Source organism: Canis lupus, chromosome 24, assembly GCF_003254725.2.
Source record: "Canis lupus dingo isolate Sandy chromosome 24, ASM325472v2, whole genome shotgun sequence".
Lineage (NCBI taxonomy): Eukaryota > Metazoa > Chordata > Mammalia > Carnivora > Canidae > Canis > Canis lupus.
In genome coordinates, this window is record NC_064266.1 from 35271658 (window position 1) to 35342726 (window position 71069).

At 51.2% G+C, this 71069-nt stretch overlaps 1 protein-coding gene and 1 long non-coding RNA gene across 4 annotated transcripts in view; both read right to left on the minus strand.

Moving 5' to 3' along the window:
• Positions 1-24617: 24617 nt before the first annotated feature.
• LOC112673405 (rho-related GTP-binding protein RhoC-like) lies at positions 24618-25617 on the minus strand. Its single transcript, XM_035705913.2, has one exon. The coding sequence runs from the start codon at positions 25579-25581 to the stop codon at positions 25030-25032; it is 552 nt and encodes a 183-aa protein (XP_035561806.2). The 5' UTR covers positions 25582-25617; the 3' UTR covers positions 24618-25029.
• Positions 25618-62375: 36758 nt separating this feature from the next.
• The window catches only part of LOC112674087 (uncharacterized), a 9208-nt gene continuing 514 nt past the window's right edge, over positions 62376-71069 (minus strand). The window contains exons 2-4 of one of the 3 annotated variants that reach the window (XR_007405603.1): positions 69322-69429; positions 68887-69124; positions 62376-63870 (exon numbers count right to left, since the gene is read on the minus strand). This is a non-coding gene — a long non-coding RNA (uncharacterized LOC112674087). The other 2 variants (XR_004809155.2, XR_003145212.3) reach the window with 2 other exon arrangements.

Here is a 71069-nt window from a genome sequence, read left to right on the forward strand (position 1 = left end):
CTCTTCTACTAATGAGACCTACTCATTTCATACACATACATATAGTGTGGTGTATATACATATAGTATGCATATATTATATATAGTATATTGGTATAGTGTGTATATATTTTACTTCGTAGAGTATATATAATATATAGAGTATATCAGTATAGTATATATATCATATATAGTATATTGTGTAGTCTATATATAATTTATATAGTGTTTTGCATGAGCCCCAGAACCTCTGTAAAATAGTTCATCTTTCAAACGATATCCAGGATCCAAGTTTCAACTATAGTTATAGACTGTGTAGGTGAAAAAAATAAATAAATAATAAACTGCTCCTTAATACTGCTGCCTGGGCATCCATTTTGTGGGGCCAAATAGCCTACAGGAGACTTGAGGTGATAGCAACAACCCTCAGAGTCACAAACAAATGAGTCAAAAGCAAATATAAGTTCCTGATATGGGTCCCCCAACCGGTCCTTTGAGAAGCACCCTCCCCTACAGCCCAGAGCCTTCCTCTTGTGCACCCCTCAAATCACAGCCTCCTACTCTCTGCTCTAGCATGAAGCTTACTAACACCTCTGTTCTTTTTGGGCTGAACTGATCAATTCAGCTTTAGTCCAGAAACCCCAAAGCACTCCACCAACAGACCCTGATAAAGGCACATGCCCCAGCTCCTGCTTTGCTCTCTCTGCCTGCACCCTGCCTTGACCTCCCCTGTGAGTAATGAACTTCTCAACCTCACTTTTCTTTGCAATCTTTTGTTAAACAAAGTGCTACTTAACAATTGTTCATTTAAGAAAATCACCGCAGACTGGAAGTTGGATTTCTGTACAGAGATCATTGTTCACCAAGAATCTGAATTGTAATCAACTATTATTTATTTGAGCACACATGGATGGGAGACAGGTTCAGTCCTTTCTGGTTCCCAAATGCTAAGTGGTAGGCGGGCCTTACTCACCAGCTAAGATGTCTTGTCTCACCCACCAGCTTTGCTGGAGAAGAGTCAAATTCATGTCCCAGCAAAGCCACATATTGCTACATGTGATGGGGTGTGGTAGTCCTCAGTGCTCTTTGCTAAATCCATAAGAACTTCCTTCTGGATTGCATTGCACTGCCTTGCTATATTTGAAGTTCGGTGCAGCCATGTGAGTGGCTTTGCCTGTGATATGTGAGTAGAAGCAACGTGTGTGTTTTCTGAACCAGTTTCCATTAAGCTACATAATCATCTGCCTGCCATGGTGGTTTTCTAGAAACATGTACCATGATGAAGCCTGAGTCTCCAGATGAATCCAATGTGCAGAGATCCCTGCTACAATAGAGATGGAAATGCAGCATTTGTGAGAAGTAACTATTTCTTATTCTAAACCACTGCGATTTGGGGATCTTTTGTTACTGTGGCATAAGCTAGGCCACGCTAACTAATACACAGTCACTTCTAACTGGTTAAAGCTTCATTTGCAACTTGTTAAATCTGTGAATTGAAAACTTCTACTCTATGCATCTCACTCAGTTACCTACAGAAACTCAGTTCTTTACGGAGTCTAAATTTTTGAGTCTAAAAGTGCCTTTTGGAGCAAATTTTGTGATCTGCCGAGCTTGTATTCTCTGCTCGGCATATGACTTCAGAAAGGACCCAGGAGTTTACCACCATGATGTGTTCTGCCCACTAAAGACCTTTGAGCATTGGGCCTGTGCACACCATACTCATCCCAGTGGCCACAACCTCCGTAACATTTCTCCTAATTCCATTTTCTGCTTTAACACTGGTCAATAAGCAAGCCTGGTGTCCATCAAAAATTGATTTAAATAAGAATGTAAACAGGAAAGTCTTTACAAGAGAGATGCCATGTGCCACTAGTGGAGACTAGAGAAAGTGATTCATTAGCCCTGGAAACTCAGGAAATCAGATGAGTGATACCAAAGGGCATGACCTGTCATCTAAGCAGAGACAGACTCAGATGCCTTCCTACATCAAGTCACTAGGTGAATAGTGAGCCCTGGTGGCTAGCAAGAACCTTCACATCTTTAAGTCAACAACAACAAAAATACCAAAAACCCAATTTAGACCATCATCAGTTATGGAACAATTAAAAATTTTTATGTGACCAAAAAAGATATTTTTTTTCTCCCCATACGTGAAATTGTCTCCTCGTTTGTCTGAGGCCTTGGCAGATCAGGGATCCAGCATTCTCACACTCTTGAGTGGTACCAGAGCACCCAACCCAGCATCAAAGTCCTAAATGAAGTCAGCTTCTCCAGGAAAATTCTTAAGAGAATGCATCATCACATTCCAGTGACTCTGGCTTTAATTTTCCCTCTCAATTTCTTAACTGTAAGCTTAATTGAAACCACACAAAGCTACTTGAGTTCTCTGTCTTAAAGGGGCAGAAGGACACCTTCTGGAGGAATGAAGGGAGACAATTGATAACTTGATGTCTCTTCTCACAGAACCAGCTGAATCTGGAGGCTGACAGTGACCAGCTACCCTGCATAATGTCTGAGACCCTCCACACATCATCTCCTTCCTCCCTGGACTGCCAGGTGCCTGCTATCTTATCTGACTGCACCTTCCCGGCTGAGGCACTAAATACTCCTTTTTAAATGCAAATGTCATGTGACTCAAAGATTTTTATCAGTCAGGAGTCTTGGTTGCATACAAAAAAAAAAAAAAAAGTATTTAAAAAACTTTGAATTAAAGGACTTTGTACCATCAGATAACTACAAAGTGCAAGGAGTACTTAGTCTCAGGCACAACTGGATCCAGAGGTTCAGATGATGTCACCAGGTCCTGACTAGTGTCTCCTGGTCTCTGGGCGGTTCCTTCCCCCTCTCAGATCCATTCCTAGCATCTCCTGTCATGACTGCAGGACAAACAGGAGGCCTTCCCACTCCCGGAAACCCTCACAACAGCCTTGCGGCATCTCATTGGTCCAGAACGCATCCCCTGCTTGGCCCTGGATCAATCATAGTTGCCAGGAAAAGAGAGCCCTGAGGATCTCACTCCACTTGACACTCAGGGCTGGTCAGGCCATTTAGGTGAGAGTAAGAGAGGATGATTTCCCAAGAAAACGGGTTTGGTTACTAAAAGGTGGTACAATGGATTCTGGGTAGCCAAAAAACATGTACAGTTTTAAAATCTATTTATTAAAGAGATTTATAAACTGAGGTAGGATGTACAGAAACCAAGTTTCCCCATCTTTCTGTCTGAAGGCAAATCCCATGAACCCATTTGTCAGAATTAACTTCTCGGATTACAGTACCTGTAACCTTGGAATGAGAAATTCCCTAGCGCTGGGACACAGGGCAGGGGATTTAGGCTGTGGAAAGAAATAAAAAAGATTTGAAGGTGATGTACTGACCAAGATTGCAAATTGGAGCATGGGCTTCCAAATGATCGAGTAGAGGGATGATGTTTCCAAAATGAGGGGAAAGCAACGTCCGCTACCCCCAGCCTCCTGTGGAAGAGATCCTCTTTTCTCCACCTGCCCCTCAGTACATCCTCCATAAAAGACTGAATAGTGTGGGGATCTTTGGGTACAAGCAACAGAAGCCAGCTCTAAAACCAAACAAAGTTGTGGAAGGTTCACAGATTGGAAGGAAAATCTAAAGAAACATTTTTGAGGATAAACACCAAGTCAGCTCTGGGGTTCTAGAAAGAAGTAACGGATGGGCCATTGCTTCAGGGCACTCCAGTGGGTTCCAGCTCCTGCCAGAATGTATGTCTCTCCCCACAGATCCAAATTCACATGTGTGAGCATGCTTGGTTTTCTTAGCTAAGATGGAATGCTGGCCCCTGTGGCCAGGGTGGGAGAGACAAAGGCCATCCTGTTCCACAGATCCACCAAGGTGGCTCCCAATGGGTGCAAAAAATAGTTCCCCAAAACAAAATGAAAGTACTCTTATCAAAAACTGGTGAGGGAGTCAGGCATAGATTCTAGCCTGAAAAAAAAAAAAAAAAAAAAAAAAAAGAAGAAGAGTGATTGTAAACCACAATTGACTGTTGACCACTTTTGCTCCAGATCCTCATGTTTATTTGCCAACTCTTCTTGATTTGCACAGGCAAAGCCTGAGAAAGCAACTCCCCTTCTCTCACCAGGCAAGTGCACAAGAAACCAGGTTCCAGAACATCACTAAAGCTTTGTCTGTGATAGCGAGAGCCTGGGAGCCAACCTGGATGTGCATCTGCTGGAGACCAAGATATGGCATACTCACAGAGGTTGAAGTACACTGGAAACACGAGGGTGGGTGCAAATACAATAAAAGTGGAAAATATAAGCATTAGTATAGTAGAGACCAAATTCAGAGTGAGAGAGTCAGAGTGAGAGAGACAGAGAGAGACAGAGAGAGAGAGTGGGAGGAAGGAGGAAAGAAGAAGGGAATGAGGGAGGAGGGAGGGAGGGAAAAAAGGTGCCCAGCCCATGGCCAGGACATGGTCTGATTTGCCCTAAAATGATTTGTCCCCTGAGCCTTCCTTAGATACCTCAGACTGTGAGCGCCCTCGCTCTTTGCCCCCAGCAGTCGCCCAGCCCTGCTCCACCTCTCAGGACCCCTGTGGGTGTCTGTGCTGTGTTGGGGAGTGAGGACACCTTCCTCCCTGCCGCGCTGGGTTGCACCGTAATTTGCCTATTGATCATCAGTCAGGATTCAGGAAGGAGCTGTAGGCACGGCTGTGTCCCTACGGGGGCCTGGGCATCGTCCAGCCACACGGAACGAGAGATCAATGGTCTGGTCCCATCCTTGCTGGGATCTGCGAGGAGCCCCCAGGTCTGTGCGGGAGGACACGGGGGCTCTGATGCTCCCAGAGAGAGGCGCAGCTGAGACCTGGTGTCCCTGCCCTGGCTCCATCTCTGGGCAGAACCCAGAGGCCTCCTCACCTCCCGGAGGCTGATGGGTCCATCATCAGAGATTCCTTCCCTTTGGGTTTTCTCCCAGGTGGGACGGTTGAGCCATACCCACCTGCACTGTAGCAGGGGCTTGTGGACAGCCACACGGATCTGTCTCTGGGGGGGATGACGGCGCGCAGAGTGGAGGAGCTATACATTCCAGATGCTGCGTGAGCTTTCCATTCCCCGCCCCTGCTTTTCCTGGGGGCTTACATAAGTCTACGCTGGGCAGGGAGGGGTGCAAGGGCAAAATTGCTCTATCTCACTCCATAGCTAGTGTTCCCTACTATCATTGAGTGTTCTGGGGAGGGGCTTTCAACCGGCCGACCCACAGTTCCTATGGAGGCTTTAAAGTTGACAGGAGGGCCTTCGGAGGACATAAGGTGGGGCAGGGGTGTCAAATAGAGCCCCTATCCCCAGTTAACCAGAGCAGCTCTCCTTTCTGTCTGTTTAACAAACTGCATTTTTTCTCTAAGGCTTCATTTGGAGAAAGTCTTTACACCTAAAAATTTTGAGAATGGCTGTTTCCGTGGAAGCTAGGATTACTGAATTTCAAAACTGCCACATTCAGCAGGAACTATTGTTCTGGTCAGTGTCACATGCCCATTCCATTGAGCCCTGTATGTTAGTTGTCTGTTGTTATATAACAAGATACCCCATATTTTAGCAGTGTGAAGTAACACACATCTATTCTCCATAGTTTTGTGAGTCAGGAATCTGGGTCCTCTGATTCTGGGCTTCTGTCATCCTTCAATCAGCATGTCAACTGGGGCTATGGTCTGAAGGCTCGCCTGGGACTGGACAATCTGCTTCCAAGCTGACTCAAGGGATTTCTTCCCTCACCGGCTGCTATTGATCTGAGGGCCCTGGTTCTCTTTGGGCTGTTGGCCAGAGGTCTCCCATGGTTCCTTGGTCCATGGGCCTCCTGAAAGGGAGCTCACCACTTTGCAGCTAGCTTCCTTAGAGTAAGCAGGAGAGAAGAAGTAAGCCAGGGAGAAGAGAGGGTGAGCAAGGTGGAAGTGACAGCCTTTTGTTCTACCCCAGTTTCAGAAGTGACATCCATCACTTTTGCTGTATTCTACTTGTTAGAAGCAAGTAATTGGTCCAGCCCATGCTCCAGGAGGAAATTAAATAAAGACAACACCAGAAGTTGGGGATATCAGGAGCCAATATTAGAAGCTGCCCACCACACCAATGTCTGACTAAGTCTGGGATAGTTAGATTAAACTGTGAATAATTGACAGACTGCCTTTTTGTCTATTTCCAAATGTTAGGATGCATCTCTCTCCCAGAAGTAGCCCTTGTTCGCACCGGGGTTGCGAACAGAAATCCTTGTGCTTTATTGGCCTCAAACTCACTTTTCTAAATGTGACATTTCAGGCAAAGTGTTTCTCACTTGTTAACTGAATTGTGTCTTTCCCACCCCCAACACTTGTTTTTAATGGAATGTTGAAGAGGAAGGGAGTTTGGATTGGGTTTTCTTTTTTTCCTTTCTTTACGGAGAAAATATTTGGCTAGAGTTGAGTGCCTCCTACTCCCCAATAGAAATCTGACATTTTCATTTTGCTTTTTCAGCCTCTCTGATCTTCACATAGCCTGAGGTGGGGGTGGGGTCCGCCCAGCAGAGTGTTACAGTAATCCCACCCAGTAATAACCAAGGCATGCCTGGGGGTTTCAGTGGAGATTGAAAGGTCCCAAACCCATCCCTTTTCTAAGGTGATAAAAAGTTGGTCTGGGCAGGACACCCATGTGTCACTTATCAGATTCCAAATGGCATTGTCCCTGGCGCCTGGCCCTGCCAGTGGCGTCTGTTGAGGGTGGGCTCCATCAAGTGAGTAGGAGGGGTGACCGGGCACCAGGCTTGAGGGGATTCAGGATCCCTGGCGCAGTTCCTGACTGGGACGGCTGCTTGGTTCTGGCAGGGACCAGGGCACCATGGAGACGAGGAAACAGACAAAATGACTCATCTTGGCTCTGAGCCCAGAATATGTATGCTAATGCCATCATGCAGACAAAAATAAGATTATAAGAGATTGAGTGAAAAAAAAAAAACAACCTCAAATGATATTTGCCTTTAATCCTTCCACTCAGAAACCCAATAATTTGCTGAGATGCAAAGTGTCAAAGAGAAAACCATCACATTAGTGAAGTTGTTTTTAAGTCAGTCCTTTCCTTTCTGTAGCTAATACTGCAGAGTAGACACCCCCAGTGCTTGGCAGCATTCAAGGTTCCCCTCCTCTCTCAGTCCCACAGGAGGGTCATACTTTTCAATCCTTAGAGTTATGTGCAGACATATGATCTTGTGTGGTCAATGAAATTTGAGAGGAAGTGACACGTGTTGTTTGCAGGTAGACTCATTAAAGAGCTGGAATGCGATTCCCTATGGGTTCTTGTCATGCCTTGGTGATCGTTGGGAACATATATTCATACCATGGCATCCTCACATGGTGGAGCCTCTGTCAGCCCAGATCCCTGAGAGATTATGATGAACACAGCCCTCTAATCACTCTGTTAGATGTAGAGAGTGAGTTTTGTTGTGTTTAGCCAAAGAGATTTTGGTGTAATTTGTTATTGCCACATAACTTTGCCTGTCCTGACTAGTAAACCAGCATCTTGAGCCCTAATATATTGTTTGTAGGGACATGAAGAGCTTATAACTTCCCCTAAAGTTCCCCTCAAATTAAGACTGGTTCTCAAGTTCCTCCAAACAAAACCACAGGCTTGTTATAGACAAGACGGAGGCTGACTTCAGTGAACAGAAATGCTGCCTCCAAACTCACACATAATGAAAAGGAAAGGAGCATTTAAAAGCTCTGTCATTGGGAACAGACATTTTAATGGCTCTGTCAATGGAGACCTAAAGTTGAAAACAGCCAAGTGCTTGCCTTTCAAAATCTATATTTCAAATGAAGTGACATAAAGAGCAAACCTGTAGGATTTAGGTGCAAGGTGCTATTTGGGAATTATTTGCGCTAGATAATTGCTGTCATATGCACTGTGATGTATATTTTTTATTTTGATCTTTTAAAAAAATACAAAGGAGAGGTAAGAGAAAAAAGTCCCATGAAAGAGGCAGGACAATTGCTCATTAACCACAACCTTAAAAATCAAAGGAGCACAGATTGCTTTTGTTTCCATAACAAGTAAGAGCCATGAAAAGATATGAGAAGGTTATACAATTGCAAGTAAAAAGCATTAAAATTATGAGTATAAGCTCGGTGCAGTGGGCAAGTGTTGCTTTTGCTCACCAGCGTTCATTCACGTGACTTTTAAAAAGATAGTGCCTTCTTTCTTTTATTTTCCTGGGGACTAATTCCCAGCCCACATTAGAAAGCATGGATTCTATCCTCAGGTCCAGGAAGGAGTCCAGAAAGCTGTTTCATTCTGTCCAGCCTTGGTAATTGGTTCAGGGAAGGACATATAACCCAAAAGAGCTGCATAACAAATAGTCTTGGAATCCTGGCAGGTTATAAAAAGCTAATCTGTATTTTCCTCACTTGTGGGTCTGCAGGTTAAGTGGCACATCTTTGCATCAGATTTCAGGTCAGGTTCAGGTCCACATGTCTCTATCCTAGGCTCCTGAGATGCTTGGAGCTTGCCCTTCTCGTGTCCATACCAAAAGGACAACTGTCTAAGCATCCCACAGGAGCATATTTAAAGGCTCTTCTCATATCACATCCATGCATCTCCCATTAGGCAAGCAAATCGCAGGGCCAAGAGCAGAGTCTGTGGGGTAAGAATATGGCTCTGCTCACTCTCCAGGGAAGCCTCCAGAGGCCACATGACAGAGGGAAGGGTTGGGGATAAATAATCCAATCTGTTGCACCCACATGGCTCTGAATGGTTCAGTGACAAGAACAATAAATTCTCTTTATTGAGTTGGGTTTTCATGCTATTTGCAACACAGAGGGTGCTAACCGGTAGGCCTCTTAGTTCCTGACCACACTCATGCTTGTTAATTTCTCCTTCCGAAGAACCTCAGAGACTCCCTAAAGGGAGCAGAAAGTTGGTGAAAGATCAGTGACAGATGACAATAAAGGTGAGGATGAAATTTTAGAATGTAACCTTTGCTCATTTTCGAGGTGGTCTTTGGACACTGGTTTCCAGCTATGAGCTCGAACATCAGAAAATTCAGCCTCGGGCTGAGGCCATCCTGAATTGAGGGAGTGACTGAATCACAGACTTACAAAATGAAAGAAACTTCTCTTCCTTCCAGACACCCATGGCCGCTGAGACACACAGTCCCCTCGTCCTCCTGTTGACACTTGTTCAGATCAGACAATTGAGCTATGCCCACAAGTATGAAGGACTTAGCAACTGTCACTGAGCCAGAGTTTTGAGATTAGAATAGAAGCTCTTCTTCTTCCCAGCCATGTAACCTGTGCAAGTGACTTCTTTCTATTCTTCAGTATCCCCATTTGTAAAATGGGAATGATAACACCCACATCACAGTACTGTCTTGAGGATTAAGTCAATTAATAAGCAGAGTGCCTAGAAGAGTTTCTATCACATATTGAACACTCACTAGGTGCTCTTACTATTAAAATCAGTAGTAGCAGCATGATGGTGGTGGTAGTAGTAATTTCCTTCCCCTTAACTTGGACATAATCATGGTATTATCATAAGTATGATGGCAATTTCATACAGTTCAAATTAATAGTAACTTTTATTGAATGACTTGTGTGTGCCTGGCACTCTGCTAAGCACTTGTACGCATTGCCATATTCATTCTGGCATCTTAAAGATGATGATAATGATGATGACGATGGCGATGACGATGCATTTTCCATTACACAGATGAGAATGAGGAGGCTCAGAGATATCCAGTGACCTAAATGATTAGGGCCACACAGCATTTCATGACAAATCCAGGATTTAAGCACAGGCCGTTTGATTCCAAGAGCCTGAGTCTCCTCCTTCTCACTATTCTGCTCTTGTAGGGGAGGAAAGACAAGAAACATCCTCCTTCATCCATGTGTACTTTTGTTCAATAGTAGTTACTGAGTCACTGCCCCAACACCATGTACCAAACATAGAAGAAGACTGAGATGGTGCATGCACCTGTCTGTCTGTCCATCCATCCAACCATCCATCCATCCATCTATTCTTCATCCTTCATTCCATCACCCACCCATCTCTACACAATACCTAATGGTTCTAGGATACAATGTCTCTATCACTAGAAGAATCTCCATTATTCATGGATGAACCATGGTTCTTCATAAAAACCTTTATCATATTTTTTCCACTGAAAACTACTTTATCCTGACCCTGTTCCTTAGTCCATTATGCTAATCTGTTACCCCAGATCCTAAGATTCATGCCCCAGTCTCCAAATGCAAACTTCCTCTCTAGATTCCCAATTGGCCACCATCTTGGAGTTTTGACACATCCTGCTGCTGCCCAGAGACTGATGGTGGCATTGGTCCATTGTCAGGTTTACTTGGCTCAGGTTTCCAAACTGAGACGTTGCAAGATGTGGCAAGTGCAGGCTGGATGGCTGGAGGTCATGACACTTACAGCTCAGCCTCAGACATGTCAGCAAATGTGTCTCTATTTTTGAAATACCATGAATTAATAGAGGCTTAAAATTTTAAGATTTATTTGGTTTAAAATTGGGCTACTGGACTCAGAAATATACCTGGACCAAAAGCACTTTCTTTCCCTTTTTTTTTTTCCCCAAAAGCACTTTCAAGAATATTTGAAGGATCTTGTTTTGCTCAAGTTGACACCTTTTAAAAGATTGTATTTATTTATTTGATAGAGAGAAAGAGAGTGAGAGAGAGCACAAGCAGAGGGGAGAGGCAGAGGGAGGGGGAGAAGCAAACTCCCTGCTGAGAAGGAAGCTCGACATGGGGCTTGGTCCCAGGACCCTGGGACCATGACCTGAGCTGAAGGCAGATGCTTAACCAACTGAGCCACCCAGGAGCCCCTTGAATCGACTCTTTAAAGAAAACGTGTGTGTGTGTGTGTGTGTGTGTGTGTGTGTGTAATTCTTTTGTAAGCTGGATGCCAAGGGTTTTTTTTATATATATATAAAGGAAATAAAGTTTAACATTAGTTTTGATTCTGTGATTGGCATTCCAGTCAACTAGCACAGTTCATTTGGGTGTTTAGTTCAATTCAAGTGATTAAAAATACTTATTTATATAGTTAAATATATATGAAAAGTAGTCACATTTCAAAAATTGGGGGGAAGGAAAATATTTTATGTATAATACAGAGTTTTCTTTTTTAAAGATTTTGTTTATTCATGAGAGACACAGAGAGAGACATAGGCAGAGGGAGAAGCAGGCCCCCTGCAGGGAGCCGGATGTGGGAGTCTATCCTAGGACCCCAGGATCATGCCCTGAGCCAAAGACAGACGCTCAACCAACCACCTAGCCACCCAGGCGTCCCAACAGTCTCCCTTTCATCCTGAGATGGTACATAGATCTAGCCAATGGTTTACTAAACCTAAGCTACTCAGTGGTACTTTCAGGAAAAGTCTTTAAAAGGAGCTGCCTCAGAAGACAAGTGCTCTTTGCCATTGTCTGTCTTTTGAAATTTGGTCTGTGGGCTGGAGCTCTGGCAGCCACCTTGAGACCATAATGACAGAGCTGACAATGGAGATAGAGGAGTAGAAAGCCAGAAAGAGCCTGGGTTTCTGAAGTTATCATGGAGCCAGCATATCATCCAAGGACTGCACAAGTCTATAGATTTGCTTAGCACGAAGAAAAATAAACCCCAAAGTTATTGTGCTTGATGGGGAAGAGGGGGAGGTCTCTGTAACTGGTATCCAAAGCAAGCCTCAAGAAATTTTATCCCCATTTTTCAACCACCCATAATGAACTACCTCCCACTGTGGCAGTGTGTATAGTTCTCTTCTTTCCAGGTGGGCTCTTTTTTGAATTAAAATGACAGATATTGCTTTTATTTTTCCATTTGCATGGAAAATGTCAAATTATAATGTATCATTTTCATTCACCATGCTAACAAATCCTCTCATGAAGTCAGTAACTAGAGAGCTCATTTAAGAAGTAGCTTCCCAATCATCATATTTTTGAATAGATATATATTTTAATTTGCTACCCCTGTTGAGATGCCTATTGGCATCTGCGCTAAGCCCTGGAGATTTCACTGTTATTTTTCTAGGACTGATCCAAGTCATCCCTCAGATAACTTTCAACTGCTTGCATTTGTTAAGGGGCATCACAGAATCATGAAATCAAGATCGGGAAGGAACTGTAAGAATAATTTTAAAAATTAATAGTTGAGATTTGCTTATGTCGTAGGGCAAGGGTTTATAGAAGTTGCCAAGTGTCAAGGCACACTGGAGCCTTGCTCAGTCTTAGAAAAATCTATAGGTATTTCAGGATATACCCTGGGGCTTGAGCTTCTGGCCCCTCTCCCTAAATCTTTCTGATACAAGCATCTCTGAAATTGCATTACTTCTAATTGTTTGGATGGGATCATCCATGAGTATAACTGAAGATGACCCAACCAGAATTAATCCCACATCTTTTGTGGAAGTTACTGAAGGGCCCCCTATCCCTTTGCTTGAGAATCTCAATGGATGAAGGATGCAGACACCGAGGCCCTCTTGTCCCCAACAGATCCCTGAGGGCAGACCAACACCAAGATACCCCAATTACTTTATTTATTTAGCTGAATCTAGCTACTTGACACCTATGTAGGACGACATATAACTTACTGTCAACCCAAGGCAATTGCAGAACTAAATGGGGGCACTGTTAATAATTGTTATAATTGTTAACTAGCAGGCATAAATCAGGGCTGTTCTGGGCACAACTCTTGACTGACTTCCCATTTGCATGGGACAAGAAATCCCCTTTTTGATAAAGCCGCTCCACATCCCAGCAATAATTTCTTCTTCCTGAGTTATCCAGGGGGCAGTTCTGTGACAAGATAAGTTGTTGCTTAAACTGAGTCACTTTGGAAAGTGAAAGACTCTGCTCTTCATGACAAAGTAGGCAAGCAGATGCACACTGGGACCCCCTCGTTCAGACCAGGACACCCACTTGCCCCAAGTACTGAGTGTCCAAGGTGCCCAGCATCATGCTGGACATGGAAGATTCCTGGATGAATAAGGCACTGAGGCACGGGTCCCTTCCTCCAGGCACTCCCTGTCTTAGTAAGAGACATAAGTAGCTCAAACCACAACTGCAGCACAAGACACTGAAGCCCACCGGCTCAGCGGCCCCTTTGAATTGTGCTCACATTCAGGTTTCACCTCTGTTCAGCAACACCTAGAAGTGATGATTGGCTGAGCCGGCTGCTTGACCTCTTCCCTTCCTCCAGCATTTACAGAAAACTTGCAGCACTTCAAGGAAAGATGGCAGGCCAGCTGTGGTCTAATATTTGAGCTACTTTCTGCCCCTCTATGATCAGAATTTCAGCCCAGGAGCTTTAGAGATGGAAACCCTTCATCTTCAGGTCAAGGAGATGGTGGGGATGGAACAAAGAGAAGCTCAGCCTCATCCTCCCCCAACCATCACATCCACCCCAGATCAGATCTGAATCTGGTCTTGATGCAGGGTGACCCACCTGCCTGTGCTGGGCAACTTCCCTTCTGAAATTCAAACTGCGGCCTGTCTTGCCTCCTCAGAGCCTTCAATGGAGCATGATGGGAACTACGACCTGAGCAGAGTCAAACCTGGTGCCTACTGCAAGTCACTCCCAGGGCTGTCGGGATGGAGATGCAGGGCTGCAGGTCAGCAGTAGGTTCTACTGTGAGGGTCCAGGCAGTCAGGTCATCCTTTGCTTCCTGACTGACAGACACGCAAGGGCTCACTCTGTCCTGCCCTCTACTGACCCCTGCTACTAACACTACTGTTGACTGCAAAACAGAAAGGGCCCATTTATAAACCATCTTCCTAAATTGTCTTTAGGCTGTACATGCAGATGACTTAAACATCAAAGTAACGGAAAGGGATATGCATTTAATGGGTTCACTTCCATTCCAAGAACTCTACTCCCCACATAGACACCCACATTCTTGATTTTTAATATCTTTCAAAGCTTCATGCAAACACAGAAATATTTTTTTTATTAAAGATTTTATTTATTCATGAGAGACACACAGAGAGAAGTAGAGACACAGGCAGAGGGGGAAGCAGGCTCCCTGCAGGGAGCCTGATGTGGGACTCGATCCCAGGACCCCAGGATCATGACAGATCAAGGCAGATGCTCAACCACTGAGCCACCCAGGTGCCCCCAAACACAGAAATATAAACCTACATAACCTCACATTGGCTCCTCTCCTCCATAAAAGCACCATTCCATCTATACTGCTGTGCATCTTGCTTTTTACCACTTACAAGATCTCCCACGTACTCAACAATAGTTAGACCGTAATCCCATATCTTTATTTTAACAATTCCCTAATGTTTCTGTATGCAGAGATTTCATAGTCTTTGTTTCTTTGCGTTTTTGTGTCTAACCAGTATCCTATAGAGACACAGTGGAATCATTGCATATTTTTGGTTCTCACAAACAATACTGTGATGCATAGTGTGATCTTGCTTCTAAGTATTTGTACACGAATTCCCGGGAGTGGGATTTGCTGGCTCAAAAAGCAAATGCATTTCTCAATTTTTTTTAGGTATTGCCAAAACATCCCCCAAAGGAGGGAGCACGATTTCACCCCCACTCACCATGTGTGGGTATGCCTGCTTCCACACAGCATCGTTAGCATAGAATATTGTCAACTTCTCAAATTTTTGCCCATCAGGTCCATGAGAAGTGGCATAGCAGTCCAATTTATTATGATCAAAACCATCTATACTAAAAAGACATCTAGGAGGTCATACACCAAGGAGCCCCACGTGGTGTTGCTGGTTGCACTTGGGGAGCACAGAATGGTGCTGGTCCTGCTGGGGGTGCCGCACAACATTCCCAACGCAGCAAGGTAGGAGGGCTACATGTGTGACCCGATCCTACATGCCTTGTTGGTTTTGCTAGTCGTTGAGGTTTTGTTTCTGTTTCTGTTTTTTTTGTTTTATTTTGTTGACACTAAACATCATGCTAAGGACCTGCCTGCATTGAATGGCCACACACCCTATGGCCAGCATCCCAACGCTTTGGCATCTCTCCCAAAACTCGCCATGTAAAGGGCAATAGAGGTAAAATGTCTCTCAGCTTCCTGAGTGGTAGAAGCTGTGTGTCAAGTTACTGAGGGGACTTGATGAAGTGTAATATACCTCGCCATTCGACAGCTAGTGGCCTTGTTGCCTTTCCCTGGGATAATATTGGATTTCATACCGAGAACATCAACAAGAGAAAGTGCATACCTAACAGCTCGTATCTGCAGAACATGTGTTTCTGCTCAATTTCTGCACCTTTATTGCTCTATCTGACACTGCAATTCTTTCTGCTGGGTAACAGCCTGATTCCAGTCATCTGTCTCACATCTAATTCAAGTCGAAGTCTATTAGGAAAGCCAATTCCTGGCCTATTTGTGTGCTTTTTCACAAATTATTGTTGCTGATTCTCTTGCACTACAGTTTTGTTTTGTTTTGTTTCAGATCCAACATTCAGATGATGTTAAAGGAGATCTTATAGTCCCTTTTCATGTTGTTTTAAATGAAAGATGACAATTTGGAATCCCCAGGAGACAAGTGTCCATCTGTCGTAAGTCATGTACCACATTTTTTAAAAAAAGAAAACCCAAAGCAGGAGAAGGAGTCGACCTTAACTTCCTCAACACAAAACTGATTCTTTGGAAATCCATGTTTCTAGATTAAACTCATACCAGCTCGAAAGTCAAGTTGGTCAGACCAACGACTTTGGTGCCATCCTGAGATTTACGTTTTGTTTTTTGCACATAGCACATCCAATCCATTTTCCACTTCTCTCACCTTCATTGCTGCCACCTTGGTTCAAGCTGCTATAAAGACCCTCTCTGCACTGGTCTCGTGGGGTCTGCATGTGCCTCTTCCTGCAATCTGTTCTTAACAAAATGATCAGAGTGGAACTTTTAAGTCAGATCACATCACTCCTTTACTCCAAACCTCAAATTTCTCCCCTCCTCACTCAGATAAAATCCAGATCCTCACAATGACCTACCTACAAGGCCCAGTGTGGTCTAGTCTTCCCACCTCTCTGACTGTTTCTGTACACCTATCTCCTTCCTTCACTCTGCTGTGGCTACATTGGTCATGTTGCTGCTCAAACATGCCAGACATGCTCTTGCTCCAGGGCCTTTACACTTGCTTTTTCCACTGCCTGGAATACACTCCCTTCCCGGATTTTAGCCTGTCTCCCTCCGTCTTGGTTCTCAGGTCCCTGTTCCATGTCAGCTTCCTCTGAGGAGCCTTCCTTGCACCCCAAGCCCACCATTCCCTGCCACACTATCCTTCCAGCACCAGCCACCTTCTGATTCATTCTAGAACCATGTCATCTTTTTATTGATTGTCCTTGACCAGAAGGTGAGCTCCATAGTGTAAGACTTTCATCAATCCTCTGTTATATACATCAATCCTAGAATAGTGCCTGAAACATAACAATCATAACTAGATCTTGAATGAATGAATGATTCAGAGGTTCATTGGGAAACCAGGCATAACAGAGCCATCACGGGAACCTCAAATGCCAAATGAAATGGGCCACATGAACTTTAAATTGTCCATAGGGAAAAAAAAAAAAAAAGCCAAACCACAGAGTTCCAACTTTTTTTTTTTAGTACCTCCAAATCTTCATGTTTTTTGAAGAAGCCAAATAAACACGGTTTCATCAGCCTTGACATTTTTTAAAAATAATGTTTCTTTGCCTGCTCCACAGCCAATGAAGCTCCGGGGTCGCCCAGACACCCATCTGGTCATGGAGTCGTTTGCACTTTGAAGAAAATGAGGCCGACGTGAGAAGTCACTGTCTTTGTCAGTCAAGGCCAAGATACACAGCAGCAAATGTCAGCCAGAGACAGGGCCCCTGTAATAAGGGGCTGCTGTGCCTGAACATTTTGCATAATTGGAAGGCGAGGTTAACAGCAATAAGGAAAATTAACACGGACGTCCAACAGTTTATGAAGCAGATGCTGGAAAATAAATAGAGCGGAGGGCGTCCAGCTAGCTCAGCCTGACTCTGTTATTTATTTTTTTAGAGTGACGGAATAGCATGGGGGCAGGGGAGCAGGAGGGATGCGTGTTGGGGGAAAGTCACGGCTGTGGAACTGGGTCCAGGCCTCGGGCTGAAGTCCAGCTGCCTACACCCCAGCTGTGTGGCCCTTGGCAGGGGCCCCATCTGCCCTCTCCCCAGGCTGAAGAAGTGGAACAACATCAATGGAAACCTTTCTGCCTATTTAAGCCCCTGTGGTTTGGGTGATGTTTGTTGGGTCAGCATCTTGTCTGTCTTGGTTGATGTAGATTCTTCTGTGGTCAGCTGAGTAACAGGCCCCCCCAGCTGTCCACACCCTAATCCCCAGAACCTATGAATACACCACCTTACATGGCAGAAGGGACTTTGTACACGTGATTACACGTGTCCTGAAATAGGAAGAGTAACCTGGATTATTCAGGGGGGCCCAGTGGAACCTCATAAGAGGGCACGGGAGTCAGAGTCAGGAAGTAGTGATGTGACCTCAGAAGTGGAGAGAGATGGGAAGATGCTGCTTCACTGGGCGTGAATGTGGGTGATGGGCCACAAGCCAAGGAACGCAGGTGGCTTCTGGAAGCCAGAAAAGGGAGGGACATGGATTCTCCCCTAGAGCAGCCCTGCCAACCCATTCTAGACTTCTGACCTCCACAACTGTGGGAGAATAAATTCCTCTTTTAAGACACCAGGTTCATGGTAATCTGTTACACATACAGTGATAAGAAACTGGTATGTGTCCTGACATTTTTTGTAAAACAAACAGCGCTTCAGTGAACATCTTTGTATCTCTTTGATATACGTGGGTGTTTCTCAAATTCAGATTTTTAAACAAAGGACATATGCCACAAAATTGTGCTTTCATTTTTTAAGAGTAGAAATGAACTTTCTGCTAAATAAAATTCATCTAAAACATCCGAAATGCCTGAGGTTAAATACACAATACCACTTATTAATCCATCACTCCTGGTTTAATATAAAGCTCCAGTAATTGCCATCCACTCTCCCCGTGACATTGCTGTTGAATTAGACAGTCACAGTTAGTGGTCAGCGTGGGAACGGGGACTTCTCAGACCTGGCCTGAAGGAACTCACAGACATGGGACCTCTTACTGAGAAGAGATGAACTCAGAGGGTCCTTCCTCCATATCTGCCCTGACCACACACGTGCACCTCTTTGCACTGAGATCTGTGGCGGGGGAGGGAGGGGCAGTGGTGGGACAGGCACCTTGCACTGGTCTCCTAGTCTCTGAGCCCCGATGTCACTTTGCAATTTGCTCCCCTGTCATTTAACCCAGGAGGAGGCTAGGGAAAGTCACAGATCACCAGTGCAATGCCCAGTCCTCAACCTCGCCAACTTTTGTCCAGCATGTCTGTATGGCTCCTGCATTTACAGCTAAACCTCTTTCCTTTTCATTTTTCTCCCCAGGAACCCCGAGGTACAGCTGGCCTGGGAACTCAGCAGGATTCTTAATGGCTGGTTTGATTGCTCAGGTCTGAGCCATTCTCTCAAATTTGTCACAAAGGTTACCTAGCTCCATCAGCAAATCAATTAATCACCACTAACACATGCAGGCACAGCTTCACCCCCTTTCAGGCCACAGGACATGTTGCAGACAGATTGTCAAGTCACTTTAAAGCCATGAACATTCAAATTGTTTCTGGGCTGAGTCTATCCTAGAATACAGCAATTTTGAGCCTTTGTGCAGCTCAGATTTTGCACGAGCTGGTAATGGTTTCATGGGGAGAGTCAGGGCGAGCTTGGAAGGCTTTCATTCAGGATGGCAGAAATGGAAATTTGAACCGAAGCTTAATAAATCATCACTAACCTTTACAATGACACCCACGCCTCCCAAAGCTGGGAAGCAAGTTCTTTAAAGATACCTGTGTTGTTTACTGGGCACTCAGCTTGGCCAATTCCATACCGGTCAAGGCAAGGACTCCCCAAATTCCCACTTAAAGAAAATCATTTCCAAGGGTGGGGAAGGAGAGTGGATTACAGGCATGGCTAGGGATGGGAGGCCTGGGCCATGCAGAGAAAGAGAGAAATGGCTCCCTAACAAGTCTCTTTCACTATTCGTAGTCTAGAGGGATGAAAGAATGGCAAGACAGCTCGCATTTGTTCAACCAGAGATTTCACTCACAGAAACAGATATTAACACCAATAATGGAAAAAAACAAAAACAAAAACACCCCAATAATGATTATTCCATGTTCACGTAGCTTCTCTAGTATAAACCTCTTGTTTTGAATTTCCAGCACACGCTCCCCCATCTTCTGGTAACCATACCCCCGGTAAATAGTCACTCTCCCACTGTCCATTCGTGGGGTTCAGGATGAGATTCGCATCTGGGGGTGGGATGGGATGTTAAGCGTAGTCTCGTGACCTGGCCTGGCCAATCACCTGGAGAATCCCCAGACCCAGAAGTGGTTCCGGATGAGCACGTGACAAGAGTGGGTCCAAGCAGAATGAATCCCATCTCTGGAGCAGGAGTGACTGGGAGACATGCTCCCCAGGTCAGGTGCTCCTGGAGGTCGACCCAACAGCTTCCCCACCCCTTATTCCTGCCAGCATAGCCAGCCCTCACTCTAGAGGTGGCCAGTTACCTACTTCCCCGTCCTCCTTTGCAAAGTTATGGGCATGTGACCAGCTCTAGCCAGGGGAATCTGAGGGAGCACCTCTTGGGGGGCATGGGCGGTCCTGAGAAAGATTTGCCTGATGTGGTGAAAGAGAGATGTGCTAGAGGAGCGATTTCCTTCATGCTTGGTTTCCTGCTGTACCAGTACACAGTGCATGGAAACATGACTGCCATTTTTTTTGCGTTTAAGAAAAAATGTTACTCAGAGCCCTTATATTTTACTTCATGTAATTCACTTACTGAATCCCTCTGAGCTAACTACATTCAGAAAAGAAAATGCAAAGAAAGAAAAAAGAACTTTATATTTAAGTCACTTTTGGACAAGATTCTGTTATTTATATTCTTGTAAATAAAGCTACTGAGAGCCATGCTGCTACTCTATTGAGGCCAGGAATGACACTATTATGAAGAGCAAAGCTGGAATAGTTCTTTATGACATTGTTTGGGCCTCTGGATCCACCTGCACCTGAAGCCTTATCTCTGAGTTGTTCAGTTACATGAGCCAATACATTTCCTTTTGCTAATTTTGTTAGGGTTAGGTTTCCCCCACAGTTGAATACATCAAAATTCAGAACTTCTGCATAATAAAGGATTGCATAAACAAAGACAAAGAGGAGATAACTGGCTTACACATAACAAAAGATTAATTTAATATGCTCCTATAATTGATAAAAGATATGGATGGTTTAGAAGAGAAATGCAAATAGCCCATAAACATTAAAAGATGAGAACCTGACCTTTAATTAGGAAAATGAAAAATGACAATCAAATATCCTTTTTCTCACTTATCAGATTGGCAAGGCAAAGTTCGCAGGGCTGTGGATAAGCAGATACTCCTGTTGGTCTAACTAAAAAGGAACAGACATTTTGCAGGGTAACTTGGCAGTCACTATCAAATTAAAAGAAGAATGCTCCTACCTTTGTGTAAATCAGGGTCCAGGCAGGAAAATGAAACCATGCTAATCTGAAAGACAAGTAACAAGAATCAGTTACACAGGAGACAGAAGAAACGTACCTCATGACCCAAACCAGAGTGGAAGGAAGCCACCAGCAGCTCCAAGAATAATGAGAAAATGAGGTAGTGTATTCCTGGAGCCCAGGATTGGGGTCACCCAGAAGAAGACAGTATCACACAGAAATTCTTCTTTAAAAGCTGAAGCCATGAAGGACACACAATTACTACTAGGGGCAAGGTGCAAGAAGGGAAAAAAACAAAAATGTCCAGACTTTCACCTCCAGAAAGATGGAGCAAGTACACTTTTCTCTATTCGTCCCTCTAAGTGGAACTAATATCCCTGGAAATTATAAATAAAGCCAATATAACCACTATAAGACTCTGAATGGTGGAGAGAAGAAGACAGACCAGCCAGGCTATGAGGCATGACACGGTGGCGAACTCCCTCATGTGTTCTGGGCAGGGTGCTGGAGAAGCTGGCAACCCAGAAATGGCAACAGGCACAAACTGAAAATCTCGAGAAATCCTGCCTTCTCCAGCTAACCAACCAGACATGGGGAAGCCTAGCAAGATAGAAGACTTCCAGACAAACCACCAGGACTCTAGCCAAACAGATGGAAAACCCTCAGCCCCACCCCCACCCATGCCAGCAAAGACCAAGCCCCAAACCCCCCACTGGGGTAGTGACAAAGAAGGCAGAGCAGAGAGCCTAGACTTCCATGTTCACCTGGTTTAACAAGCCCCTCAACCCCAGATGACATCAGTGGAGGCCAGGAGAGGAACCCTAATGAGATACCGTGGTACCTCTGAGCCAGAGTGCTGTCAGCAGAAACTTTGTGAGGAGCTGAAGCCCACTCCCCCTCAGCAGTAATGAGGTACCCCCTGCCCCAAGGTGTCAACAGAGGCCAACAGGGGAGCCAATGCTTCTACCCCAATATGGCAATACCTAGGCATGGTGACCTCTTCCTCCACCGGTGTGATATGGGGAAGCCTGCTAAAAGTGAAGATTTAAATAAGATATAGGGTCTCCCCGCCTAAGACCCAACGCATCAGGAATTCTGCTGAAAACCACTCCTCTTGCCAAGAATCGGGAAGATCTTAACTCAAATGGGGAAAGGCAACAGATGCCAACATCAAGACAACACAGATGTCGGAATTATCTACTATTATTTTAAAGCAGCCGTTGTAAGAATGCTCCAGTGGGCAATTACAAACACACCAGAAACAAATGAAAATAAAGAAAGTCTCAGCAAAGACACGGAAAGTGTCCACAACAAAATAGAGGCTATAGAGAGGAACAAAGTGGAAATTTCAGAACTGAAAAAAAAAATGCAATAACCAGAATTTTGAAATACTGAACAGTTGGGTTCAACAGCAGAATGGAGGGGATGGAGGAAAGCATTTGTGAAACAGAAGATAAAACAATAGAAATTACTTATTCTGAGCAGCCAAGAGGAAACAGACTGAAAAAAAAAATAAAAGAAGAGCAGATTTCCAAGACTCATAAGGAAAACCTGCAAATCCCCCCCCTTGCTCTCTGCTTTCTAGAAACCACTTTTAGCTGCTGTCTCCCTATCTTCCCCCATGCCTCTAAATGATATGTTTGTGCGGCTTCTTGCTTCTTTGTTTAAACATTGTCCATCGCTCACCTGCTAGAAAATGATGAGGACTGAGTTCACAGACCACCCTGCTCACACCTTCTTCGCCCTCCCCCATCGTCCTGACAGTCCAGTCAAGACTTCATGGTGCCTCAGGAATGTGTAGTGTTCGTCAGGGAAAAAGCATCCACAGTAGAGCCACGTGGCGTATACTTTAATGACCTTGCTTGTTTTCCTAGAAACAGTTGACCTTCTTTCCCTTCTTACATTTTCTCCGTTGCTGTCATTAATCCATCCCTGCGTTCTCTTACCCTCCCCTCAGGATGCTCACACCGCCTGGTAAGGAGATGGGGTGATGGTTGTCTTGGCCTCTTCCTCCACAGGTCTGCTCTCAAGATCTGCTTCAGAGCAGTGATGCTGATGTTCCCCTGATGCTCTGATTGACCCTGGAGACCCTGCCCCTCTCCCCTCGGGAAGGATCTCTGTGTCCTTGTTTGGGACCCACAGGGGCTACTTTCTTAATCCACCCCCTGCTGGTGTAGCACATCCTCCTCCCAAGGCTTCCTGAGAAAGGGCATGGAGGAGATGATCCTCTGTGATCTTGCAGGTCAGTGTCCTTAATCCTGACCTTGTCCTTGATCTGTTATATGGCTGTGGTTTGCACCCTGTGCTGGGAGTAAATTTCCCAAGAAGGCACTGCTCTCTTCCTGCCCTGCTGCATCCTGAGTCCTGGTCCTGAATTTGAAAGCATCTCCTCTCTGGAGGCTTCGAGGATTTTCTCCTCCTCCCAGATTTTTGTGAATTCATGATGATGTCTCTAGTGCTGGGTCTTTTAAAATTAATTGTTCTGAGCAGTATGAGGGCCTAGAAAGTACATCTATCTGCTCGTTGTATAATTAAAAATTAATTGTAGAATTATAAAAATGGCAAAAGGGTAAAGTCACCTGTATCCTACTCTTTCTATTTTTTCCTGGTAGAGGTAAGCGAATCAGCATGGCCAGATTCACGGCCACCAGTACCTCCCTGGGTCAGACCTAGGACGTTGGGCCATGGTGCCTAGAACTCTGGAGCTGCCCCCTCCAACCCTGGCAGGCTCACCAGGAGAAACCCACAGCCCCGGACATGTGCCGTGGGCGGCCCGAGGCAGGACAGGCCTACACCCTGCACCCCTTTCAGGCAGGCCCCCCTTTGTGGATCTGGAAGCCCAGCCAAGCACTTCAGGGGGGATCACAGAAAGAGCTTCCCAACACATGGGGGTTGGCGTGGCCCCTCCTGCCCTGGGATGAAATCCCTACTTCACCTTCACTTGCCGAGGACCGGACTCCTGGGGACACCAGGAGCCAGTGACCAGGCCAGCTGCTATCAGCCTTGAAACTCCACGCCTGTGTTCTGTCCCCAGCAGGGCCTTGGTCTGGTGCCCAGACAGCTTCAGGGGAGATGGAGCCCTGTGTCCCACACAGTGTCAGGTTCCTTCTCCAGCCCCAGTTTAACTTTCTCCGCTTGAGCTCCACCAATAGATAGACAAGTATGAGGATGGATCCCGCCCGCTTTGGGTCCTACTCACAGTTGATCTGTGCCGAGTGGTCAAGACCTGAGTAGTTGAGGTGATGGAAGATCTCGGACTCTGGGGCATTTGCACGAGGGCAAAGGTCCTTTGCTTTTATAATCTCCTGCATGTATATGTGTGCTTGGATGATTCCCTTGCTAAGCTCTAAGCTCTGCAAGAACGAACTATGTGCTTGCAACTTACCCTCATTCCCGTCCACTCTCATTCCCTCAGACAGGTCTGTGCTTATCATGAATGCAGCTTCTCAGCTCCCACCCTAAATATTGAACTTGGGTCTGGCCACCCCCACATTTCCATAAGCTCCTTGAGTGACTCACAAGCATCTACCTTTGAAACATTTGCAGCAGGTGAGAAACGGATCTGTGTTTCTCTGCAGATGAAAGATTAGACTGGGCCTTCTCTTTTGAAATTTCATTTGTTTAATATAATTATTCCTACAATTTCACCTTTTCTTCTTACTATTGGTTTTTCCCTTTAGTTCACTTTTTCCTCTCCTTTCCTGCCTTATTTTGCATTCCTCAAGTAAGGCTTTTTATTATTCTATTTTATAAGCTTACATTAGGTTGTCAGTTTTACTCATTCTATTGTTCTTTAGTGGATATCCTGCAGACCACAACAGCTATCCTCAACTTACTAGAATCTACCTTAAATTACAACTTCACCAGTTGGACAATGGAAGAGCTTTAGAGAATTCCTTAAAAACGTTTAACCTCCTTCTGCTGTTGTGACACCCTTGACAAGTAATTTAATTGTACATATATGGTGAACCTCCACACTTTATTATTATTATTGCTATTTTGTGCACTCGTGGTTAAATATCCCAGTATATTTACACTTCTATAGCTTCTCATTTTTTCCTGCATTTTTTTCTTTTTTTTTTTTTTCTTTGTTGTGGCCTTTATTCATGCCTTCCACCAAGTACAGCCAGAGGCAAGGTCCCCATCCAAAGCATAAATGCCAGGGACCTGGGGCTCTGGGTGACATATACCCTCCAAGTCCCCTACCCCAGACACTCCTGTGAGCCCGAAGTATATAAAGTGCTGGTGTGTGATGATCCTCTGGGGAAGGCTGAGGGATCAAGAGCCTCACCCCCGGACCAAGGCAACAGGACGAGGGACTTTGCTCCGGAAGGGCAGGGAGGGCCAGCCTACCACCACCCTGGGGTCTGGTGGGGCAGGGGAAACTCAGATGCAGTCCTGGGCTGGAGGGAATGACAAGGAAGCCTTCCTTCAACAAGTGTGGGGCCAGGAAGTGGGGAGCTTCTGCACCCCCATGAAGGGGGGGTGAACAGGGGAGGCCTCAGTGGTCTCAGAGAATGGGACAACCCCTCCGGCGCTTATTCTTTTGAATCTGGAGACTCACCCGAGTGGCCATCTCGAATACCTCCCTCACCCCCTCCTTGGTCTTGGCTGAGCACTCCAGGTAGCCAAAGGCACTGATCCGGTTGGCCATGTCCCGGCCCTCTTCAGATCGCACGGGCTCCTGCTTCATCTTGGCCAGCTCTCTCCTGTTCCCCACTACGGTGATGGGCACGTTGGGGCAGGAATGCTTCACCTCTGGGGTCCATTTCTCAGGAATGTTTTCCAGGCTGTCGGGGCTGTTGATGGAGAAGCACATGAGGATGACATCAGTGTCCGGGTAGGAGAGAGGCCGTAGGCGATCATAGTCTTCCTGCCCAGCCGTGTCCCATAGAGCCAGTTCCCCCTGCTTGCCGTCCACCTCTATGTCCGTGACGTAGTTCTCAAAGACAGTGGGGACACAGACCTCTGGGAACTGATCCTTGCTGAAGACGATGAGGAGGCAGGTCTTCCCACAGGCTCCATCTCCCACAATCACTAGCTTCTTTCTGATCGCAGCCATGGCTGGGGCTTCTGCTCTGCCGCCTCCAGCTGCCCGGCCAGGCCAGGGCCAGAGGCTGAGACTGACGGGGCGGGGGGGGGGGGGCACCCTCCTCTAGCACCGCTGGGGAGGCTGCATTTTTCATTTAGAATTATTTTTCCTTCTGCCTAAAACTCCATTTGGTATTTATGTTAATGCAGATCTGCTGACAATGAATTATCTGCTTTTGCAAAGAAACATTTATTTAGTATTCACCTTCAAAGGATAATTTTAATGCAATAACGTTCTATATTGAGAGTTGTTTTCTTTCAGGGGTGTATTTCTTCATGTTTGGTGAACTAGGAGTTTTTGCATCTGTGACTTACTATCTCTTATCAACTTTGGGGAACCCTCAGTTACATATTTTCACATAGCACTTCTGATCTTCTCTTTCCTCCTTTTAGGTTTAACTTTTATGTATGTTAGACCTCTTTATCATGCTCCAAATGACTTAATCCTCTTCGGTATAATTGTAATCCTTTTTTGGTATCCATGCTTTGATATGGATGTTTTCAACAAATCCTGTCTTTTGCTTTGATATACTCTTACATCAATATTTTTCGTCTTAGTTATAGTATCTTCCCACTAGTAACTATGTAATTTTTTTAGATATTCCATTTCTCTAATAAAATTCTCCATCTGTTCATCATTTTTAAGAATATCTTTTTAATAGATATTTTAGTTTATCTCTGATAGTCTCATTAACCAATCATCTGTGAGGTTGTTTGGGTTTTTTTATTTTTTATTTTTAAAAATTTTGTTTGTTTTTTAGTTTAGATTTTTTTTTCTTTTTTCCTCCTGATTTTGGTTATTTGGTCCTCTTTCTGATGTGTCTAGTCATATTTTTATGAATACTGGCTAGGCATTTTGTGTGAAATGATGTAGCATTCTTAGATAATGTTATATTTTCCCAGAGAATCATGATTTTCCTTTTTTGTGTGTGACAACCACTGTCATGAGGACAGATTACCATGATTGTAATACTTCAAGACTGATTTTACATTTTTACGAGATCTGGTTTATTTTGGTTTGTTGTTGCTTCCAGAATAAGTCATCTGAGGGACTCATAGAAACCATAGTTTATTTTCCATGACTTGCCAGTTTGCTGATCACTGAGCTCCAAGTTCTGTGGTTATGGCATCATGATATTGGTGAGTACTTTGTTTAGATTCTTAGACTCTCAGCTGCTCACTTTCTGCTTGTTTTCTGCATCTTTTGTTGGTTCTGCTGTGGAATCAGCAAATGCTTCAAGAGGGAAAAATCTGCAGAAAATCAGACCCACTTCCATTTTCTCTGAGATCTTGGGCCATTAAACTCTGGCTTCCTTGGTAGCTCCAAACTTCTAGTTTTATGTCCTCAGATCAACAAGCTTGATGAAAAGCTCTCAGTTTTGATGACTTTTGGCCCCTTTCCACATTCATGTTGGCAAACGCCTCAAAGAGAAAACAGGTGGAGAAGGTAGGACCTGCCTCAGTGCACCTCCCTTCTGTCCGAGGCTGTTGGTCCCTTAGGTCCTGGCAGCCTGACATGCTGAGTGCTCAGGTAGGTCCCATGCCCACACAGCATGTTGCTGGGTTTTTTGTGTTTTTTTTTTTTTTTTTTTCCGGGGCTTTTTGAAAGATGGAGCTCTCTTTTTGAAAGTTGCCCACTTTAGTTAGTGCCTTGTGGCAGCACAAAATAATGATATTCCAGAGAGGGACACCCTTAGAGAACACCTAGCCACAGCTTCTTAGCTTTTAATAAGTAAGTTCTATTTTTACAGAAAATTACAAATGTTTTAAATTTGGTAACTAATTAATTTGAAACACTGTGGATTTGTAGCACAGATGATAAAGCAGGACTCTGGAAGTCAGATCAGCTGGGTTCAAATCCTGCTTTCCTCCTACCAAGCAGGTGACCCAGGGAAAGCCATTGAAACCATCTTGGCCAGCGTTTCCCCATCAGGAAAGGGGGAACAAGCGTATTGGCTCATGGGTGCAAGAATTAGACAAAGTAACATACATGAAACACCTAGAACCCGAAATCACAAGTCTTGGAGAGTCCTCATCAAACAAAGGAAACAGTGTGCAGGACACACCCCTTTCTTAAGCTGATTTCAGCCCACAGGCCACCACTTTTAGGCATCTGCCCTGGTCCAGCCCCTTACTCTACAGACGGGGCACGTGTGAGTCACAGAAAGGGAAAGACAACTGCTCCCACAAACATGCAGCTCGTCAGCCCTAAAACTGGGTGTAGGACTGGAATTTCCTTTTGATGCATTTCGTCAATTAAATCCATGTGACCTGGAAGCCAAGCAGCTAATTTCTGTGGAAGGCAGAGGGGTCGAAGCTCCCTCCAACTATAGATAATTCTCTAATTGCCACGGCTGCCCCGAATTCATTGCAATCATTAGCAGAGCCCCCTGTGCCCCGGCTGAGAGAGGGGAGGCAGGTCCAGACATATCATTGCTCATCTAAATTTTTAATAATGCTCCAATCTTCAGATCATCGGGGTAATCAAACCCAAATTAGCCTGATACTCGAAGCCACAGAATAACAAGGAGAGTGAAAGGGATAATGTTTCTTTAATGAAAATTTCATCAATGCAGATTTCTCATTGAATATTAAGGGTCTTGGCCTGAAGCCAGCATCGGAGCTGACTGCTGTGACACTGACCTTTGTCCCTCAGAGGGAGACACAAGCACAGAGTCTGGCTGGCCTCGCCTGCTCCATGATGACACAGGTGGCTGTGTCTGCGGCTCCAGGAAGGAAGCTCTCGAGCCTGGGGCAAGTGGGCTCAGGCCCCATCCTCTCCAGAAAGTTCCTCCGGGTGGCTCAGCTCCAGTCCCCCCTCTCAGCCTCTCAGCCCTCCCTGCCTTGCTGCTCATCCTGAGACCGCACCCCTGACTCACTAGCTCCTCGGCCCTCCAGCTGCCTGGGCCAAGTCCTTGGGGTCATCCTTGGATTGTGTCTTTTGCGCTCACTGCCTCTGCCCACCCGTCAGCAGATGTCACCAGCTCGACCTTCCCATGTGGGGCCCGAGCTGGGTCCTGGGGACCCTGCAGGATACCTCCTCCCTGCCGCTCCCTCAGGGACCCACAGACTGTACCCTCACAGGTCCCAGGGTCCTGGTGACATACACTCATCGGCTCAGACCCACCCGGTGGCTCCGGTTAGGCTCAGGGAAAGCCAGCGTCCTCTCAGTGGCCGCCAAGTTCTTCCCAGGAACTGGTCCCAGCGCCTCTCCGACCTCGACTTCTGTCCCCCTGCCCTCATCCCCGCAGCCCCTCCAGCCCTCGCTGCCCCTCACAGCACACAGGCCTGGCACCACTATGCCCCCTGCCCCAGCAAGCCCCCAGCACCCACAGGCTCCCCACTCCCCCTTTCCAGGCCCTGACCTCTGTCACCGGGGACCTGCACTGTGGCCTTACCCCAGCCTCTGGGAGACCATCACCACCTGGTGTCATACCCCTGCTGATGTTCCTGCTCCTTGTTCCTTCGGGGCCCCGACCGCCCTCACCGTGGCCCGCGGGCCTGCACTGTGACTGTCACCCCTTGCCGTCCCGCCGCCCCAGCCTCTGGGCGACCGTCACCACCTGGTGTCATACCCCCGCTGGTGTTCCTGATGCTGGTCCCCCTCCCGCCCAGCGGGGGAGCCCCGACCCTCGGAGCGCAGGCTGGGCAGGTGCACCGCCGGCGGCCCGGCAGCGGGACGGAGCTCACCTGGACGGCAAGGCCGGGGCTGCCCGGGGTAGTCGTCGGGCTCCTCCAGCCCCCCTGGGGTCAGGCCAGCGCTCGGCCCGAGACACCCCAGAGGACGAGGAGAGGGGCCTGGTCCCCGTGGCTGCCCAGAGCCGCTGGGGGTGGGGGGCTCCTGGAGCCCGGGGAAGACCCTGCCCCGAGGCAGGCCCCCAAGGCATGGGGACGTGGGGACAGCCCGGGAGCCGCCGCCCGCAGAGCGGGCTCCGATGGCGAGAGGCCTCCGGGCCGGTCTCAGGGGGGCTGTCCGCGGCCTGGGGGCCCCTGCCTGCAGCCCTCAGCCCCGTGCTCGGGGAGCCCTTCTGTCCGCCGCCCGCCGCCAGCTCTGTCTCCCGCGGCCACTGCCTTCAGTCACCCAGCCGGGCATCTTCGTGCCCTGGTCCCCATGTCCCTCGGCTACGTGTCCAGGAGAGACGCGGACCCCATGGCCCCTCATCACCTGCTACACACAGCAGGTCCCTCTCCCCACCTGGCGGCAGCCCCAGGACCTCAAGGGGGGAGCAAGTCACTTGTCCCCCTGAGACTCAGTTTACGCAATTGCAAGGTGAACGGGTGTGACTAAATGATTCCCCAGGGCTCCTTCTGACTCCAACGTTCTATGGTTTAAATGGTTATTTTAGAATTCTTAAGATTCTGTCCTATTATTGTTCTCACTCCTTCAGATCCTCAACCAATGCAAATCGAGAACTGACTCTGCCTTGGGCCTGTTCTGGAGCAGGACTGCAACAACAGACAGACGGGGCTCCTGCTCTCATGTGGTCACCACTCCTGGGGGTGCAAAAGACAATAGAAGGCCCTAAAATGAGTAAACCAATTTCAGATGCTGACGAAATCTGCGCAGGAAATGGGGACGTGACGCAGGGTACAGAGGGCTTCTTCAGGCAGGCTGTCAGGGCTGCCGTCTGAGGAGGTGACACCTGAGCAGAGGATGCAAGGGTAGAGGCAGCTGGTCTAGTGGTCAGGAAGCAGCACATGCCAAGGTCCTGAGGCAGGAAGACTTGGGGTTTGCCGGGGGAGCCAGGAGGCTTGTTGCCTGGGATGGAGGGAGTGAGGGGGAGGTGGTAGGAGATGATTTGGGGGAGCCTGTGGGGATGGTGCTGGGCCTTGTGGCTGTGATGAGGAGGCAGGCCCACTTTCTCCACCCCCACGTTTACTCGGGGAGGGGGGTCTCATGTGTACCTAAGGGAGCTCACTCTCACTCCGGGTGTGTGTGGAGTGCAGATCTGGGCGTGGGGGGAGGCGGGCAGCAGGAGGACCTGTCAGGGCTGTGCTAGTGAGCCAAGTGAAGACATGGGTGACAGCGGGGCAATGGACGGACAGACAGACTGAGTCTAGTTTGAGTTTCAAAGAACAGACATAGGCTGGAAGAAGAGTGAGGCCCATGGGAGGACCCGTGGGCAGGTCACTGGCCTGAGCGACAGGCATTTGGTGGCATCGTTAACTGAGGAAGGGACCACGGGGTCTTCTGCAGCTTTGTTGAAAACCCTCCAGATCTGGAAGCAGGAGCGGCTCTGCCTACAGAGCAGCTGGGGCACCTCCCCCAGGGCCGAGGGGACCAGGAGGCTGTGAGCATCAGGGACCCACGCTCAGTCACCTCACACCAGGCCTCAGCCTGAGGACTGACCCCATCTGGACGTGGGGGCACCAGGAAGCCCCGTGTCGGGTGGCTGCCCGGGCAGAGCCAGGCCCACATTCATGGAGGAAACCGAGAGGCCAGCGATCCTTCCGGGAGCCCCCACCTGTCACAATCCCCCCCGACCCGCGAACCACAGGAGGAGGGGTTACTAGACAGCGGGTTTGCACAGAACACCTCACACCGGCCACGTGGATGCACCGGGCTGCTCCCCCAACCCCACCCTGGGAAACGGGGGGTCACCTTACTGCAGAAAAGTGTCAGCATTTCAGCCTCTCATCTTAATCGAGGACACAGTCTCCCTTAGTCCGGCTGTCGTGCTTCTCAGAGAACTCGGGCCTTTCTTAGCCACCGAGGCATTTCTAGGTGTGACGTGAAGAAAAAGCAGGAGAAAGAGAGAGGGTGGGAGGAAGGAGGGGGGAGGGGGCAGAGAGGGATGATGGGGGGAGGGAGGAGGAGGAGGGGGACAGAGGGAGGCAGACAGAGGAGGAAGAGGACCCTCGGCATCAGATGAGAACCCGGGGTCACGTCTGCGCGATGGGCTGCGAACAGGCCACCAGGCGGCCAGCTTTGCTTCTTTAAGCTGCTGAGAGGTCACTGCTGCTTGATGCTGGCTGTTGGGCCAGCATCCTCCTGAGAACCGAGCCCCCGTCTCCATTTCACCTCGGGGGACATGGGTGATTTTCGCAATCGGACCCCAGAAACCCCCGCTCTGGCTGTAAGGATGACCCAGACCCAGGAGCCCCACTGTGTGTCTGGTGACCATGCTCTGCGCGGTCAGCCGGGGTGGCCCCCAAACCCCCCAGAGCTCCGTGCCCATCGCCTAGCTGGGAAGGCAGGTGCAGGGACGGGGACAGCTTCCCCGGGGACCAAGGCCTGGGGAGCAGGGATGACAGCCCAGCACCTCCCCGTCCACCGGCCCCTCTTCCTTCCAGAAGGCAGCCCGAGGAGCAGGTGTTCCGCGTTCTGGGCAAATAGACGAGTCGCTCCTGGTTGAACTTGGCCTTCAGGGGACAAGAGTGGAGGTAGATAGAGGGGCTCACAGGAGGGCGGGACTGGCTTTCTGTCATGAGCCCCCCTTGCGGATGGAGCCAGAGCAGGGAGCTGGCCCCGCAGTGAGGTCCCCGCGCTGCCCCTGCGGGTGCCTCGGCCACCTGCCCCCTGGCCGCTGCCTGCGCTGCCGCCCCCCATAGAAGCAGAGGATGGCACTGCCCGTGGCGGGGCCCCCGTATCCCCCTCCCGATGCCTCCCGACAGCATCCGCGAGCCAAAGTGGGCCTGCGTGTCAGGGGGTCGGTCCTCCCGGCTGCAGGGCACACGTACATTTTCCCCGGGGCAGGAAGTAACGAAAACCAAGCAAGGGGACACGGACCCGACCCGGGCTTCTCTGTCTCTCACCCCCAGTCACACAGAGGGGAGGCATCGTTATTCACGGTAAGCAACATTCCAGGTTCAGTGAAGAGAACATCCTTCAGGGCTTTCTAAGGCCTGGCTGTATGGTACTGTCCCTCCTGGGAAGGTGACCATCCTGTTTCATGACTGAGCCTCTGGACCACCCTGGATGGAATGATATGAATGTTTGAAGGCCTTTCCCCTTCTCATATACACATAACAATATGCATTTTTAGGCCCATTGTATTCCTTTGTGAAAAAAATAAAAAGACTTCATACTAGTAGAGTCCCTTGAGATCATTGAGGAAGGAGATAGGAAGTATTCTTCTTTAAAACAGATTTTTGTTTCATGGCAGCAGGCTATGGGGCAAATAAGACAGGGCATGAACATAACTCTAAAACAGAAGGGAAATCATTGTTTTTGAAAAGGAAATATGTAAACAGTAAGAGAATGCATAACGGAACGTGTTTATGGATTCCGAATCTCGCCAAAATGAAAATGTTTTTAAGAAAATATTTGAAATATCGCTGTGAACCCTGAGTGAATCATATTCCAATGTCTTTAGTAGACATGCAACCATTAGGGAATTAAAGGCAATATTTAGGAAGGAATAAAAGCTAGATTTTTTATTCCATAATGGATGAGAAGAAAACAGTTGGAGCATTAAAAGCAAGTCCAAATAAAACAGTACTCATTTTGAAGTTTCAAAAAAATTCAGATAATTTTTATTTTAGGTTAATGTTTCTTTTTCTGCCAGACATTAATAATTATGCATGTTGTATTTATTTTTCTTTGTTTCATAGGAAAAGATAAATGATAAAAAGGCAATAAATTTCAGGCTTGTTTCAGTCTGTAAAATCCCCATATTCACTGGATATTTACACAGGGGAGCATCCAATGTACCATGGCCCAAACTGAGTCCTGCTGAAATGAAAACAACCTTGAGATAAGAACCTTTAATAGTCCACTTAAAAAAGCAACATTTTGTTCTGACCAGAGAGGATGTTCTCCGTGGGGGCTTACAGTTGAAGCCAGCAACCAGGAGGTTAGCATCTATCAGCATGTCTCAGATCTTTTCTGTTGGTCTTTGTATTAGTCAGACTATCCTGACTGCCAACAGAATCCAAATAAAAATTACTAGAATAGAAGAAAGAGGCAGGGAAGAGGATTTATTAGTATATGTTAAAAAGTCCAGCCTAACAGCTTCAGGCATAGCTGGATCCAGGTACGTGAGTGATGGTATCAGGAAATGATTTCTTCTACCTCTTGGCTCCAGCATGTGCTCTGTGGGCCCCATTACTCAGGAGGGCTATGCTCTTATGTCCTGACACCTCTTCACACTCTCAGCAGCCCTGAGAGAAAATGACTTTTCTGTTTCGACAGAAGTCCTGGAATTGAGTCACTGAGTCCCATGTTTATCCTTCATCCAGTCTCTGTCGCCAAGGGCAAGGAATACTCCAATGGCTGTTGCAGAAAAAAGAGTCCAGACTCAAACTTTTTGCAGCAAGGCTTTGCTGTTTAGAAGGGCTGTGCTAGAGGCAGGACGGGGCAGAGAGAACTCACCAGCCCCTGAGTGGCCTTTTGTGGCCATCAAGATCTTGAAGGTGACACAGCAAAACAAGGCCACTCAGACTCAATGAGAGGGGACACACTTCTCATGGGAAGCGTGTCTAAAACCACGCAGCTAAGTTGTAAAACCACCGTGTACAACATTAGCTTTGCACCCAAAGATTGGCTTTTTGTTTTTTCCCCATTTTGCTCTTTCTAGTCCACAGACCACCTCTCTAAATCACATAGCTGCCTACGAGTCCTGGCCTCCGGCTCTGCTGACAGGGGAAACCCCAGCAACAACGCTGTCCTTAGCTTCAACCTCAAGTGACACGGGACCTCAGGATTATCAGATGCAGTTGAGTTTAGAGACAAACTAGTTCCACACTGAACCTGCTTCTGTTGGAATGTGTGATTGTCTTTGGGAGAGAAGCAAACTCCCCCAAGAGCAGATTTCCACATAAATACATACTCCGCTGTCTTTTCCCAAGACTGTTTCATCTTCCCCCTTTTTAAACCTCTGCCATTCGCAGCTTCCTGCATTCCCTGAACCTTGCATTATTTGGAAGAGCTTTTTAATTATCCTGTAATTCTTTCTCAATTTTCTGATGCATCAGCATGAACAAAAGGGAGGTGAAAATGGCTTTCTCTTATTTACTTGGCTTCATCAGCCCTTCGTCACCATGTAGCAGGGTCTGGTCAGGCTCGAGGGGCACGGCATCTGAGTGGCCCCATGAAAAAGAAATCCCCTGGGAGTTCACATCTGCTTTCTCTGCCGCTGCACCCTTTGCCCCCATCTACCCTGAACATGTAGGGTTCAGAATAAACCACAGAGCTGGTTTGTCTCAAAGCATTCACCATTTACTCAGGGCTACTCTCAGGCTCTGATTTTTTTCCCCCTTCAGGCTGATTTACTTTATCTTACTTAGGGGAAGTGATTTTAAAAACTGGTTTGTTGAAAACAAACAAACAAACAAAAAAAAAACTGGTTTGTTGGGCAGCCCCGGTGGCTCAACGGTTTAGCGCCACCTTTGGTCCAGGGCCTGATTCTGGAGACCTGGGATCAAGTCCCATGTCAGGCTCCCTGCATGGAGCCTGCTTCTCCCTCTGCCTGTGTCTGTGCCTCTCTCTCTCTCTCTCTCTCTCTCTCTCTCTGTGTGTGTGTCTCTCATGAATAAATAATCTTAAAAAAAGAAACTGGTTTGTTGTAAGTTAATGATAGTGCTAGAGTACCCCAGGATCCAAAGGCCCCTAATACTTACCAGGTGGACAGGAGGGCACAAGATAGAGCGACCCCGTGCTGGTTGGATCCTCATACGGATACCAATGGTGCTGTGGATTGAGAGGATGCTCTCTGGTCTATGCATCAGGAAACCTGAAGTTTATTAACAACACCATGTTGAGTATTTACTCTGTGTCCAGAAAACCTTCCAGGTGTGTATCAAGTATTAACCCATTTGATCCTTTCAACGCTCTCTAGGGAAGACACTATGACCTTCTACTTCAAGCATAGACAGGAGAAAACTGAGATCCAGAGCACCCATGTAACTAGCTGGTGGGTTGTAGCACCTCACCTTGAACCCAGAGTGCCGACTCCAGAGCATACGTAGAGCAACAACGATCTACCACCTGTGCGGACACATCGAAAAGGTGCTCTGTTAGGGTGACCAGATCTAGCAAATAAAAGTATAAGATGCCCACCCAGTTAAACAGAGTCTTCATATAAGCATGTCCCAAATACTGTGTGGTCCTGAGTCTTATCTACCAACTTTACATTCTGTTACTAAGAAGGAATGGGTGCTGCCTGTTGGAGACAGACATGGGACTGGATCTCCAGGGTTGGGAACCTAGCCCAGGGGGGTACTGGTCATCTAAATCCACGCTGTATGTGTATAGTTAGGAAGCTGTTTCAAAAACTTCCTCAAAATTGTTGCCTTACCTATATACCACACTTAAACCGTGATTTGCTTGATTTTTCTTTAGTTTGACTCACTTTTTTTACACAAATATTTGTATCTGAACAGGAAATTTGATATCACAACTCCAAAAATAAAACCACCATTCCTTGCTATAAGCTGAAGGTAACTATAAGGAGAATACATAGTTTAAAAAAAAAATACTATCCAAATAATACCCAAAGTTATCTCTCATGACACAGTGGATGCGTAACACCTTTTTGGAAACATTGGTTGAAAGTAAGGATATCTATGTTTTTACTATAGGATTCAAAATATTCATTTCATATTTTAATTGAACTCCTTAGGAAATCCAATTATAAATTTAACTCTGGAGTTATTCTCAAGTAATCCCTTAAAATCTTAATTTAAGAAACTTAACCAGCCAATAAGGCTGGAAACCCAGCTGAGCCCTTAAAAAACAATATGGCGGTCACTTCCCAGGTTGGGTTCTTCTTAGCATGCATCTCCACAGATATTTTCCTGGAGGTCCCTGGGAGAACCTATTACCTCAGTCCAGAGAGAACCATCTGGGATGTGAGCACTGAAGTGGATCAGTTATAAAGTTATTTGGGGAAAGAAGTCCCTATTTAAAGACATATTGGGGATGGGTCCCAATCTTGCATATGTCTGTAATAGGATAATACATTGACACTTTTTGCCACATACCACTGCAGTACCTTCTCGTGTAGGCAGAGCAGACATCCTGGCCCTATTCACTTTGAGTTCAGCCTTGCCTCTTGCTTCAGCCCACGTAAGCCAACTTTGTACAGTCCACAGCCGAGTAGATGTTCTACACGCGCATGACTTGCAGTGGTCTCTTATGCTCTGGCCTTCCACAAGCAAGCATGTCCAGGTATCTACCCCTCTTCTAGTCCAAATCTCAGATCAACAGATGCACGAAGCTGACCTGAAACCATCCTACTGCCTGTCACCAAGCCCAGCTGGTCTGCAGCCTGAGCCACAGATGACAAGCAAGGCCAGCTGAGATCCACCAAAGTATAGTCAACGTCAGAGACACTTGAGTGTGAAAATAAAAATTGCTGTATGTCACTGAATTATGAGCTGGTGCACGTCACTCTTGTGGTAAAAACTAATGTACTTTCCTACTTAGAAAATGGGCCTTTTCTTATCTGCCCTTACGGGACACTGGCCCCAGGAAAGTCCTTCGCACCGTGGGTAGACAGAAACACCGGGTGGTGGGCATATGAAGAAGAGGGTTTGTTCTTGCCACCAATGGGAGAAACCACAGGTCCTCTAAGTTTTCTCATTCCTTCTACCTCGAAGCAGATCAGCCAAGTTCACAAACCATTGCCCTTGAGCCACGCGGTGTCAGTGACCCGCCCCTCCCGTGGATGACCGAAGAAGAAGAAGAAAAAGAAGATGAAGAAGAAAGAGAATTACGTTCCCTGGTTCCATCTCCATCTTCCTGCTCTTTGCTCCTAAAATAAATAACTCATGAACATGTTCACCCCAACCATCTGAGACAAGCCAGAAATGGGTGTAGAAATGAATGTATCAATTAGGTGCCGCTCACAGACCTGCTTCCTTTTTTGCCAGAGACTGTAATTAGAGCTCTGTGGTTTTCAAGTCAGTGAAATGCTAAGTGGAAGCGAGTCAGCTGGTTATAAAGAGATACCCAAAATAACATCACAGGGAATGGGGCTTTTGATAAAATATTCCTAAAGGGTTTTAAGCTACATAACACTCTCTACCCCCAAATTGGCAGCTTTAACCTTCAGTTTCCAGATTTCCAGATTTCCAAGCCAGGATGTTTTTTTGATGTTGCAAAATGTGCTCACTGCTTACCCCCCCCCCCCCCCCCCCCCAACGAATCATCTCTCTTGCCTTTTGCAGTGAATTTTAACCCTGAGACTGAGAACTTTCTTGGTGCTGAGTCACTGATATAAGAATGGCCTGATTTCCAGTTCCCTGGAGGCAAAGATATGGGGCCTGGAACCAACAGAAAAGCAACAGTCGGCACATCCATTACGAGACTAAAACCAACAGAGCCTGCGAGCCAAACGAATCTCCAGGGCCCCCTGAGAATGATTCCTTTTTCATAGCTTTTCCCCAGGAACAGAGAAAGGGAGTCAGTCTTCCTGGCCACCTGTCAGATTCTTGACAAGTCAAGAAATAGTTAGCAAGTGTCCGGGGAACGTTTTAGGGATATGAAAGAAACACAAGGAAAAATCTCTCTCTTCGGGGAACCTGCAAGATTTAGACGAAGACAAGACTTTAAAACACACAAGAAGGATGTGTGTGCGGTTACTGTGCCAGAGGAACACGTTAAAGATTCAGATTCCCTGAGCTCCCACTCCAGAAGAGTGCTTCCGTTACACATAGTGTGTTTTAATCAAGTATTCTTGCTTCCCCAGCTTGAGCACAGAGGCTGTGAAGTCAGAGTCTAATTTTTAGTCCTCATAGCATCTCCTGCCTCTTGAACCTGAGATTAAGAAGTCCTCAGCCAAGGGCACTGGTGACTCGGTCAGTTGAGCATCCAACTCTGGATTTCGGCTCAGGTCCTGATCTCAGGGTAGTGAGATTGAGCCCCGCACGGAGTTCCCCCTCACTGGGCTCCATCCTTAGAGGGGAGCCTGTTTCAAAGTCTCTGTCCCTTTTCTTCTGTGCCCCCCTCCCTCTCTAAAATAAGTAAATAAATCTTAAAAAAAAAAAAAAAAAAAAAGTCCTCAGCCAGTTCTGGCCCACAACTTAATGGATGGTTCTAGAAAGCCCAAGAAGAGCAATCTCCACACGGGCTGGGTGAGTTTTTAAAAGAAGGAAAAATCTTTATTTCATGAGGAATCGTAATGTTCCCTTACACAGGGGTTATATTTTCTCAGAGGCTGACATTGCTTTCAGGCATGAGGCCCATGAGTGAAATATGGTGTATGTTTCATGTCAAAGCCAAGAGTGACCCGAATGCAAACCTGGGCTCCGCTTTCACTTTGTGCCTGGCCAGACGCAGATGCTGCAAAAGGCCCTGTCCCTTAAAATGATTTCTAATCTTAAGTAGAGGAAAAAGGAGAGCAATCTTTCCATATTAATATTTGGAGGCCCTACACACACACACTCACTCACACACACACACAAGCTCTTAGACGTGTCTCCACCCTGATTGATCTGAGCAGAAATCCCAGTGCTGAAGACTCTGAGGCCACATAACTACTGGGCAGTGGGCACTGATACCCCAGACAGGTGCCAGCTCCTTCATTTGCTTTGTGCAGACCTGGCAACAAGAGGGTGTAAACTGACCACAGACCTTAATGCAGGAGAGTGTGTGTCGAGCCTGGCACCACGTCAACACCCTGCTCCACTGCTTCCCTGTCCCTGCCTCTCCGCCCACCAACCCCGGGGTCACCTCCAGCCTCCCTCTCAGAGCTTCCCTGGCTTCTCCAGCTCCCCTCAGTGTGCCGCAGGGCAGGGGTGAGGGCTGTGGGCTCTGGCCTCCCCTCTGTGACCCTGGGGACGTCACCACCCTCTGTGGCCTCAGTCTCCTTCTCTGTAAAATGGGCGTCATGCTTGGGGCAGATGGGGGCTTAACTAGGGTGCCCCAGGCCCAGTGCTCTATTCTGGGCCTGCATCAGGACCAGCTCTGCCAACCCAAGCTCTGGTCATATCCTCCAGGCCACGGCTCCCCTGCCGGCCTTTCTTCCCTCAGCTCAGGCTGTCCCGAGCTCACCGCATCCCCGCTGCCTGCGGGGCCCCCCCACGCCGCCCCTGCTGGAACTGCCTCCCCTCGCCCCTTCCAGCAGTGGGATCCTCGCGGCCCACAAAGCCCCAGCGCTGCTGCCCCTCTCCCTGGAAGCCTTCCCTGGGTGAGGCTCTCCTCCCTCCTGCCCCCAGACACACAGACCGCCCCCGAGGTGGCACTGCTGGCCACTCTCTTTGTTCCCACAAGCAAAGGACAGTGACCATCTGGCCTGCTGACCAGGGCGGCACCTGGCACGTGTTGGGGGGCCGGTGCCCAGCAAGCGGGGGTTGAGTGAACTGAGGTCTGATCTCCCCCGTCCTCTCCCCACCCCCTTTGGGTCTGGGTTCTGGAAAGAGAGCCAAGCTGCCCACCGTCTGGGTCCCCCCACCCCATTCCCCGCTGGCGGCAGGCGCGCATCTGCCAGGTGACAGGTCAGCTCAGCCCGCGGTCCCCACACTGACCCTCTCCTGCCAGGTGTGGGCAGGTGAACACCGGGGGCGGTGGCAGGAACAGGACGGAAGAGAAAGGCGGGGGGCGGGGGCCCACGGCTGAGCTCCCGGGAGTGTGGCCCCAGGGCACCCCCACTCCTTCCAGGTGAGAAGTGACTTAACGAGTTGGGGGCGTCTGGGCAAAGTCGCAACCTGTGTCCACGCTCTGGAAAGTGGGGAGGCCGTCACCCCGAAGGGGCACCTGCCGGGGAAGCCCGGTCGTGGGAAAACCCCTGGTGCGTCTCCCCATCTTCCCGGGTCCCTCCCCCCCCAGGGGTGGGCAGCTGCGCGGGGAGAGGCGCAGGAGGCCCAGGTGTCAGGCGAGCCCTCGGCCTGCTCAGAAATCATCAGGCACTTCAGTCCTGGAGGCGACGGGTAGTGATTTCTCCCCCGGCCGCCAGGCGGGTCGTGGAGCCCTTGCTCCCTGGGGATCGACACGGGTCACCTTCCCTGCCTGGTGTGGCTCTTATGCTCCAGGGACCTGCTGAACCCGGGCCTGGGGCCTCCTCTGCCTGTCAGGGGTCCCCCTCACAGATGGGGCGAGGATTAGCCCGACGGCCCAGAGCCACGGAGGCAGTGGGTGACCGCGGATGGCCTGGTGGTCCGTTATGTCCCCGTGGCTGGCCCTCCGCCTGGCTCCCGGGTCAGCCCCTGCAGCTCGGGCCCCACTCCTCCCTCCTGCTCCGCGTGGGGTCGGCTCAAGCCTTCTCCTTTGTAGCTCAGTCTTCCCATCTGCCAAATGGGTAGCTCAGCATCCATCCCCCGCATTAGTCAGAGTGGATGGAAATGTGAGATCCCGGCAGTGGGATCTGTGGGGAAGAGTCGTGGGGAAGAAGCCAAGTGCCCAGTGCCCGGTCCTCAGGGCCCCGGCTGCGTCCTGGATTCAGAGCCACATGGTGAGGTTACTTTGATTCATTCTTAAAAACAGGCAGCCTCTAAGTTGACAAACCAGCACCCCTTGTCCATCTCCCGAACCCCAGTTCAGTGCTGTTTCCAAGAAGCCACAGCTACACATCACACTCGGGGCTAGAATCCTTTCAATCATCCCAGTTCAACGTGGACAGGCGTCCTGATGACTAACGACCATCGTGGTAATCAACGTCTTAGCTGGAGTTCTCCAGGGAAGGGAGGTGAGGAAACATCTGTGCGAAACCATGGGGGGAGCTCAATCCCAGGATGCAGGAGGGAGGGGAAAGGAGAATGAGCCAGGGGAAGAAGAAAAGTAGGTCCCACCCAGCCCCAGCCCAGCCGGACACAGATGCGGGCTGGCCTCCCCGCGGGTCTGACTGCCATCCCAGGAGACGCTGCCTAAAGCACAGGAAGAGATTCTGGAGGAGGGACAAGTAGGGGGTCACTTAGCAGGGCCACCTCTTTGGACAGCTCCCTAGGGCACGGCTCCCACGGAGCACAAAGTCAGGGGTGACCCACATGATGGCCCCCCGGGAAACTCAGCTCCCCCAGGGACCAGGTGGAAACAGAAGTACAGAGAGGGGTGGGCACGGAGGCAAACTTGGGAGCCCAGGCCCCCCTCGGTCGGAGCACCTGCCACTGTTTCCATCTCGTCGTCAGGAAGAGCATGGGCTCACATTCCAAAAGTCATCATTTCTCAATGAGTGCCTGAACCAAGTCCCCCTGGTTCTAACTCAAGTTATTTAATATATCTGCCTTGATCATACACCATTCAATTTTTTTCAAGTCTTTTTTTTAATAGAGATAGGACTCCTACGCCATAAAATTGATCATTTTAAAGGGTGCTGTGCAATGACTTTTAATATATTCACAGAGTTGTACAACTCTAATGCTACTCAATTCCAGAGCATTTGAGTCACCCAAAAGAGAACCCATACCTGTTGCCTGTCATTTCCGTTCTTCTCTGCTCCCACGGCCCCTGGCAACCTCCACTAGACCGTCCGTCTCTGAATACCCCTGTTCCGGATACAGCACATGAGTGAAACCCCACAACATGTGGCCTTTGGAATGCACATCTTTTAATGTTTTCAAGGTTAATCTGGGTGGTGGTACTTCATTCCTTCTTGTGGCTGAATGTTCCATTGAATGGATCTACCACATTTGCTTATCTATCTACCGATGGATGGACACAAGCCAGGGGAAGAGCTCAGAAGCGTTAATTGCCCCTTTCCCGAGGAGGAAGTGGTGGGGCTCTGGGAGCAGCGGGCACCTCCTCCCCTGTTTTCAGGATGGGTGTGGATAACATCACAGCCCCGGAGGTGACTTCAGAGCCCAAGCGTAGGACTCCATCCCTTAGTCTCTTATTAGAGTTTTTGCCACATGAATGTGAGGATGGACTTGGAGTGTGGCTGTCACCTGGTACAGTGTGAGATGGTGGCCTAGCTCTCCGGTGCAGAGCTGAGACTGCTCAAAATATTTCTCAGTGACTCCCCAGGGGGCACTGGTCCCACTTTAAAGACCTTGTCCTTGCCGTTGCTTTTGCAGACTGATTTGCAGGAGCGGCTCCAGCAGTCATCATAAAACCCTGCCCAGAGGTGAGGGGGAAGGTCCCACAACCCACAGGAGAGGTGGTGGCTCCCAGCCATGGAAGCCCCTCTAGAGATTAAGGTATGGAGTCCTATGCTTGGGCTCTGAAGTCACCTCCGGGGCTATGATGTTATCCACACCTACCCTGAAGACAGGGGAGGAAGTGCCTGCTGCTCCCAGAGCCCCACCACTTCCTCCTCGGGAAAGGGCAATTAATTCTCCTGAGCCCTTCCGCTGGCTTGTGTCAGATTCAGAGGCCCAGGCCGGTTCTACCGGGGGCAGAGGGGCTGGGCCAGGGTGGGCCAGGGTGGACTAGAGCCCGCATGCTGGGAGGGCAGCGAGTGAGGGAGCCCACACGGAAGCCGCCCCCAAGTGCTCAGCATATGGTGGCCCAGGCGCCCACTTCACCGTGCTCTCCGACGCCCTTTCATCCCAGCGTGACCCCACTCATGTCAGCATATGACCTTCAGGACATTGAATGGGCTCAGGGGAAGATGCCCCCTGTGTTTCCCACCCCCCAGCAGCACTTTCCACAGAGTCCTCGGTTCAGCTCCTACAAGTGTGGGGCTACAGCCAAAGATCTCAGCGCAGATAAACCCTGCGAGGGTCACTTAGGAGCAGGAGTGTGTGGAAGTCAAGGGGACAATTGTCTCATTCTCTGAGGGCTGAAGACAGTTTTCCTCCTTGTCCCACAACACATTTGTAGCTAACAGAATTGCTGATTGTCAGAGAGAGGGGGGGGGGGGGGAAAAAGCCGCCCCCTTGGGACGGGCTCTCAGCACTTGCCCACGCCTGGCACCATTCAGCACAGCACGTTTTGTCTCTCAAGGATGTCACATTCAAGTTGGCTTCTCGGCTTGCTGCTCTTTGGTTATCTCCCAGAAACAAATTCCCTAACACTGCCTCTATGGGGTCCCATTCCAGAGCTTGCCATCATTGCAAAAACATACAAATCTCCTTAAGAGTTGGTTTGCATTGGTCCCCAGCATTACGGATGCACAGCAGTCACGTTACACATTTCCAAACCCGCATTTACGAAAACTGAAAAGATTTGACCTTAGTATCAAAAGAACCCAATCATCACGCTCTCTGAAGCCTAGAAGAGCATTTAATTAGGGTAATGAATGTACAGAAATAAAGGCACTTTTGCAGCCATTTTATTTTATTCATTCGTAAAGACAAATGTAACTGCTCAATTGAGAAGGAACTAATTGATCAGTCATATAGTCATTCAGCAAGGATTTTTGAACTAGTCTGTGCAGAACCCTGTGAGGGGTGATGAAGTGTACAAAGCAATGTAACACATTCCATCAATGAGGCAAACGATGACAAGTTCCTGCCCCGTGCGGGGACTCAGCTGGACTGGGACGCAGCGGTGGGCCTCGCGCAGATCGGCTCTCGGCAGGGAGGGTGGCATAGGGCAGGGCATCCACCAGGCAACTCATGTAATGGGGGCTTCGCCCCAATAGGACTGGGCTGGCGCTGGATGCAGGCTGCGCAGGGCAGTGCCTTCACTTCCCCAGGTGACGGCCGCGGGGAGCGGCGCCCCTGGATGCAGGCTCTGCCCCGACTTGCTCGGAATGTGCGCAGGACGTGGAAACACTCCGGGCCTCGGTACCTCTGCTAATGGGGCGCCCGTACCCGTTCACTGTCAGGAGATGGTGCCTGGCAGGAGCTGCCGTGAGCTGGGCCCGGATCCAGCATGGGGGGCGGGGTGGGGGGCGGACAGGGGTGGCTGACACGGCTGCAGGTGGCAGGAGGTCTGGGCTTCCGCTGGCCCCACTGATCACTGTGGAGCCCCCCACAGCCAGCAAGGGTGTCCTGAGTAGGGAAGGCCCGTCCTGGGCCGGGGACCCGCAGGCGTGTGCCCAAGCTGTGAGCCTCCCCGCCTAGCAGGGGCTTCAAAGCCACCAAACTAAAACGTGTGTCTGCAGTGGCCGGGGGAGGGCGGCTTTAGACGTGGGGCTGGGGTCAGAGGGGCCCCAGGTGGCCCTCCTGGCTGGTCACACGCCGTTTGTAAAGGTGACCGCAGGTATGAGAAGTCAAGTAAATGGCTGAGATGGGCCGACCTCGCTCGCAGCATGGTCAGCAGGCCAGGCCCTGCGGGATCCCACGCTCCCACTGCAGAAGCGGGGACCCCACACTCGGCCCCCTGGCACCTGCCCCAGGAATCCGTGACCGTGACTCCTTCTGGGCTTCAGGAATCTTCTCCCGACCTTGCTCTCTCTCTGCCCCACTCCCACCCACCCCCCAAACTCTCCAGTGAGCTGAGTCCCTCCCAGGCAGGAAGGGCTGTTGCCCCCAAGCAGCTCCCACCTCTGCCCTGGGAAGGAACCTGCCACAAGGCAGCCACACCCGGTTACCTCCAGGGGCAGAAGGGGGGCCCTGGGCAGGGAGACACATGCACCCGAGGTCCCCAGTGTGATTCCACCTCCACGAAGCCCCCGGTGATGGGCCAGCAGCCAGTCTGGGGGTGCTGAGAGGGTCGGAGAAGAAAAGGCCACGCAGCCCAGAGAATTGCACCCCGTCAGGGAACCCCTAAAGGAGATTCCAGGACACGCACCCGCCCAGGCCTCCACATGACCCTTTTCCTGGGAAGCTCCTTCTGATGGTGACCCTCGGGACTCCCGGCGTTTCAACCCTAATCCCTCTGGGTTCCCAGGTGAAGGCTAGAGCCAGGCTCCAGCACTACTCGCTTTTCTCAAACCCCAGGGAGCATCAGGACCCGCGGGATGGCTCCTAACAGCTCTGAGGGCCCGGCCCCTCACCCCCCAGAAGGTCGAATCAGCTGGGCTGGACTGGGTGTGAAATCCAGCATTTCTACCAGGGCTCCGGGGGCTGCTGCTGCCGCTGACTCGGAATGACACCCCAAGAGCCACGCCGCTGAAGTCTGTCTACCCGAAGACGGTGACCATCAGGTCGTGAGCCACCTTCCTTCGGCTTCACTCGGTGCCCTCCCCCGGCCTGTGGGCGCCCTGCTGTATGTGGCAGACAGGAGACCTCGACTCCTCCCCTCCCCTCTTCCCCTTCGCGTGGCTCCAGCTGCCCTGGCCTCCTGGCTGCTCCTCTCCAAGGAACACCCAGGGCTCTCCTGCCTCAGGGCCTTTGCACTTGCTCTTCCCTCCGCTTGGTGTGCTCCTCCCAGGACTGGCTCACCTCCTCACATAAAGGACCCTCCCTGCTCACCTACAGGACCACTCCATCAGCTCTCTGGTCCCTTCGAGCAATTATCACCTCCCTACAAGTCACACGGTGTTTGGCTCAATGGCTATCGCTCATCCTCAGACTAGAAGGTAGGGCCTGTGGGAGTGGGGACTTTGATGCCCTGCCCGGTCCCGACGCCCAGAGCAGTGTCCGCGGGGCGAGTGCCCGGGAGGCACCTGCCAGTGAATGACTCAGGAGCGAGGCCTTCTCCCTCTGATCTCATGGGTCCGTCTTCCTCATGCGGATTCTGAACGGTTTTCAGACATCATGCCCTTTCTTATTGATTCTCAGCTATAGAGCCTCAGAGACCCTGGCAACCAACACTCACTTTCCAACAGGAGGCCGGAAGGAGCCTTCGCCTCGGGTCGGGTCAGGCGGGAAAGGCCCTCCATCCCCCGAGAAGGGCCCTCAGCCCTGCAGGTGCCTGGGGTCAGGCTCCACGCGGGGCCCCGCAGCGCCGGCTGCCACTCGTGGATCCTTCCCTCGGCGGCGCTCAGCGAGCCGCCAGCTCTCTCCTGGCTTCCGCGTCGTGTCCATCCGTCTGAGCAGCAGAAGAATTAAAAACAAATGAAATGCACTTAAGAGAATGCCTTCAGGAGCTCGCGGGCCGCCCCGGTGAAGTGAATGGGCTCCTTCTGGGGTCTTCCTGACGATCAATTATTTACGGAGACTTGATTATGTTCCTGGCGCCACCAAGACAGAAAGGAGACAGGGTCCCTGCCCTGGGGACTTCCCAGGGGAGAAAGGAGAGTGTGTGAAGCTAAAAAAAATGTTCCAGCTGAAAAGACAGTGACGCGTCATGGCTAGAGGCTGCTCAGTGCCTTTATCGTAGCTTTACTTCTAATGATGTTCATGTGTCTTTCTGGTCTGAAAGGTAGTGCGAAGTTTATAAAATATTCCTACAAAAGAGAGAAAAAATAAAATCCAACTCCAGTATTTTACTGCACATATAAAAAGTCTAGTTCATAAAATAAGGATTTAGTCTGAATATGTACCCTTCAGACTCTGCCTTGATTTGTACCTCGCATCGTGTCATATACGTGTCTCTGAACCACAGACGACAGACGCATAAACATTAACACTATGAACCTTCCGTCATATAGACGTGCAACGATTCCCATTTGTCCGACTATAAGGTGGTTCTATTTTCTGTTGTTGTTAGTTTAAAAACAAACACCTGCCATAAACAGCCTTAGCCGGGCATCTTGAATAACTCTTGTGATAACTGAAGTTCCTGATGGGGAGGAGCGAAACCCTAAGCCTGAGTTGGAAGTAAACCCCACGCTGCCCCCGGCTCTGTTTGCAGGGGGGAGGGGAGCTTGGAGCGTGTGTGGAGCCGAAGAAGCCACGCAGGGGCCACCCGTGTGCAACACAAGCCTTCACCTGGAGAGGGCACCCCCCAGTACCTCCGGTCAGGTGCAAACCCAGGGTAGGTGCAGGCACCTGCTCAGACCTTTCAGCCCGAGGAACCCCTGCACTGTGCAAAATTTAAATAATCCTGTGCAAATTGGTCTGTTAAAATAGAGCATCTCTGTATATTCTGATTTTTTAACTCGCTATAGCAAAGTGTCTGTTCTGAGGCTCTGAGCGCCATCCAAGAACCGATGCTCCACTGAGGCAGAGACCAGCCTCTGGTCCTTGTGTCTGGAGTGGAGGGAGGGGACGAGGGGCCTCCTCGGAGTTGGCAGGGAGCCGCCTCCCTGGGGACATTTCTCTCTCTCACGTTCCTGTAGCACAGAAGAATGGTGCAAAATTGGACACCTCCAGCTTAAAACTGGCATGTCACTAAGGCTCTCTCTTCCAAGGAACCAGCTCCTATGTTCCTAAGCTCATTTGACTTCATATAAAAGCTCAAATTTCAGTCTGAGAGCGTAATACTGAACTGTCCTTTTACGGAATTATCCTTGAATGATTGTCCACAGGTGTCTTTTGATATTGCAACTAGCTGCTCTGGCCCTGGGTCTGCGTCTAGGGGCACAAATACACTGTCACTGCCATGTCTTCTTCCAGTAGAAAAGGCTCCATGTGACTCCACAGTCTTTACACCCCTTGACATGGGTCCTGAAGGGGGGATGAGCCAATTTAAGTGGACATGACACCCTTTTCTTTAATCCGTGACTCCTGACAGTTCCAGTGGGTGTGGGTCAGGATTGCACATAATGGAAAGACAACTCCACTTAGAGCTAAGAAAAAAAAGAAAAGAAAAAAAAAAGCATTGGTTTTGTGAGCAGAGTACTCCAGGGGTAGGCTAGGGTGCAGGCACGGGTGGATCCAGGACCCACACTCTCTCCATCATTGGCTCTGACTTCACAGGTCTGCGCTCCTTCCTTGGAAGCTCATGCTGTGGCAAACTGGCTGCTGGTGGCCCCAGGGTCTCACCCTCACAGCTCCGAATCCACAGCAAAGAGCACGTCGTCCCCGCTGCAGATGTGATAGGAGAAGCGCTCCAACCTTTCCTGAACCTGAGGCTGCTCTTTATTCCTCCCTAAGGCCTATATTTATACTTAAAACAAGGCACCACTCAAATGACTGCATAATTGCCCAGTGCTTCGGTATGCAGACAAGTTGTTTTTATAGAAAGATGATTCTAGTAACTCCTTGAACTGTAGCTTGATTTTACTGAGCATCCGCAGAGCTATAGACCAGCAGGATTTTGCCAGATGTTTTTACGACAATTATCAACAATCTTACAACTACTGTCTTCAGGCTTCTCGCACATTCATGCTCCCCTTCTCCCACTCAGATGGGTGAGTCCTGCTTCCTCTCTTCCCCACTTACTCTGGTTCCTGCCCCGAGGAATCTCTAGTTGAATAATGTGCAGAACTAGGGATATTTACGGGCACTTAGGATGTTTTTAAGATATAAGTAAAAAATGCTGCAGGGCCACATTCCCACCTGACAGTCACCATGTTCCTTGCTGCATCCTTGCTCCTCAGGGGGCACAGTGACTTCCCTGCTTGCTCTCTCTGCCTGCCGCTCCCATGAGGTTAAACATAGATGCTACTTAGGTCAGGAAAGGTGAGACTCCAACCAGGAACAGGTGAGGTCTTTTGAAACAAGCAGGGCTTTGGAGCCCCTGTGGTATACTGGGGGGGAGACAGTCAGAAAGGATGGTTGGAGAGGGAACAGCCAGCCCAAGACTGGGCCGCACCTCATCCTCCTAACCCTATAGAGGCCTTGCATGTGCAGTGAGCTAGTGCTCTGGCACCTGCTGGGCTGAGCCGGAGCCACCAGGACTGTGGAGGACACTGGACAGCTATGACATCACAGCATCTTCCACCAGCATCCGAGGCTTGGGCCCCTGGGCTCTGATCCGCTACCAAAGCATGGCCTGGGGAGGCTTCAGGCCCTGTCCATGCCCCACTCCCAGTCCCCCCAAATTCATCCAAATAAACAAGAGACTGCTCTGGAAAAGAACAACAGATATGCCCCCTGAAGCAAAGTCAAATTACCCAAAGTTTCTTCCATATGAAAATTCTGCTGCTGTGTGTCCTCAGGCTAGCTATAGAACCTCTCTGGGCTTCACTCCTTCCATCCAATGGCAATAATGGTAGTGGCGTCCTACTGAGCTGACAGCCTGAGCCAGGAGATGGCACAGAAAGGGCAGCCTCGCCCGACAGCACCTTTCGGGGAATCATACGGCAGGGAACAGACCCTGACGTGTCTCCCTTGATTCCTCCTAGAGAAACACAGCACCGTGCCCCCTGCTGCAGCTTCTGCTCCCAAAGAGGAGTCATAACAATGATGCTGCTGCCTATTTAATCGTAAACTCCACATAAGGAGAGTCAACGGGGGGGACACAGGTGGATTCTTTCCAGTGAGGATGTCGGGACGAACAAACAGGAAACACAGCAATGTATGATCCAAAGAAGAGACAGACCACCCCTGCTGTCTCCTGGTCACCGGGAAGAGGCTTCCTCTGGGTCTGACAAATGTGTTGTGAAAACAGGTGGAGAAAGTAGAAAGTGAGCTGACATGCTGATGTCCAAGCAGACGTTCTCAGCTTCAGTGGTTGATGAGCCCTTGAATGTCTGATTAAAGGAAAGTAAAAACACTAATAAAACCGCTCCACGAGACACAGACAGGACGAGCCTGGCACCCGTCCCCTGGGAACGTGCGTTACGTGATGCGGTGGTCAGGGACAGTGTCTAACAGGAAGATGCTCCAGGGGACAGTGGACAGTGGGAAGTGTGGCACATTAGGGGGAAGATGGGCTGTTCTCACTAGGGCTGAGGGCATGGAAATCCAGATCCCACTGAGCACAGCAGCGTGTCCCCTCACGAGCTTGTAGCAGTCAGCTGCTGACACTAAGCTGTGTAACAAGCCACCCAAAACTCAGCTGCGAAGAACAATACGCATCTATTTCTCATTCTCTTATCTGCAGGGCCATTGGGGTTCATCACATCTAGGCTGAGCGTGGCTTTTTATGGCTTTAACCTGAGGGCTAAGTCCAGGGTTGCTTCACCACATGACTCCTGCCTTCCAAGGACCATCAATGACCAGAGCATGTTCCTATTATAGCAGGATGCAAGAGCACAAGAGGTCAAGGCCACCTATGCAATTACATTTCAACCTTCTGCCCACATCACACCAGCCAAAGCAAATCCCATAACCAAATTCAGTGTCAATGAGACTTCCCATCCAGAGAGACGACCCCAAAGTCACGTGATAAGTAGCATGGATCGGGGAAGAAAGAATGGAGAACAAGGAGCAGTGATGATCAACAACGTGACTTCCCACAGGGGTCCCACCTGGGCATATTTCCAAGGAAACAGATTCCTGGCCCCTGGGCTTTAGAGGAACATTTCTTTTCTCCCTCCAGAAATTTCCACATCTGTTGCACGGGGGTAATGATGTCACATCAAATCGTATCACACACGTTTGTTTAAGGTTGACACAAGCAAATGCCAGAGGAGTGCTCAGAGCAGGGCCAGGCTCCGTGTGGGCAGAAGCTAATATTAGCTATTAGCGTTCCTGTTAATGCTCAGGTTGTGCAAATTCCCTCGAACGTCTCATTAGAGTGTCATCCCCCTGACAACGTACACTCCCTTCTACTGTGAGGAAAGCTGTCACAGGCCAGAATTCCCTGTCTGAGGAGCGCAGAGAGGAGGTCAGGGCCCTGGAGTCCCAGCCCCGCTACCTGCCCACTGTGTGACCCCCAGCAAGTCACCAGGCCCCCTTCCCACCTGCAGAATGGGAGGGACCCCAGGCCCGTGTCTGTGACTGTCGGGACTAGCCAGGCCGAGGTCTCTGAGTGCTCAGTGCGGCCTGGCCCGGGAGGGGCCGGTAGAGAGAGCCCTGAGGCCGCAGGCAGGAGCCGGGCCTTGGCCTTGGCCCTGCCACCCTCCGCCTGGGGTCCGGGGATGTCCCTGAGACCCCTGAGCCTCGCCGGCCCCATAGGCATGGGAGGCGGCTGCAGCAGGGAGGCCGTGGAGCTCCCTGCAGGTCTCTGGGGTCCTGGATCGGGGTCCGCACAGATTCCCCAGAGCCTGGGCCTGCCAGGCTCCCACGGAGCCCAGGGGCGCCCCATTAGCTCAGGGCGGGGAATGCATTCCTGCAACAAAGGCCGCCTTTCAGGGACAAGATTTCCAAGGGTTTTCTTTCCTCCTGAGGGCTTCTCTCCCTCAGCCTGCGGGCGATTATTGACACGTGTCCTGCCTGCGGGGCCTCTGGGGGAACAAACAGCAGATCATCTTCCGAGGAGGAGGCGCAGCATTGTTGGCTGGTGCCCCTGCCTGGCCTGGGGCAGACTTCCCCTGGGTGATGTCCCCCCACGGCCCCCCTACCCTGGAGGGATCCGGAGCCAGCCAGGAGCTGGGCCAGCTCTCTCCAGGCCCTCGACGAGCTCCTGGCCACCCCAGGTCTCTGCCCACCCCCCACCCGCTACCCCCAGCAAGGACGGTTTCCACAAAACACCTGTTCCCAGATCCCACCATCCCATGGTGGGAAAACCACAAATGCTAAGCATCAGTTACCAATCACACAAATAAGGCTCATAAGAAGAACTTGTGCAACCACGTGTAGCTTTAAAAAGTCTGTGTTGGGGCAGCCTGGGTGGCTCGGTGGCTCAGCGGTTTAGCGCGCCTTCAGCCCAGGGTGTGATCCTGGAGACCCAGGATGGAGTCCCACATTGGGCTCCCCACAGGGAGCTTGCTTCTCCCTCGGCCTGTGTCTCTGCATCTCTCTCTGTGTCTCTCATGGATAAATAAATAAAATCTTTAAAAAATAAAAAGTGTGCTGGGCCAGGTGGATGGTGGTGAATCTCACGCCTCCCTGCTCTGGGTTCAGAACCTTGAGAGACAGGTTCGCGGGTGGCAGGGGCCATGGCTGAACCTCACTCTGCAGGAAGCAACTCAACCTCTGGCCCCAAACCGACTTCATGCTGCAGCCTCCAGGAATATCCCCATGGGTATTGCCAGGAATGATACATAGCTGGAGGTCTGGCTCCTCATCTGGGTATCGCTGGCTTCCTGCAGAACCAAAACCATGCATAAATCAATTCTATTTGCTCTCTGGCTTCTTCCTATTGTAATCTTCTCCTTCCCACTTATTTTTTGTTCCTGGAGAAATGGTGAAAAAATAAAATAGGCTGAAGAGTTGATAAAAATTTTGTTTTCCTCAATAAAAAAGAAGTAATTTGGAAAGAACTCGTGGGAAGCCAAAAATTAGTGAAGAAAGAAGACATGGGGCTCATAAAACAGGGAATCAACCCAGAGAGAAGCATAGAAAAGTCTCCAGGAGCTCGGTCAGTCACATGGATCACCACGTCTGATTGGAATGGGGATAGGGGCTTCGGGAGGACCTAGGGAAAGTAAGGCTGTGGGAGGCTAGTCAGAGCCTCCAGAAGTGCAGATCATGCCTCCTTAGTAGGGCCTAAGACCAGTTTTATGACTTGATGCTGATCAAACCAGCATTTTAAGAAGTGAAATAATAAAATTGAGTAGAAAATATCAAAGGGCATCACTTACAGTGAAGGTGAATATTGTGTTATAAAATTTTAGTTTCATAGCTTATATGTGTATGTGGTGCCAGGCCTGGTTGTAAAATGTATTTCTTACCATGGGCTGTGGGCAAAAAACTTGAAAAACACTGGAGTGTATGAAATGATGGAGGATTTGGAGAGAACTAAGTATAAGTAAGCAATTTGCAAGTAAAAAATAAAGGAAATTACTAACTCTGGGGAAAACAAAGATGCATATGAAAGAAAATATGATCATATTATTATAACAATTGGCACTGCAGTAAATAACATCTCCCCAATCACACGACATAATGAGGATTATGATGTAATTGAAATCACAGTTGATCCACGGAGGGTGATGGGAGGGATGGTGTAGGTGGAACGGACCTCACGCCTCATCTAGGGTGGCAGACATTTGAGAGATAACAACACAACTTGAAATTTCTATGAATGGCTTCATCTTCCAAGATTTGGAAGTAACTTGTATAACAGCTAGAGGAATAATTGTGGGTGTCTCTGGGAAGAGATGGGCAGGGAATGGACGGAGTCAATAGTTTTTCACTCAGTGTCCATGTATCTCTTTAATTCAAAAGGGAATCCAAATGCAGGGAAACTCAGGACTAGCAAGGACGTAGTGTGGTTGCTGGAAAGAGTCCAGGGAGTCAGGGGGCTTTTGGTTCAAGGCTGTGCAACCTTGAAGAAGTCCCTTCCCAGCCTTTGACTCCAGTTGACCAATCCCTAAAACAGAAGTTGGGCCACACCGTGTTGACCATTCGTTCAGCCCTGTGGAGCTGTGTCTCACTACAAAATAGCTTGAAATTCTGAGCAAGCCCACCTGACTCTATGTCAGGTAACATCAGCACAATGAGCACTGTGCCTGGAGAGCAGCATGGGGAACATGGTGGATCTCGTCAGTATTGGGGGAACATGCAGGCAGCCTTTGCTCCCTGAGATGATGAGGTCCCATTAACCGTGGCACAGAATGGCTCATCCCTGTACCCCACAGCAGTGTCAGAAAGGATACTCTCCTAAAAGATTAATTTTCACAAAATGCAGGTGCCTATACCTAATGATAGTCATGACTTTGGGGGAGTCAAGAGAAGACACAGAGGTTGCTAATTATCCCTCAATATCCATCATCCCCTTTGTGCAAGATCCCAGTTATCAGCTCGGCGGCACATGGTGGTCTCAACAACACCCGAATTTCCCACCCCATCAGGTGCAGCTGGAATGCACCTTCCCAGCATGCCCTCAAATGGGTGGGCGCACCCCTACCCCCTCTCCCCTTCCCTCTCGCCTAATGTGAACTGCGCCCCTCGGACCAGGTGAACAGGAACAGTGTCCTCAGGCGACAGATCGGAACACCCCCAGGCTCTGGGCCTCCCATGCTGAGGCTGCTACATGGAGGGAAACAAACTTCCACTTCATTGAAGCCACTGGTTCGTGTGTCTCTGCACCAGCTGGTGAACGTCTACACCCACAGGTGTGGGAGGACATTTTTTATTTTCGTAGTTACCTTTTCACGTTAATGTGAGTTGGGGGAAATCGGCTTGTCAGCAAGCCCACGATGCCATCAGGATGGGTGATGAGGCTGAAGCAGGAGCTAACACACGGATTTATTCAAGAAAACTTGGACCTGGTTTGGCTTCAAGGAAATATTAAATAAGATAATAACACGGGTGTTACACGGTTTGGTGACAATTCCGAAGGTGACGCTCAAGGGACAAACCTCGGGAAACTCTGTGCCTGACAAGGGCCTGTCTTCCATTCCGTGGCTCCGTGGATAGCCGGTCCCCTGCATCCACGTCCACCTGGGAAGGTGACGTGGGACCTGCCGTGGCAAAGCCAGCAGGGTCAGGGTCGGAGGCACAGACTTCCCCTCAGAAAAGTGCCAGCAGACCGAACAAGGATCAGGGAGCCTGAGGCCTTGGCAGGCTGGCCGGCACCCCTGCCTGCCGTGGGGGCCTCCGCACCAGGACCCCGGGTGCCCAGCAGGCCCCAAGCTCCCTGACCACAGCTCTATTTGCCGCGGCCTGTAGCCACGTCTGCCAGCGCCGGCTTGGCTGTGCCGTGGCCTGACCTGCAAAGGTCACTTTCTGAATCTGCTCCCTAAGGCCTGTGTTGCTGACCCTGCATTAAGCCCCTGGACTCCCCTCCCCGTCCCCCCTCCCCCAGGAGCAGTCGCACAAAAGGTCTCATTGTCCCACAGCCTCAGCCTCAGACATGTGTTAGCCTTCCATTTCCGCAAACGCCCACCGCCTGCCTTGGGTCCGAGGCCACCCCAGCACCCCCGCATCCGGCGTGGTTGGCGCGCTCCCGGCAACCCCGGACTCCCGTGTGCTAGCAGCTCGCCAGCTGGGAGCCCGGGTTCTGCAGAAGCAGACAGTCCAGAGTGGCCTGGAGGGGACGTAGTCCATGAGACAGTCACATCGACCTCTCAGGACAGTGGGGAAGATGAGGTTGTCCTGCTTACTGAACGAGCTCTTTCCCCGCCCTCAAGGGGACACACGTGTCCTCACTGACTGTGTCTAACACTTTCCGCAGAGCAGAGGGGATGTTGGCACGAGGCAGCGATGGCTTGAGATTTGAAATCCCCTGCAAATGCATCCTCAGATCTGTGTCAGCCGGTGTGTTCGGGCCAGCCATCCCCGTGGCCGGGGCAAGGCCCCCAACTTGTGCTTCTTCTCCTGTAAGGTGGGGACAGTGACGGCACCAGCCTCGCGTGCCTGTCACAACCAAAGGGGACAGGGCACGAGAAGCCACGGGCACGAGGGGGCCAGAGCGTGGAGCCGTGGTGACACTGACACAGGTACGCGGGGAGAAGTGGTCTCTAGGTTCTAATCAGGGGAGGACGTGCAAGCCCCGCTGAGCCTGAAGAACCCCCGTGTCGCCGGGGTCCAGGGTCTGCAGAGACGGGCACGAGGGCGATGACGGAGACTCGGGGACGACGGGCCGAGCAGCCGCTCCTGCCGCCCAGACCTGCACCTGCCTTCCTCGGCCGCCCGGGTCGTCAGCCAGAGCCAGCCTGCTGAGCGGCCACCACCAAGCCAGGAAGCCCACCCACAGGCACGAATGTGCTGGAAGGACGTTTGCTTGAAGCACCCAGACCGATGGCTGAGGCAGGGCTGGGAGGGTTCAGGGAATGTGACCACGGTCAGAGCCGGGACAGGACAGGGCCGGGGGCAGGCCTGACCCCACGTGGGAAGTGCAGAAAGCTGCCTGAAATCCGCATTCTTAAATCCGTTTTGAAGGCCCAGGCGTTGTCCCGCGCCTCCTGTCTCTGTCCTGCCATGAACGGTCCCCAAGGCGGCGGCCCCGCGGCCAGGCCGCGCCCTGAGCGGGACCCCAGGAGGCCGGGCGGCCAGGAGCCCCGTGGTGGCCGCGGTGACCCGCTCCTGGTTGGTGCGGGACAACACGGCTCGGCTGCACTGAGCGAAGAGCACATCCAGGGTCTCCGTGGACAGACTCAGGTTCTGTCGTGAAAGGAACGTCCCCCCAGCTCTGCTGTGCGGACGCCCAGCCCGGAGACGTTTGCAAGCTCCCTCCGGGGTCGGGGACTGTGAGTATCGAACAACTGATAAAACCTTTTCCCCGTTTTCCATGATTCTGCTTGTGAAGGCCGGTGGCTCATCAGCGCGCTGACCCTCAGCGGATGCGTGAGGAAGGATCCAGACGTGTTTTGCTGTCCCCCTGGCCCTTGGTCACAAGAACCCTGGGACAGCAGGACCTGAGTGCTCACCTGGAGCTCGGAGTTCCGCCCTGGGGGCAGAACTGAGTTGATGCAAAAAGCCTGGGGTCTGGTCAAGCAGCTCGGGGTGAGCTGATGGAGGGAGCGAGGGGAGCAGTTCTCGGGGGGCCTCCCTGGCCCCCCAGACCTCTCCCGGGGACAGCGGCACCGGCCTGCTCTGCCTTCCCCTGGGGCTGCTCCAAGTCCAGGGAGCAGGGGCAGGCCCCTGACCCGGGCACCGGCGGAGTTCTAGAAACCTGGCCTCTGTCCCCAGCCCAGGTCCCCTTCAGCCCAGCACAGAGACTGGAATCCGCTCTGTTCTCCTCTCAGCAGCCCCGCCAGGGGCGGTTTCCATGGTTCCCTCTCTGGGAAGAGCTCCCAGCAAACTGGCCCCAGGAGCCCCGGGGGGCGGGGGGTAGGGGGTCGCAGGGTGCCAGCAGCTGCCCCGGATCCCGAGCGCGACGCTCAGTGTGACATTAATGGATGGAATTAGCAGCCTCGGCAGCGTTAACGAATTTCCTCGTAGAGACGGTGACGTTTGTTTGGCAAAAGGGATCATTAGATGTGTGCAAACATCCCGCGTGCGTGGAAGGGCCTCGGGCGCTGACAAATGATAAATGAGGAAATTAGAGGCTTCAGGAAAAATGTAAATATCATCCTTTGTAAGTCTGTCCCTGGGCAGGAGAGATGCTCCCCGGGTGCTCCGAGCCGCTCCCCCGTGAGTCCCCCACCCAGGACTGCCCGTGATTGTGGTGATTGTCCCAGGCCTGGCGCCTCCTGAAGGGCTCCTGCTTCCTGTCCCTGCCCCGGGCACGTGTGGGAGCAAAAGGCTGAGCTTCGTCTGGGCTTCCTCTGATTCGCTTCTCAACCTTCATTTCATTATCGTCCCCTACGGAGTCATTTTAGGCATCTTTTCCGGATTGGCCCTCGTGAAATTTTAATACCACAGAAGCGTCCGCTGCGTCTTTATGTGCTGAACGTCCGCCTGTGTTCTTACATAAAGAGACGGAGATCTTCCCACCCAGCAACCACCTGCTGCCCCCCGGGAGCAGTGTCGCCCCGCGGAGAAGCTGGTTCTCATTCATGCCTGCGCGCATCGCTCAAACAGGCCGCACGTATGCACTGGTGCCAACTCAGGGTACTGGGGACGCAGCCGTGAGCGCGGCAGGTGGCCCTGGTCCTCACGGAGCTGACGCTGTGCAGGGACGACAGACAGTGACAGAACAAAGTGTGAATATGCACCGCATCCAACACGGAGGGACGCATGCAGACCAACAAAGTAGCATCAGGGGAGGGACCGCCAGGAACGGGGTTGCAGGGTGACCAGGTGGTCAGGGAAGGCTCTGCCCGGGAGGTGATGCTGGAACGGGGACACATGGGGGCACAGGGTATTGCAGGCAGAGGGAGCAGCGAGGAGGCCAGTGTGGCTGGAGCCAAGTGGGTGAAGGGGAGTGTGGGGGGACATAAGTCCAGAGAGATGACAGGTGAGTGCAGGGAGGGGGTGACAGATCATCTCAGGCCCGTGGATCCCTGAGAAGACTTCAGCTTTCACTCCAAGGGAAGTGAGAGCCACTGGGACAAGACCTGGGTCACGTTTGGACGGGATCATCTGGCTGTTGCCGGTGGGATGTGGGGCAAATGCCGGAGCAGGGCGACCGGGGAGGCCAGGAGGAGGAGGGGAAGGTGGCCTGAGCCCGGCGGTCATGGGGCCGGAGGTGAGTGGGAGGCAGGTGGAGCTGGCAGGACGGGCTGCTGGGGGAGAAGCGGAGTGTGCAAGGAAGGAGGGAGGACGGTGCCCCGGTGCCGGCCTCAGGGCCATGAGGGCTGCCACTTACAGAGAGGGCAAGGTTGTGGGATGACCTGTGCTTCCAGAGTTCCTCCGGCCGCCTGAGGAACGCCGTGGAGAGGGTCAGAGTGAGCGAGTAGGACCACCTATGATTTGTCACAGTCCTCCATGAAAGAACAAATCTCTCCTTGGAATTTGGTTGCTCCCATGATCTGCTTCCCACAGGAACAACCAGGCTAACCGTGTTTGGGGCATGAGCTGTATATATAATCAAGGTGATGGAAACCAACAGCCTTCCCTTATCGTATGACACGTTAACATCAGTGAATCATGAAAAATCCCTTTTGTGGGTTTTATTTTATCAACTTTGTTGTCACATAGGCAAGTCATTTAGCTCCTCCAGATATTTGTATTTTTATAAAAAGAGAAATTTGTTTTGACTATGATGGCAATGATGTCATCTTACCTGCAGCAATAGTGTGATTTCAGGCATTTAGAGAATGAAGAGGAAGGAAACAAAGAAGCAAGAGAAGTCTTGGAAATTTCACAAAGATGCAAAGATGGTCATATATACGGACTAGGAATCCAGCCTTACTTGCTCTTTGTGACCTAGAAGTAGGTCATAAAACAAATTCGATGAGCTGGAACCACCACTTAAATAATCAGATTGCCCAAAATAGATCAGGATAATATCAGAGTGCATCGCTCGGAATCAGGATACATATGATATTGGACGCATTTCATTTCATTCTGCCCATGCACCCGTTGTGTGTGCATGTGTGCGTGTGTGTATACTGGGATCCACGGGAAAGTGCTTTTCTTTGTTGTGTGTCATTTTCCAAATGTTTGAAGGGTGCTGGACTAAAAGAGCTCAGTCTTCCCATGACAGATTTTTATACCATGGTCTGTACCCTTTTCTGTTCGAGGGGGCCGATGAACTTGAGCTCGATCAACTCGGAGCGCTGACTCTTCTCTATGCTACAGAAACACTGAGCTGAATTATTCCCAGAATTTCCCACAATCAAATTGCAAGCAGACGAGGCAGGAGCAAATTCCTCCAAAGTAGTGCCTTTTTTCCATAGTGTTTTTTAAGGAAACATGTTGGCACAACAGTTGTGAAGACTAATGAAAAACATTAGCAGAGGCCGTGGGAACTGTTGACTGAAATGTCAATGGGGGGAATGAGAGCCGCCTGGAGAAGAGAAGGCCCTGGGCAAGCAGAGCCTGGGTATGGCCTACACCTTCACCCACTTGCAGCTTGGCCCTGCCCCTCACCTGAGCCCACTCCCAGCCAGGCTGCTCTACTGCTTTTGCCCTGACTCCACCCCTAGTCTGACCCCTCCTCCTCAACTGCCCCCCCCCCCAAAACTGATGCACCAACTACCCAACTGTTCCCAAGTAGAGAGGGTTTGGATCTCCTGGTTCTAAGCAAATGAAATGGTCCACGCTTCTGTCCTTGGGTCCACGCCTCTGCCACAGCTGCCTCCTGCCCCCTGTCTAGTGTGGTTGGGACAGGCAGGCTCCTTTGTGGACCAGCAGAGGCCTGCCGACACCTGCTCTGCTCTGCTCTGCAGGAGCCCCAGGCTCTGGATCCCTGAAGGAAGCAGACGAAGGGCCCCACTCTGTGATGGCTGCCTGGTGGCCTTTCAGGGATTCCAGAGACAGAAGCCTACAGGTGACCACTCCATGGGGCTACCCCACCCCAGCCATGAGCATAAGAACATGAGGGCACTTCCAGGTCCAGGTATGACCCCCTCCACCACCACCAAGTGGGGTGGGGGTCAGAGATTTATGGAAGGACATTGAGGGAGACCATCTGCGGGGGGGGGGGGGGGGAGTCAGTGCTCAGAGCTCCCCTGATGGGGGAGCAGGGACCAGCACTGTCACAGACCAGTGCAAGTGCTTCCTGACAAACCCTAAGTCAGACTCTGCTTCCAGATCTTTCTCTACACCCAGGGAGAAGTCACAGCTCCTTTCTGACCCATATCAGCGGACTCAGCCCTCAGGAGATCCAAGCAGCTTAGAAAGGCCCTGAATTTTCTGAGTGTCCAGTGGGTTCTGTGCAGATGATATGGGATCCTCAAAGAAGCACAGATTGGGACTGAGCACAGGAGAGGGTGCAGAGGACTCATCCCTGACTCCCCCATCACCAGTGCCTGGGAGATATAAGACATGGCTGTAACTTAAAATACTTGTTATTTGATACTTTTTCTTAAGTATAGACCTGTAGTGTCACCTTACACACATTTCCACCAAAAAAAAAAAATTAGTGCATAGATGGAATGCAGATTAATATCATCCATTTTGTTGTGTCCTCATACCCTTTAGGACTCTAATACTATTGGGGTTTTCTTTTCATCATTGTTATCTGATGGGTTATCTCTTCCCACCTACTTTTCTCCTAAGACAAGGAGAAGGGCATTGACATGTCCCCTCCTGGTCACCTAAAGCAGGGCCTTGGGAGGCGGGCCCCAAATGGGACTGGGGTCCCAGGCATGGGCACCTTGGAGCGGCCAGACGCAAACAGGCAGGTGATATGAAGAGAGACCGTAGGTTTGTCAAGGTCAGTGTCCACATGAGAATTCTCCCCCTTGGGGCTTCATCTGCTTGAAAACATTGGACAAGGTAAGAGCAGCCTCTTCAAGTCTGCACGCTCTCCCAGTCAAGATTCTGTGTTGAACGTTATGGTAAAAGCAACTGCAGATTTAGGTCCTTGTAAAATGCCTCGTTTCTGCTGAGCCACTGACGGTGAGCGCTTAGTGATAGGGTTCCGGCCTGTGCCCTCCTTCCAAGGCGACTCGGACGTTCACTCACTTCGCCCAGACCGATAAGAGAGCTTCAACACGAGAGCAGCTTTCACAGTCTAGTGACTCTGAGGAGAAAGCATCTTATAACTTCTAATTAGTAAAACCATTCTGCAAAACAGACTTCAAGGAAAAATTATAGGAAAATCACCCATGGAGTTGCACTTAGAGGCATGTGTTGGTTAAGACGGGAGCTGTGGGATTGAGAAGATCCATTTTCAAATCCTGCCTCCATCGTATACCTGCCACATGACACTGGGGAGGCCACTAACCCAAGGACGTCACTTATGTGACAATGTCACTTGCCTAAGGAGGCCACTTGCCTTGAGAGGTCACTTACCTGGAGAGATCCCATAGCTGAGAGGTCACTTACCTTAAAGCTCACTTACCTGAGAGGTCACTTACCTGAGGAGATCACTTACCTGAGTGGTCATTTTCCTGAGGAGGTCACCTACCTTCTCTGAACCGGTTTATTTCAGTTCAAGGGTTGTTATGAAGGTTCAAAGTCAAAAACATAAGGCCTTGCTTCTCAAAGTGTGGTCCACAGACCAGCAGCATCTCCCTCACCTGGAAGCATCCTGAAAATGCAGAATGGCAGGTCCCATCCAAGTCCTACTAAGGGGATCCAAACGTTAGCTGGACCCCCAGGTGGGTCCTGTGCGAACCAGAGTCAGAAGCACAATTTCACAGCATCAAGCAGGCCGCCAGGTGCGCGGCCAGGAGCCCGTACAGGACGGGCATTGACGCAAGTGCTTAAGTGTTAGACTGAGTTCTCACTTTTTTTTTTTTAAGATTTTATTCATTTATTCATGAGAGAGGCAGAGACACAGACAGAGGGAGAAGCAGGCTTCCTGTGGGGATCCCGATGAGGACTCGATCCCAGGACCCCAGGGTCACACCCTGAGCTGAAGGCAGATGCTCAACCGCGGAGCCACCCAGGTGCCCCCCAAATTGTGCCTCTTGCCCTTTCCCAGTTTCCCCACTAGTTCACGCGGCTCCGCAGTTGACAGAAGGCCGCGGAGTGGCCGCCAGGCCTGATCCCTGCCCCCAGCCGGGTTCCTGCCCGCCTTCTGCTGCAGGAGAAGCTCTCAGGGAGCACCCTCCTATGGACAGCTTCCTTCCCTTCAGGGAAAATAAAACCCGAACTAACTGTAACAGGAGAGAGGAGGAGGAGGGAGGAAAGCCAGGCCCCTGTTGTCCGTCCGGAGCCGGGCGGTGCCGAGCCCTCGCTCATCTCGCCGCGGGCGAAGGCCACAGACCGTGCGGGCCGCGTCTCCCTGGGCGGCGGGGCCGCGGGGACCAGAGCCATCGGGTGGGCACGAGCCGCAGGGGCGCAGGAGGCCCGGGGACGGCGGCCACACCTCCGGGCGCTGCGGCCTTGTCACGAGCTCAGACCTGGGGGGTCCCCGCAGCGCGACCTCAGTGGCCGGGAGCACTGCACCCACCACCTGAGTGCGGGGAGCCGGGTGTCCGGTGATCCCTCACACCCTCTGAGCAGGCCCCCCTTGGCCTGTCCCATGGCCCGTCCGGAGAGCGGGGGGCCAGTGGTGCTCGGGCCGCAACTGAGTGTCCCCTCACGCTCCCCAGGCCGGCTCTGCAAGGCCATGCAGAGTCTGCGGGGAGCAGAGCCCCAGCCCGACCCCAGCAGACGCTCCACCCTCACGAGCCCTTCCTCACGAGCCACCTGCTGCTCTGAACCCCGTTCGGAAACAGGGTGCGGGGCACATGGGGCTACTCCCTCTCCTTGAGCTGCTGCGAGTCTTGCACGAGGTGACAATCTCCAGACAAAAGCCCTGACTGCAGGAGCTTGCATTCTAGAATCAGCCAGGTAAATGAGCAAGACGCGGGGTATAGGCAAGATGGACATGCTGTGGGAAGAAGAAAGGGGGTCCAGGGGATTGCGGGGTCTTCTCTGGCCCCACAGCTGTGGGGTTAGCCTGGGGATGAGGGAGGACCAGGGTCCCAGGGGCCTTTGGGGGCGACCTGGGCAGGACGAAGGTGAAAGGGAGCCAGCCCGCTGTCTCCAGGGGGTGATGGCAGAGCGGCTGTGAGCAGACAGGCATGGAGTTGGGGGTCTTGTCAGGGACCTCTTCCCTCCTGCCTACACGGAGGAAGCGTGGTCTCCAGAATAATCCGTGCTGTTGCTGAATCCGTGGTCTGAGGAGTACATGGGCTGCCTGGTGGGTCAAAGTATCCCCTATGAGCTCTCCTTATACCCCTATACCCAGCAGAGGGAGGCCCTGGGGCCAGCCCCTTCTAGAACATTCCCTCCAGAGGCCGTTGCTCGTGGACTCTCATCTCACAGGAGACAGCGTCACTCAGAGCTCCCAGAGAAACGATTGATCACATGCCACCTACGGCCATGGTGACAGGGTCTGCAGGAGGCAAGTCGGCCAGCAGCAGGGCCAGCATGATTGATGGCTCTTGCTTTCTTAAACATCCCACCACCTCGGCTCCTTGCCCAGAGCACACTCTGGGTACAAAGGTAATTAAGAGAAGTATTTCCTTTTTACAACTGGTTCCCCTTTCCCTCAGGCGCTGAAGTGGTTAGGGACCAGAACATCACAAATATGACATTAAGACAAAGCAGGTGATGGATCAGCATCTAACAAGCAGGTTGAGGAACAACCACATGGAGACATCGAGGTCTCTAATCCCTGGATCTTGTAAAGGTGACCTTACCCAAAAAAAAGAGTATTTATAGATATAATTAAGGATTTTGAGATGAGACAATCACTGAGATTTCCCAGGGGGACCCTACATGCATCACGAGTGGCCTTACAAGGCAGAGGTGAAGGGACTTGCCAGACACAGCAGAGGTCATATCACATGACAGCAGCACAGACCTGTGGGGCAGGAGAAACAAACACCCAGGCCTCAGCAACCTGTGACTAGGGATCGGCCCTCAGTGACTCACTTAGTCCTGAGACTATCTCGTCAGGTGGACAGGTGGGTGAGAAAGGCCAGTGAGATAGAGGGAAGAGCAAGGACCTGTCCAGGACCTTTGGGATTTGCAACTATATTGTATCTAAGGCCAGTCTCTGTTTTGATCACCTACTTAACCATTTTTGGAGCAAATACTGTGCCAGGCACTGCTCCAAGCCCCAAAATATAGCCCTGAGCAGGACCCACTTGGTCCTTCACCTCAGAGGGTGATGCTTTTTAAAGGAGACACAGTGAGTGACCACAAAGAAAACAAGGTTGATAAAGAGGACGTACTGCTCTACAGAAGTACACCGAGAGTTGAAAGAAGGCAGGGCCCGGAGACCACATGAGACACGTTGGACAGGGAAGCCAGGGACGGCTTCTCTGGAGGGGTGACTAGGAGCCCAGATGAACACAGAAGTTCCAGCCAAGGCAGAGGCAGTGAGGAGAGCGTTCCAGGCAAAGGGCGCAGCACGTGCAAAGGCCCAGAAGTAGGTCTGAGATGGACGAAGAAAAGGGAGGAGGCCCAGGACTGGGGCTGTGGGGGACAGCAGGGTGCAGAGAGGCAGGAAGTGGGGGACGGGCCTCCAGGGCCAAGGCGAGACCCTGGGGTTCATGAGAAAAATGGTGGGAAGCAACTGGAGGGGTTTATATGGAGCAGGTGCAGCAGAGCTGATTGCTGGGTGGAACCCACAGGGGGACAATCATGGAAACGGGGGAACAGGCTGATCCCCAGGTCTACAGGACAAGTGACCTTGAGCAAATTTCTCTTCCCTGAGCCTCAGTCCTCACCTGTAGAATGAAGGAACAGAGCCGACACCAAATGAGGTGGTGATGCTGGGGAGCAAACGCCTACTGTGCTGTTCAACAATAATCCAGGAAATGTCCTTAAAACACAGGCAGACACGTCCTACAGCAGCTGGGGAAGCTGGCTCCTTTGGGCTCCAGCAGCCCAGGCGGGGTTTATTGGACACCACGACCCTTCCCGAGGTGGCTCAGGGGCACCCACTTCTCCTTCCAGGTGGAGGAATCGAAATGTGAGGCCCCAGATCAACGAATCCAGACCGTGGGGCCCCGTGGGGCCACTGATCCTGGGAATCCCACAAGGCAGTGACATGAGCTACCAAATAAAAGGGAGCAGATCACATTCCACCAAGAGCCTGTAGAGACTTGACCAAATGCTGGGGCTCTGGTTTGAGTCCTGACTCTGGGGAAGCGGTGAGGAGAAAACGTCTGTGAGACAGAGCAATCTGCGCGGGATCGGTGATGCGACAGCACAGTTATGTCTTAAAAATCCACGTGGCGTCTGGGATCAGCTTTGAAATACTTTGGTAGAAAGAGGGGAGGCAGCTGGAGGGAATGGGGCACATCCTGCTAACCGTGGAGTCTGGGGGATGGGCGGTCCATTATATTCTTCTGGCGCAAAATCTCTGTAATTGTTTAAATGTGCTCAGTTTATTTTTTCGAGGTTGCTACTTACTTGAGGACGGATCACAGGCTCCGGCAAGACGCAGACCAGGAGTGAGCACAGTCGTTTTGGCTCATCCGCAAGTTCCCGGGCGACAACAGGGCGTTTCACGTGGGCGCGAGCCGTGACTGTAGGGATTCCCGCTTCTTCGGCAGACAGGACCCCGAGGCCTCCGGCAGGTCCCGCGCGCGGCCAGGGGTCCATTCACACCCACCGGAAGCCACCGGCCTGCTCGTGACAGAAGTCAAGCGGCCGATGGCGATTTCATGCAGAGCTGAGCACGACAGCCGGGCCTGTCACCCCTGCTCTCTGCTCTCTGCCGGGGATCCAGGGCTGTTTTCGAGCAGAAATAATGGGCCGCTGTGGCTCCGTGGAGAGCTGGGCTTTCCCCCCGGGCCCGCGTCCAGGCCGGGGCTGCAGGCCGAAGCGGGGCTCCCGGGCAGCGAGGAGCTGCCCCACCTGCCGCCTTCCGCGGAGGCCACGGCCCAGCCCGCGTGCGCCCGGGCGGCCGGGCTCAGGGCATCTCTGCTGAGGCTGAACCCCGGGACGGCTCCCGGGGCGGCAGGGGCCGCGTGGAATATTTGCAGGCAGAAGCGTGCGGTTCGGTCGCCTTCATTACTCAAGAGCAGGAATTTGCGTCTGTGTCTGCGAAGATGTGAATTATGTGCCTTTGACCGAAAGCAGCTGCGCGTGTCCTTTGCGCACAAACGCAAGTCTCTGAGCCTGTTCTCTGGCCGGTGACGCACACGCCAGGTGTCCGCCCTGGGCCTGCCCTTCCTTCTCGCTCCCGGCCCCGATGGGCACGAGTCCCCTAAACCTTATCCAGCCTCCACCTCTGTGCCCCTGGGACACGGGCCGGGCCATGACGGGAACAGGCAGCTGCTGGGGGCTCTGGGAAAGCCCTGGTCTCCTCCTTCAGTCTCTCCCTCCTCCCCCTCCTCCTCCTCCCTCCTGGGTGGGGGTTCTAGGAAATCCCTGTTCTCCTCTTTCAGTCCTTTCAGTCTCTCCCTTCTCCCCCTCCTCCCTTCTCCAGCCCCTCTCCCTCTTCCTCCTCTATCCTGGTGGAGGGGGGTTGGTTCTAGGAAAGCAGTTTTCCTCTTTCAGTCTCCTCCCCCTTTTCCCTTCCCCTCTCTCCTCCCCTCCCTTTTCCCTAAGAAGCAGGGGCACCTGCAGCCACAAGAGACCCCGAGGGAGGGCACAGGCTGAGGACGGAGGTCCACATGGCAAGAGTGCCCCTGGGTGACATCATGCAGCCCCCCCACCAGCCCCAGACCTGTCCCTCAGGAGTAAGGCCAACCACCACTGGTCAGGCTCCCCAAGCTGGTTTCCAAGGCTCAGAGGGAGCAGGGCCCTGGGGGAGAAGCCTGCACAACTGGCCCCTGGGGACCAAAGTGCTGCACCCGCTCACGGGGGCCTGGTTTCACAGGGGTCCCCAAACTCCCTCGCTCTCTGATGGAGACAGAAGGTAGCCGTCACCCCACATTCGGTGACCACGTTCACAGTTACAAATTCCCAGGTGGGCTGAAGCATTCAGAAATAAATCCAGAGCTTGTGGAACGTCTTCCGCACCAACCACCTGATTCCTTCGAGGTTCCCTGGCCATGTGGTGTGTCCCCCCCACGCTCCCTTCCTGGGATGAACACCCCCCTGTCCTCTCCCGCATCTGCTTCCCCTTCTGGTGTCAACAGAACCTGCCTGTCATTTGAGAACTCACCTTCCTACCTCAATCCATGTGTTGGGGGTGAGCTGACCCCAAACTCCAGGCCCTGCGGGGGAAGGGGCCACACAAGACACTACTGCCCAGCAGTCGGCTCAGTGACAGGAGGGACCTACGCTGCTTCATCAGTGACTCTGGGGCTCTTGTGCCATCGCGCTCCCGTCCCTGGACTTGGACCTGCGCGAGTGCGTGGCTGGAGCTGGAACCGTGGGTGGTTGGAGCTGCGCACAGAGCACCTGCAGGTGCCCGGCCCTGACTGCAGCCTGAAGGGGACCCAGCGCCACGGGGACACGGGAGACAGCTGAGCCCAGGGCGTGGCATCCGAGCACCCAGACCCAGCTCTGCCTGCAGACCAAGCACCAGTGCGTGAGCCCATCGATGCCCTCGGCCTGAGACGCCTGAGTCGGGTCTCAGGTCCCGTCACCAGGACAATCCAGCAGAGGGTTCGGTTGGGGGCAGCAACTTCCCTGGCCCCTTGGAACCTTCCAGCCTGCCCAGAAACGCAGGGAACGTTTACACCTGCTGAGTTATTTCTCACAATCCTCCTGTGTGGGCCTCACCCGCTGCCGTGCAGGGTCATTTTCTTTGGCTGAATCCACTGAGCTGTCAGGGAACCGTAACCGGGGTTGGTTTTGCTCACTTTCTGCCAGGAGGACACAGTTTGGTCTGTTTGAGAACCCAAATGACATAATTATGCCTCGCACATGCAGAGATGGAAAGTTCTTGCTGCAGAGCAGATCGCTGGCACCTTCATTTCCGAGGGTTTCAAGGCAAACAGCTGCCTGGCTCTCCTTACTGAGGTCAGACTGTTGTCGCAGCTGCTTCCCAGGTCCCCTTCCTGCCTCCCAGCGTCCAGGTCCCCACGAGCTTTGTCCTGGGAATTATAGGGGCAGTGACAGCCAACAGCCCTATCCCCGGAGCTCCCAGGAGCCAGGCTCTGGGCGCCTCTGCTGAGCGGGGGCCCCTGCCTCCTGGATGGGACAACGTGTCTCGAGGGCCCGGGGACAGTGTGTGCACAGAGGCTTCAAGGGGAAGGACGCCAGTGCCTCCAGAGCTGGACACTAGAACGACCCCCACACCGGGCAGCCTTGGGGCCAGGGCCAGCCAGGGCCTTCCTGACAGCCTCTCTGATCCATCCTCGGAATAAGCTCCGCAGGCGGCCTGGGCCACTACTGCATTTCATGTCCCCTCTGCTTTCCGGGGACCTCGGTGCACCTCCAGGCCCGGGGTTGGGGCCACGTCCTAATGCCCAGAGCTCAGGGGTGCCCCGGCCCCAGGTCCTCCCACCTTTCAGGAGGTGGTCCCTGGAGCATCTCACTCCTCACCCGTTTGAGAGTCTGACATCACCCCCGGCCTGTGATATTGGGTTGCCCGGAGATGATATGTTTCCCTAAACCAAACCCCGGCCTCACCCTATAGGCACTGAGTCCCCACAAGGTCACCCAACACTGCTTTGCTGGTGGCATTTGCTGTTTTCTGAAATTGTCTTGTTTGCTGATTTATTCGCCTCCTTCTCTCTCATTTGCCTCCCTGGACGAGACCATGAGCTCCCCGAGGTCGGGGCCTGCATCTGCCTCATTCTCCTTTGTTTCCCTGAGGCCAGGACAGTCAATGGTCAGGGCCTGGAAGGAGCTCGATAGACGTGAAATGAAGGAGGAGAGTGAATGAAGGATCAAGTGCATGAGGGAGGGGGGACCTTTGGGCAAAGCTCCCTATGTGTCATTTCCTCCTTGCCTGGCGCGTCTGTCCCACCTGATGACTTGCTGGATTCAGGACCTTGTCTGTGCGGCCAGTGTCGTCCCAGGAAACCGTCTACGATGATGGAGATGCTCTGCATCTGCACGGCCCAGGGTGGTAACCATCCACGACGGATCATGACAGGGCCCGGGACATGTGGCTGGTGTGACTTCAGAGCACAGCCAGGGAAGGGACAGGGGACCCCCGGGGCTCTTCTGGGTCTCTCAGGCCGCGGGCTGCGGGCTGGTCACTCCTGTGGAGCAGGACAGTGGGTGGTTGGAGGACAGGCTCCCGTCCTGGGGCTGTCACACTGGGGCGGGCGGCAGGGGAGGTCGTGTGGGAGGAGAGAGGAGCGCCTCCACTCCTGACGACAGAGGAGGTGTGGAGACCAAACACACTACCCGGTACAGTGCCCTGCCCACCCTCCACACCACCTTCCTCCACCCCTACCTGAAACTCCAAGGAGTTGGGGACCAAGCCTTGCCCCTCTTCTTGTCCTACTCTTCCTGGGGTGTTGTGTTCATCAAGGTGGCCAAGGCACCTGGTCTAAATTCCAGCCTGTGGGAAAGGGGAAAGAAGGAAGGAGAAGACTCTCACCTTAAACCTGGAAGTCAGACTCCCTTGTTCTCTTCCCAACCTGTTGGCCAAAACTTAGTCCCACGCCACCCCAGTCTGAGGAATAGGGGAGAAGCTGCACTCTATCCTAGCAGCCCTGTGTCCCATTGAGGATCTGAAGGCTCTGTCTCTATAAAAGATGGGAGAAGGGACATGGGGAGGCAGCTAGATGTTTCTGTACAGACCCTTGGCGAGATAAATTATCTCACCACAAAGTCACCTAGGCCTTGCCAAGTTCAAGGGAACTAGAACAAATGTTGCCCCGTGGAGGGTCAAGCCACTTCATTGCCTGCTTCCAGCTGGGACCCATGCCTGTGCAGAAGCCAGCACTCCGTCCCCGCTCGGACACACTCTCCCCTTCAGTTGCTGGCTGCGTGACCACAGCAAGATAACTTAGCCTCTCTGTGCCTCAGTTTCCTTATCTATAAAACGGAGATGGTAACAATCACAGGCAGGTATGGTTGTGAGAATTAAGCGAGTTAATTAGCATGAAACATTTAGAGCAGATGCTAGGATGTAGTATTGAAGGCTGTTCATAGGGAGAGAGCCATCGGTATTAATGTTCAGTGTGCACACACACACACAGACATGCACACACCTGGCACACACACTCACTTGCACACACACACCGGGATGCCTTAGCCTGAGCCCTGACCTCTGCCCAGGTGTGCAGCCACTGTGACAGGGCCACTCCCATCCCCTCGGCTCTCAGGTCAGCAGGTCTCCTGTCTCTGCACCTCCCAACAGTCGTACAAGACAAGTGTTGTGGCATCAGCCCACTTCTCAGAGGAGGAAGCCTGTACCCGGACGGGAGGTGTCCCTGCCCCACAGTCAGGGGGCCAGTAAACAGCCTGTGGGACCCGAGCCCAGGACTCCGGATGCCACACTCAAGCCGCTGAGCCGTCCCCCAGTCACTACCAGTCAGTGCTTCTGGGCGAGGTGCTGCAGCAGGTGCAGGGCACACGGGGCTTAGCAGGACAAGTGGGTTCCTGAGGCCTTGGAGCTCACACTCAAGAGGGAAGGCGAGGGAGATGACGCCAAGGAAACATGCCTTCGGGGTCACTTCTGATGGTGGTGAGTGGTACCCAGAAGGGAAAACAGAGGCCTGCTGGGAGGGGCCTGGGTGGAGGGGATGACTGTAAACCAGGGAGTCGGGGCCCCCTGCGGACGTGACACTGACAGAGCCCTGGAAGGTGAGAAGGGGCAGCTGTGCAAGGAGCTGGGGACAGCCCGGAGGAGGGCCTGGGTCGGGACGAAGGTGACGCGTCTATGGCACAGAAGGCAGGTGGGTGAGTCCAGGGGAAGGGGGCTGAGGGAGGGGGTGGACAGGCCTCCACGTGCCCCCGGGGCCTGTGAAGCTGGGAACATCTCGAGTCCTCAGGCATGTTCTGGGGCAGAGAGAGCTCCGGCCGGGCAGGAAGGGCCTGCGGGGCAGGTGGGGAGGGCGCTGGGGCGTGGGAGGCGAGCCCTGCTGTCCCTGCCTTCTGCCCTCATCGGGCCTCTGCCATCTGGTCGGGGCACCTCCGAATGAGGAGCAGGAAGCGGGATTGTCACGGGGAACACCTGCTTCCAAACGTCCAGAC

What these genes read in the sequence shown, in the direction of transcription:
- LOC112673405 (XM_035705913.2), bottom strand. Translation starts at nt 25,581, where the DNA reads ATGGCTGCGATCAGAAAGAAGCTAGTGATTGTGGGAGATGGAGCCTGT.